Here is a 55,358-nt window from a genome sequence, read left to right as displayed (position 1 = left end):
ACATCGTGACAATGGGGCCTGTGGTGGCGGAGGGGAGAATCGGTGGTGCATCACGCTCAGTTTTGGGGTCAGTGCCCAGTCACAATCGAGTCTCCTTTTGACTCCCGTTCTCCACGGCCGGCAACAAAAGTCGTGAATCTTCACTGCGAATTCCAGATTAATCACGTCCTTTCCGAGGCGGCCGGCCAGAGTTGCACAGTTCTCCAGCCGTGGTCTCACCGACATAAAACAATGACAGCAGGGGAACAGGCGCTTCTGCTCACTGTGTTGTTCTGGACCAATTGAACCGGTCACTTTATGTCTCAGTAAACCAGTCCCCTCTGCCTACACAAGGTCCACATCCCTCCATTCTCCAACCATTCACGTGGTATCTAAAAGCCTTTATCACATCTGCCTCCACCACCACCCCCGGAATTCCTCCCAGACACCATCACTATGAGTCCAAAAAAAAACAAAAGTTGCAACACACATCTACTTTAAACATTCAGAGGCAAGTTTAACATTACAGTCTAATATAAGATGTTTGTGTTACAGCAGCAGTGTCATGAAAAGAGTGAAAAATGCACTAAATTACAAAATACACAAACATCGCAAAAAGGACCCGTGAAGTACTGTTCCCCGTTTCGTCTGCGAGTAGACATTTCCTACTTCGAAACACAATACCGGGCGGCCAGTGTGTCTGTGCTTCTCAGGTACCTATAAACTTCTGTAGGGCTTCCCACAGACTCTCCCGAACAGAGCAAATTCCCCTGGATTGTCCAGTCTTATTTTATCCAGGCAGCATCTTGTTATCGTGTTCTAATTACCATCCAAATCTTCTGCATTATTCCAGTATTAAAATGCAACATAACTGCCTGACACTGGAATCACTATCTGGGAGATATGTACTCGTATTCCCTCTGTAGATTAGCCCATGAATACAGAAGCAAAGGGAGAGCGTTGAGCCTTTATCAGTCTCTATTCATGCTGTACTTGGAGTATCGTCAACATTTTTGTACCCCGTATCTCAGAAAGGAAGTGTTGTCCTCGGAGAGAGTTCAGAGGAATTTCACCAGGATGATTCCGGGAATTAACGGGTTAACATACGAGAAGCATTTGGCAGCATTGCGCCTGTACTGAGTGGAATTCAGAAGAACGCGGGGCGATCTCATTGAAACCTACCGAGTGTTGAATGGACGAGATCGGGTTGATGTGGAGGGGATGTTTCCTCTGGTGAGCGTATCCAGCACTAGAGGGCGCAGTCTCAAAATTGAGGCGCAGCCTTTCAGTACTTTCCTTGTTTTTACTGACTGTGTCTCGGGAGACGGCTTATCCACTGATGTCTACTGCAAACCCACGGACTCTCAAAGCTGCCAGGGTTATAACTATTCCCATCCTGTTATCTGTAAAATCGCGATGCATTTCTCTCAGTTCCCCGTCTCCAACACATCTGATCTCAGGATGAGGCTTTCCATTCTGGAGCGAAGGAGATGTCCTCCTTTTTCAAGAAAGAGGCTTCCCTTCGTCCACCATCAACGCTGCCCTCAACCGCATCTCTTCCATATCGTGCACGTCTGCTCTGACCCCATCCTCCCGCCACCCTAACCGGGATAGGTTTCACCACCCCAACAGCCTTCTCCACCAGCACATACATTTTGGATTGGACAGTTTAATAATGTTTAAGGATGCTGTCATGTTTGAGAATCTGTTAGCTCATCAGTATACTAAGGAAAATTATGATGATATGTGAACCAGTCATCATTAACTAGGTTAATCATTTTATCCGTTTTTTGCAGACGGATCGAAAGATAATTTAACTGGGAATGTTGGTGGAGCACTTTTTTTTCTGACTGAATTGCAGAAAAGGATTAAGAAATGATTTACCTACCATTTATCAGTACATACGGCAAAATTGGTTGCCATCTGTTTTCGACTGAGAGTGGGTGAAAGAAATTTGCCCAGATAAATTTGTAATTTGTTCAGATTCCTTTTCGGTTTTGATGAATCTTAAAACAGGTGACTTCAGTAATAGATCAGATTTACTGTTGGAAATTCATCAAACATTATTTCCTATTCAAAGTCAAACACGAGGAAATCTGCAGATGCTGGAAATTCAAGCAACACAGACAAAATGCTGGTGGAACGCAGCAGGCAAGCCAGCATCTATAGGGAGAAGCACAGTCGACATTTCAGGCCGAGACCCTTCGTTAAGTCTAACTGAATGTGAAGTTAGCCTTTCAGTTTAGAGGGGTATTAGAGGGGTTTAGGGGAATGAGCGGGTTGATTGTATACTTACCAAAGCTGTTAAAAGTTTAACTGTCGGTAAAGAGCTTCCACCTAGGAAATCAGCAGGTAAGGGTTTTTTAGTGCTAATAATTGTGGCCTTATGGTAATACTGGTGGGATAATGGTCACAAGGGGTGAGACCATTACAGAATACATAGAAGTGTTGGATTTATGGGAAAAGGGCTTAAAACACGAATCGTCTTCCAATTGACAATACTATTCCTCATGTCGTGTTGGTAAACATCATTCTGGCTCGTGTACGTTTTGTCATTATGAAACAGTTGAACACATTTTAATTCAGTGCGAAGCGTATCAGAAAGAAAGAAATCAAATGGAGGCTTCATTACAATCTTCGGGGGTTGTTAGACTTTATTTAAAAGCTCTCTGACGTAATGGGAGTGACTTTAATTTAATTCATAATATTGTGTTTCAATGCATACGATATCTGGGACTTTGGGGTAATTTAACTTTCGAACGGAAAAACAATGGAATCGGCCAGGGTTGTATTTCCCAATTCTCCGCACCACACTCCAGTCCAGATGGTGGCGGGATCAACGCTTTGAAGTGGGAGTGTCGACCGTCGTTTATCCAAATCCCGCCATATTCCTTCACGTTAGCCAATCATTCAAGGGACAGCGTAGACTGCTGTGATAATATTGGAATAGTCAACTAGCATCGTATTATACGCCGCCGACATGGTGGAACGTCGGACAGTGAGGATGGTTGAAGGGAATGGAAATAGATCCAAATATCCGCTGACCAATGGGGTTGCGCCTTCCGGAGCAGTTCTCCGACTGATATCTTACCGGTCCAATGAGATACTGACCCTCCCGGACGGTGCTTTGCCCCACCCCACACACAAGCTATGCTGACGTCACATAGCTGCCGGACGATGGGTTAATCGGCCTGGGAATAACACCTGGGAAATCAGGTGGTGAACGTGAGGGGCTGGACACGGACTGGAAACACTGCGACCACTTCCGGCTTGTGCTCAGGTCGCGGCTTTATTAATGAACTGAAACACCGAGGTGACCGGATATTTCACCGCGCTGATCAGCTGCTCCCGGAATTTTGACTGAGTCACCGCGTAAATAAATGTGTTCGTGCAGCAGTTGAAATTCTTCAGCAAAACCCCGACGTAGATAAAGATCCATTCGGAAACATTGAAATCGAATCCTTTCCCTGAGACCTGATAATATATGAAATTTACAACCGCCGTCATCCACAGGAGGATGAAGCTGCCGGAGAGGGTGAAGAGTAAAATCACAGACCTCCTCCTGCTCTCCATCTCCGGGTCACTTCGGTTCTCCCCCTTGCTCTGACCCTTCAGCCCCTTACGGACCCGACTGGCCACTAAAATGTGTCTGACTGTCAGAGCGTTGAGCAGCAGTATCCCAGCGAAAGGGAGGAACGGAACAAAAACCGTATCGAGCCAGTCATATGCTACCCACCCGGGGTCAGTGAGATAATTGTCCTTGATATTGCAGAACCACGGTACATTGTCGATGATCACTGCGGGTTCCCGTGTGAAGTATCGGGGAACGTTTCTTAGACAGGTCAGTATGCCGGTTGTTGTTAGAACCACAGCCGCAGTTTTCCCGGTGCAATATTTTGTTTTCAGCTTCTGGCAGCAAATGGCGACAAACCGGTCAAAGGTGAAAGTGACGGTGAACCAGACAGAACATTGTATGGCTGTGAACTTCAATACAGTGATAACACTGCACACAGGGGTGATGTCCAGAAAACTCCACCGGAAGTAATACCAACTGATTTCAAATAAAATGATCTCGGTAACAACCGTCAGCAGAACCGCCGCTGCCATGGCCACCAGGTAGCGAGTGGTGCAGGTGGAGAGGCCGCACGATCGCCAATAAATTCACTTGAGAGAGAGAGAGAGAGAGAGAGAGAGAGAGAACTGACACTTTTTCTTCTCAAAAAGTTCCTCTTTATTGCCAGACGGGGCAGATGTTCCAGCTTTTTGCGAGAGTTCGCCAGGACTCCAGCCTTCGTTTTGTGGGAGAGTCTGTGACGGGGTGGGATGAGGGCGGGCGGGGAACAGGGGGGTTTTGTTTCCGGATTTTGGCCACTCCCCACTGTACATGATTGAACACATTCTGCGGAAATTTACAACGGATCGGTTTTCATCTGAAGATCAGGAGTGCGAGAGTCTGTGAACCGTTGCTAATCCAACATCAGACAGGGGTCACACTGTCTCTACCTTGCCCTCTGCAATGTGGAGTTAAAACGCTATATGGGCAAATGTTGGCGATAAAAACCAACTGCACGAACTACACAATCAGTGCTGATCCCGATTCCAGTCGCTGATGGAGCCGGTTTCACTGATTTAACCGGGACTGACCAGGTCTCTGGAAACTCAGCATCTGACGGGGCCGAGAAGCGACACAGATGGGAACAACGCACATAAAATACTGGAGGATCTCAGCAGGTCAGGCAGTTTCCATGGAATTGAACAAACTCTAGTTTCGGTCCGAGATTCTTCGTCTGGACGAAGCGGGGCCCCGATTCCCGACGGGTCTCAGAGGGAAAGCATAAACAAGCTAGTAACCTGAGGCTGAGTTACTGGATTAATTCTACAGCGCAGTTCAGTTCCATATCACACGTTAGCAGATCCGTGAACACTGGTTCAGCTGATCAGACCCAGTCATTGACCAATAGACAGTAGGATCGGACTGTGACAGACTTCGTAACGAAACGTAAAACACAGGACCAGGGGTTCTCTCTGAACAATAACTCAGGAACTGGGAACTTCACGATGTAAAACCCTCCAACTTCCCTGGAAGGTGCTGCCCCCAGCACTGGGAAAAATCCCATTTAAACCCACCCTGTCACACCTTTCTATGGAGCTGCCTGTGCCCAGCAACGGGACTGCTCTGGAAAAGGCTCCACGGAAATCCTCCCCGTCACACCCTCCCGGAGAGCTGCTTGTCCCCAGCGCTGGAGAAACTCTGTGCAACGTCCCGTTAAAGGCAAGAACAACGTTCGAGTCGGTCCCGTGAGTGAGAGGAGAGGCAGCGGTTTAGTTCCGCTTGTCGTTAAATATAAATATCAGAACATGGAACTGACAGGATCGATACCTCTGACGGAGATGTACTCAATGATCATCAAGTTAAAAGCTTGTTAAATGATCACAAACAACTTCACAGCAGTAAACACTCAGAAATACCGAACATGAATTGCTCTGCTCACTCACCAGGAACTCCAATGACGGCGATGAACACGAACAATATTTTCTGCACACTCAGGTACCTACGGGCAATTGAGGACATTTTATCTGTCCAGTGATCCGTCTGTGCCACAGGTGATCTCTCGGAATGACATGTCGAGGCAGCACTTGCCTGGGGTTTTTAAAATCATTTAGCGATTCCACAGGGAGAGGTTGCAACAGATTTAAAAATAAATATTTTTAAATTATTTACAAACCATTTACACCTGCCTCGTGAAATCCCCGCGGTGACAGAATGTGATTAAATTAAAGATTTAATATTTTGACCATTTGCAAGAGTTAGTTTGCGGACATGGCCAGAGTGCGCAGAGAGAGACACTGAAGCAGTTCGAAAGGACACAGACTTTAACGCCAACAATGTTAAAGGGAAAAGCAAACAAAGACGCTCGGCCAAACAAGCCGTGAATTAAAACTCTGAAATGGAAAACGAAGCCGACTCCGCGGCTGAAAAGTATAAGCGAGAATTAAACGAAGACCGCTAGTCTTCAGATTCAGGTGACTTAACAGTCCAATTTCACAGGCAAGGCGGAAAGGGAAGTGTTGCTGTGTCCGAGGTTCAAGTCCGGACAAAAACTACGATGGGACGAACGTGGTTAAATGCGATCACAATGAAATAATAATTGGCTGCCACGTGCATATTCGCGAGCGCAATTGCCGAATCTGCCGCGCTGCTGAATGCGTGGTTGTGACAGAAGCATTTGTCAGACACTGAATATTGAAGTCAATTATGTCATTGTAGCTTGTGAAATTGTATTGAATCACCTACTGTTGCCATTCTCCTCAAGAATATAAACACTCGATATAGTTTGTGCTTGGCGCACTGTAACGAGAGGGTCCCCAAGAAACTGTCTGTCGGTGGTGATGAATAAACACTTTCATATTGAAGAAACCCTCCAGTTTCCTCAGTGACAGTAACAGGCAGAACATCAGGGGGCTCGTCCGGGTCCAACCCTAACCCTAATGCATGGCCATCAAACTCAGCCGTGAGTGTGTTCTAATCATCTCATCCCGTATGTGTCAAAGAGCTGTGGATAGTGTGGAGGGCTGTCAGAGGCTACAGCGGGACATTGATAGGATGCAAAACTGGGCTGTGCAGTGGCAGATCGAGTTCAAAAAAGATAAGTGTGAGGTCGTTCATTTCATTATGTCAATTATGATGGCTGATTAATCGTAAGACTGCTGACAGTGTAGAGGTTCAGAGGGATCTTGGCGTCCGGGACCATAGGACACTCAAAGCTGCTCCGCAGTTTCACTCTGTGGTCAAGAAGGCAAGTGGGGCATTGACCTTAATCATCCGTGAGATTGAGTTTTGGAACCGTGAGGTAATGTTGCAGCTATATAGGACCCTGATCAGACCCCACTTGGAGTACTGTGCTCAGTTCGTGTCGCCTCACTACTGGAAGGATGTGAAAACCATAGAAATGTTGCAGAGGAGATTTATAAGGATGTTGCCTGGATTGGGTATCATTCCTTAAGAGCGTAGGTTGAGTGAACTTGGCCTTTACTCCTTGGAGCGACAGAGGATGAGAGGTGACCTGATAGAGGTGTCTAAGAGGAGAAGAGGCACTGATCATGTGGATAGTCAGAGTCTTTTTTCTGGGCTGAAATGTTTAGCACGAGAGGACACAGTGTTAAGGTGCTTGGAAGAAGGCATAGGTCAGAGATAGGTTGTTTTACGCAGAGAGTGGTGAGAGAGTGGAACAGGTTACCGGCGACGGTGGTGGAGGTGGAAACGATAGGGTCTCATAAAATTGTTCTGGTTTGGTCAGAGAGCTCAGAAGAATAGAGGACTATGTGTAACCCTAGGTAGTTTCTTTGATAAGGACATGTTCGGCACAGATTTTTGGGCCGAAGAGTCTGTTTTGTGCTGTAGGGTTTTCTATGTTTCTTTTCCATGTTCTCTAGACGGTGAAGACAGTGTAGTTGTGTGTGAGTGTGTGTGTGTGTGTGTGAGTGTGAGTGTGTGTGTGTGTGTGTGTGTGTGTGTGTGTGTGTGTGTGTGTGAGAGTGTGTGAGTGTGTGTGTGTGTGTGTGTGTGTGTGTGTGTGTGTGTGTGTGTGTGTGTGTGTGAGTGTGTGTGAGGCTATGTGTGGGTAACCCATGTCTCCGCCTGACCCTGCCTGAATGAACATTTGTCCGTAGACTTCGACATCACTTTATCCACTTGTTTCGGTCCCTTCCCATCTGTGTCCGCAAACTGCGCATGCTCTCGAACACTGATTTCAAACACTTCACAAAATGGCTGCCTGAACCATTAAAAAAAAGAACAGACGTGAAAATTCAAATTAACTTCATGATCAATGTATGAACAAATGAGACAATCTTGAGATTCGTTTCGGCTCCAACTCAGCAGACAACCCCACATGCACATTGGATTATCCCAGAGCACGTATCATTTCACATAGTTCACAGAACGGCTGCGTCCGCCTGAGTTAACAGCAAGAAGTAATTTCATTCCAAACTGCATTTATTATTGAAGTATCTATGACTAATACAACTAATACAACTGCGTAGGGAGCTCAGGGTGTTAGTTGCGAAGCTGAAGAGCAGGGCCTCCAGGGTAACAATCTCAGGATTTCTACCTGTGCCACGTGCGAGTGAGACAAGGAACAGAAGGATTATAAAGATTAATACGTGGCTGAGAGGATGGTGCAGGAGGGGGGGCTTCAGGTTTTTCAGATAATTGGGCTTTGTTCCAGGGAAGGTGGGATCTGTTCCGAGGGGACGGTTTACACCTGAACTGGAGCGGTACTAACATTCTTGCAGGGAAGTTTGCTAGAGCTTCTTGGGGGGGGAGGGGTTAAACTAAATTTGTAGGTGGTGGGGATCCAGAATGTGAGGGAGGATAGCGAGAGGAAGAATAAAGGACAGGTGGGGACTACACGGTTCCGGAATATTAAGTGTGTAGTAGAGAATGGTGAGGCGGAACAAGTGATAAGGAGGACACATGTACAGAGGGATGGTCTAACGGAACATGGAGTTAAATGTGTAGAAAGAATAAGTAAATTTAGGAAGGACAACAAAATTCTAGGGGCGCATAGCCCGATGGGAGTGCGGGGAGCTGGGTTAAGCACAATCGGCAGCGATTCAAACAGAAAGAGGAGAAATGGGCTAAAAATTCTATATCTGAATGCACGAAGTGTCAGAAATAAGGCAGATGAGCTTGAAGCACAGGTGCGAATGGGTAACTATGATGTTGTTGGGATAACGGAGTCATGGCTGAAAGGAGATCAGACCTGGGAAATGGATGTACAAGGGTATACGTGATATCGTAGGGACAGAAATGTGGGCAGAGGGGCTGGGGTGACTCTTTTGGTGAAGAATGAGATTCAGTCCTTTGCAAGGGGGACATAGGATCAGGAGAAGTGGAGTCTGTGTGGATAGAACTGAGGAACAGTAAGGGCAAAAGGACCCCAATGGGTGTTGCCTACAGGCCACCAAACAGTAGCATGGGTATTGGGTGCAAGTTGAATAGAGTTAACTTTGGCATGTGGCAAAGGTTATGTCGCAGTAGTTATGGGGGATTTCAAGATGCAGGTGAACTGGGAGAATCAGGTTGGTGCTGGACCACAGGATCGGGAGTTTGTAGAGTGCCTACAGAATGCATTCTTGGAACAGCTTGTACAAGAGCCGACCAGGGACAAGAATATTCTGGATTTAGTGTTATGTAATGAACTGGATTTGAGAAGCGATCTTGAAGTAAAGGAGCCATTAGGAGGTAGTGATCACAATATGATAAGTTTTTATCTGCAATTTGAGAAGGATAAGGGCAGCTCGCAAGTGTCAGTTTTGCAGTGGAACAAAGGAGACGATGGAGCCATGAGGGAGGAGCTGGCCAAAGTTAACGACAGATATCCTAGCAGAAAAGACAGTGGAACAGCAATGGCAGGTATTCTTGGGAATAATGCACAAGGTGCAAAATCAGTTCATCCCCCGGAGAAGGAAGGATTCAAAGGGGGGAAAGAGGCCACAGTGGTTGACAAAGGACGTCAGAGATTGCATAGCATTAAAAAAAGAAGTATGACAGAGCTAAGGTGAGTGGGAGGACAGATGATTGGGACATTTTTAAGCAACAACAGAAATTAACTAAAAAGGCAATACGGGGAGAAAAAATGAGGTAAGAACGCAGGTTAGCCAGGAATATAAAGGAGGATAGCAAAAGCGTTTTTAGGTATGTGAAGAGAAAGAATATAGTTAAGAACAATGTTGGGCCCTTGAAGAATGAATTGGGTGAAATTGTTATGGGAAACAGAGAAATGGCAGAAGAATTTAATAAGTACTTTAGATCTGTCTTCACTAAGGAAGACACAAGCAATCTCCCAGATGTATGGATGGGCCAAGGACATAGGGTAACAGAGGAAATGAAACAGATTGACATTAGGAAGGAAACGGTGATGAGTAGACTGATGGGACTGAAGGCTGACAAATCCCCAGGTCCAGATGGTCTGCATCCTAGGGTACTAAAGGAGGTGGCCCTGGAAATTGCGGATGCATTGGTAATCATTTTCCAATGTTCCTTAGATAGACAATAGACAATAGGTGCAGAAGTAGACTATTCGGCCCCTCGAGTCTGCACCGCCATTCTGAGATCATGGCTGATCATTCACTATCAATACCCAGTCCCTGCCTTGTCCCCATATCCCTTGATTCCCCTATCCATCAGATATCTATCTAGCTCCTTCTTGAAAGCATCCAGAGAATTGGCCTCCACCGTCTCCCGAGGCAGTGCATTCCACACCTCCACAACTCTCTGGGAGAAGAAGTTTTTCCTCAACTCTGTTTTAAATAACTGACCTCTTATTCTCAATCCATGCCCTCTGGTACTGGACTCTCCCAACTTCTGGAACATATTTCCTGTCTCAATCCTATCAAATCCTTTAATTATCTTAAACGTTTCAATCAGATCCCCTCTCAATCTCCTCAATTCCAGTGTGTACAAGCCCAATCTCTCCAATCTCTCTGCGTAAGACAGCCCTGCCATCCGAATCAACCTAGTGAATCTACGCTGCACTTCCTCAATTGCCAGAATGTCCTTCCTTAAACCTGGAGACCAAAACTGTACACAATATTCCAGGTGTGGTCTCACCAGGGCCCTGTACAAATGCAAAAGGACATCCTTGCTCTTGTACTCAATTCCCCTTGTAACAAGGGCCAACATTCCATTTGCCCTCTTCACTGCCTGTTGCACTTGCTCATTCACCTTCATTGACTGATGAACTAGGACTCCTATGTCTCTTTTCATTTCTCCCTTACCTAACTCTACACCGTTCAGACAATACTCTGCCCTCTTGTTCCTGCTTCCAAAGTGGATAACTTCACATTTATTCACATTGAATGACATCTGCCAAGTATCTGCCCACTCACCCAGCCTATCCAAGTCTCCCTGTATTCTTCTAACGTCCTCTTCGCATGTCACACTGCCACCCAGTTTAGTATCGTCAGCAATCTTGCTGATATAGTTTTTAATGCCCTCATCTAAGTCATTGACATAAATCGTAAAGAGCTGTGGTCCCAATACAGAGCCCTGTGGTACCCCACTAGTCACCTCCAGCCAGTCCGAGAAACACCCATTCACTGCTACCCTTTGCTTTCTATCTGCCAACCAGTTTTCTATCCATGTTGAAACCCTGCCCCCAATGCCATGAGCTCTGATTTTACTCACCAATCTCCTATTTGGCACCTTATCGAATGCCTTTTGAAAATCTAGGTACACTACATCCACTTGCTTACCCTCATCTAACATCCTTGTTACACCCTCAAAAAACTCCAACAGATTAGTCAAGCATGATTGGCCCTTGGTAAATCCATGCTGGCTCGGCCTAATCCTATTACTGCCATCAAGATATGCCACTATTTCGTCGTTAATAATGGACTCAAGCATCTTCCCCACGACTGACGTTAGGCTAACAGGGCGATAGTTCTCCATTTTCTCCTTCCCTCCCTTCTTGAAAAGTTGGATAACATTAGCCACTCTCCAATCTTCAGGAACTGATCCTGAATCTAAGGTACATTGGAAAATGATTACCAATGCATCCGCAATTTCCTGAGCCACCTCTTTTAGAACCCTCGGATGCAGACCATCTGGACCCGGGGATTCATTAGCCTTCAGTCCTATCAGTCTACTCATCAGAGTTTCTTTCCTAATGTCAATCTGTTTCAATTCATCTGATATCTTATGACCCTGGTCCATCCATACATCTGGGAGATTGCTTGTGTCCTCCCTGGTGAAGACAGATCTAAAGTACGCATTAAATTCTGTTGCCATTTCCCTGTTTCCCATAACAATTTCTCCCAATTCATTCTTCAAGGGGCCAACATTGTTCTTAACTATCTTCTTTCTCTTCACATAGCTAAAAAAGCTTTTGCTATCCCCTTTTATATTCCTGGCTAGACTGAGCTCATACCTGATTTTTTCTCTCCGTATTGCTTTTTTAGTTAAGATCTGCTGTTCCTTAAAACTTTCCCAATCATCTGTATTCCCACTCATCTTTGCCCTGTCATACTTCTTTTTCTTTAATGCTATACAATCTCTGACTTCCTTTGTCAACCACTGTGGCCCCTTCTCCCTCTTTGAATCCTTCCTTCTCATTGGAATGAACTGCGTTTGCATCTTTTGTATTATCCCCAAGAATATCTGCCACTGCTGATCCACTGTCTTTCCTGCCAGGGCATCCGCCCATTTAACTTTGGCCAGCTCTTCCCTCATGGCTCCGTAGTCTCCTTTATTTAATTGCAACACTGACACCTCTGATCTGCCCTTATCCCTCTCAAATTGTAGATAAAAACTTATCATGTTATGATCACTACTTCCTAATGGCTCCCTTACTTCAAGATCACTTATCAATTCCTGTTCATTACACATCACCAAGTCCAAAATAGCCTCGTTCCTGGTTGGCTCAAGAACAAGCTGTTCCAAAAATACATCCCTTCGACACTCCACAAACTCCCTATCCTGGGGTCCAGCACCTACCTGATTCTCCCAGTTCACCTGCATGTGATTCAGGATCAGTTCCTAAGGATTGGAGAATGGCTAATGTTATCCCACTTTTTAAGAAAGGAAGGAGGGAGAAATACTCACACGTTTCTACTGTCTGATATTCGGATGTTCATGTGTTCTGCTGCTGTCTTCCATGGTGAAGACTAATGCAAAATAACATTGACTTGATCTACTATTTTTTGTTCGGCTTTGCTCCCTCTCCAACATCATTTTACAGTTGTCTGGTATCCACTTTACCTCTCCTGTACGCTTTGTGAGGAATATCTGAAAAAAAAGGATTCTGGTTTCCTCTTTTATGTTACTGCCTAGATTACCCTGACATTCATCGTTTCTGTCCTCACTGCTCTGTTTTCTTTGCATTCCGCATTGATATGGCTGAGAGTGTTACGACGCGGCACGGCCCAGAACCAGAGGCATGGAATGACCTGAGATTCAGGAGGTTGAAGTACGAGGGCAGACTGAAAATGTCAGGGTGTGGGGTCTGGAGGACAGGACAGGAAAGTTCAGATCACAGCACTGCGGGGTTTATTTTTCTTTGTGCTGGTCTGCAATAAACGGGCTCCTGAATCGGCTACAGTGATGCCTGGTTCTGTGGCTTTAGACTCACTATCGAGCACTTCAGTTCAATATGTTATGTGCTGACTTTGTTATCTGCAAGATCTGTTTTTTACCCCTGCACATCGGGTGTTTGACGATCTTCTTTCTTTAATAAGTTCTAAGAGATGTCTTTGTTTTGTGGCTGCCGGTATGGAGACGAGTCTCAAGGTTGTATGCAGTATATATACATTGATAATAAATGTACTTTGAACTTCTGAACGTCGATGCTGTCAAGTTATAAAAGCTTTCCGTTCCTCTAGCTTTCTACAAATAGTTGCTATATTCTATGCCCCTTCTTTTGCTTAGCCTCATCCTCCCTTTAAAATACTTCTTCTTCGGGATATATCTCTCCTGCGTCTTCAGAATTTCTTATAGAAGGCGTAGCATTGACGCAGAGGTACAACGGTACCTAAAGGTGTCGAGACAGGTAAATAGAATGAAGGCGTCCACTGGGATACCTGTCGTTATATGGAAAGTACTGAACAGAACTCTTGGAAGGACTTTTTAAAACATGAATTGTATCAAAAGCTTGAGATGTGTCTGGTGCCACACGACAGAAAATGTTTAATTGCACTGGAGATTCATCAGAATGTATGGTATGGACTGAGGAGCAAGGAGAGACCGCATTGGTGGGAATAATGTTCTCCTGGAGCATCCAATGTTGAGAGGTGATCTTAAAGAAGACAATGAACATGAGGTGCATCGATAATATAAATGGAGACCGCCTTTTCAAGCACGAGGGGGTGGTTGTAAAACTCAAGGGCATAGATTTTACGTAAGAGAAGAAAGACTAAAAGGGGACATTTTATCCACAGACAATGATGGGGATGTGGAAGGAGCGACTATAGAAAGTGGTAGGGTGGAGTTCAGCTAGAGGGTTTAAAGGATATATTTACAGGCTAATGGATAGTACCTGATCACAGGGTTATGGGCTAGATGCAGGCAAATGGGCTGAATTCAAGTGGGCATGGACCATTTGGAAGGAAGCACACTTTCTCTTCATTGGGACTCTGTGATTCCAGACAGAGGTCTGAATAACAAGGAGTGTTTTAAGAAGAAGCGTGTGAAGTTTAGAGGTGATCTTAGGAATAATTGCTTCTGAAGGTCACCATCTGGAACATAATGACGGAGGACATGTTGCAAGCAAGCATTTAAAGACCATCTCTTTGAGCATTTGAATCAGCAAGGCAGAGAAGGCAATAGACCAAAGGATGAATTGGAGAAGGCAGATAACTGGGATATAATGATGAGCTGAAATCCCTGTTTCACTACTTACATGCCGGTTTCTTAGCCTTTACACAGGCCTTTTGATCATAGTTAAACACTGTAAAGTTTTATGAGATTTTTTTTTTTTATTTAGACGCCTTCTGCAGGAGCCGGTGGGCAAGTTATACACCGGTTTCTGAGATAGAGATTGGGATCCCACAAGGCAGTATTTTTTATTTCTTATTATAATTAATAACATTTTCTCTGAGATAGATACAGGGGTGGGTAAATCACTATTTGCAGATGATAGAGCTTTAAACATTAGAGGTAGAAATGTCAGTTTAACTGTATATAGGATGCCATTAGCAATTAATCAGCTGGTAAATAGATGGGACTTGAGCTTTCAGTGGAAAAACACAAGTCACTTGTTTTATAAACAGGATTAATAGACCTGCGCTTGATTTGAAATCATCTGATCAAACTCCTGAAGACGTGTCAGTGGTGAGATTTCCAGGCAGGTGGAAGCACAATGAGCTGACATGGAAGCACCGTATCAGTAAAATAATTGAGAAATATAAAGGAGCAGTAAATATTCTCGGTGTCTCTGTGGATATTCTTCGGGTGCGACATGAAAATCTCTGCTGACCATTTACATTTGTTTCATTAGATTTTGTCTTGATTCTGTGGCTCATGGATCAGCTTCATCTCCAACTTTCAAATGTTTGGCTGTGATACAAGCACAGGCTTTAAGATTCTGTTATGGTGCAGTAATGTCGTCTCCTGTTTCAGGTTTACTGATTGATTTTGCGGAGATTGAATTTAATGTTAACGTACTGGATTAATTTGAAGGAGCAAAGAAATGATCATCCTGTTGGAGGTGTGTCGGAGGACTGTTGGGAACATCACAAGAAGAGTGTTACAGTTTTGGGTGCTTGGGTTCTTATTACGCTGGGAATGTGGTTTCGTTGAATTATGCAATATGTCCCACTGTGGCATTCCCGGCAACCCCAACTTGTTTTTGTAAATGCCTTTATTGATTTTGGGATACACGGTTTAATAAAGTCTCGGGATTTTGTTACGCCTGGAAATCTGTTAGGTCTTAGGTATATTAAGGAAATTTATTGTGATATGTTAATACAGAAGGATCAAAATATTATTTAACTGGGATTGTTGGTGTGGCTGTTTTTGTGCCCACATTATAGGTAACGATAAAGAAACAACATTGACTGATTTCTGGAGAACAGCATTCTCGATGCACTTTCAGATGAAGCACGTGACCCCATCGTGAACTTGGTCGCATCCTCATCATGGAAGACAATCCAATTGATGTCATCCGAGCAGTCCTGCAGCATGAAGTCCGATTGGTCGGACCAACAGTGGACGGATCACCCATGGCCGTCTCTTGTTTCAGCTTTTGCCTGTACATCGGCAGAAGCCGGATCAGAGAGTGATCTGATTGTTGAAGTGTGGTCGGAGGAGCACTTTGTAAGCGTTATGGAAAGGTCGAGTGTGCCAGCTCCCCGAGCGCTCACCTGGATGTGCTGACAACACTTCGGTCAGCGATGCTGGATTAAAGTCAGGGCGACAATGAAGGCAGCCTCTGGCTGGGCAGTCTTCAGCGTGTTGAGGGTTTCGTACAGTTCCTTGAGAGCCAGGTCAGAATCAGCCTGGGGCGGAATGTACACTGCCGTGATGATAACACCGTGAACTCTCTGGGCAGCCAGTAGGGTCTAAACAGCGGCTCCACATCTGGGCAACAAAGGATTGGAGCACATGCATATTCTGGGGGTTGCACCAAGCATTGTTGACCATGAAGCATACCCCACCTCCTTTACTCTTCCCAGTGAGGGGTTTCCACCTGTCCACAGGGGACAGGGAGAACCCAGAGGGTTCGATGGCGTGGTCCGGTGTCTCCTCCGTTAACCAGGTCTCGGCAAAGCATAAAACGTTATATTATTTTGTTTTCCACTGGTGAGAGATTCTGGCTGTCATTTCACACAGCTTGTTGTCCAGGGGCTGGGTTCTATTCACGCTGGGAATATGGGTTTGTTGGATTATGCAATATGTCCCACTGTCGCGTTCTTGGTAACCCCACATTGTTTTTCTCAATGCCTTTAGTTGATTTTAGGATACATAATTTAATGAGGTCTCAGGATTCTGTTCTGCTTGACAATCTTGATTCGTCAGCATAATTTTGAAAATTATTATGATATGTTAAACATTGCTGCAGAAGAATCAAACGATAACGTAACCGGGATGATGGTGTGGCTGTTTTTTGTTCATGAATTACAAGTAACGATAAAGAAACAATTTACCAACCATTTATCAGTATATATAGTAGAATTTGTTTCCATCATTTTTGGCTTACAGTGGGTGGTGGAAATTTGTTCATGTAAATGTACAATGTCCTGTGTATGTGACTCAAAATGGCTTCTTTGGTTTGTTAAGAGTAGGAATGCTTCTTTGTCTGATAGGTGTTTCTCTCGCAGTTGTTTAGCTTTAGACTTGCTGATATGGGGATTGTATTCATTTGGTAACCAATGGGGATTGTTATTTTGTCTTGTGAGGCTGGGAACTTGGGGGCCGGGGTGTTTTCGCGGGTTTTCCAGAGAGTCGGGAGGAAGACGCCGAGGAAGGTTGACGTGCCCGGTCGAACACCGGGGTGGCCCCGGGTGCGAAGACGCGGAGGGCGGAGGCAAGCGACGAGGGGTCGAATGGTTCGATGGTTGAGCTCCAACGATGTGCACTAAACTGACTGAACTTTGATAAGTTGGCGCCTTTTGCTTCTTCTTTTCTTTCATATATGTTGTATTGCCTAGTACTCTTTTAGTTTTAGTAAACTCTTTAAGGTGTATTTCATAACGGTATCTGGTGTGAATTTGATACTGTGTGCGGGCGCGAGGCATAAACTTGATTCTCACAGCACCTGTGTGTACGGGAGGTGGGGTTGGTGAGTGGCTGGATCTCCTTTTCCCCGAGACATGTACCAGCCTGTTGGGTAAGTGTGACACAAAGCTGTAATTTGTTCAGATGCCTGTTCGGTTTTGATGAGTCTTCAAACCGGTATTCTTGCAGTAGGACAGATTTACTGTTGGAAATCAAACGCATCAGACGTTATTTCATACGCAGAGTATTGGTTTATATTTCCACTTCTTATGGGTCCCTGCACACAGCGGATCAGTTACAAAAGCTGTTAAAATTCTAACTAGCACATCAGAAGCTAAGGGGTTGTTGGATTAATAATTAAATCAAGATTGGTGGGATAAAGGGCATCAATGCAGACACCTTGACAGAATACATACTTGTTGTGTTTATGGAAGTTTGTGGATGAAACAAGAAGATAAGGAATTACATTGACACGACCTAGAATTTGACACACTATGCCTAATTACTGTATTCCTTTGTTCGTGTTGGGAAGCATCATTCTGGGTATGTAGTTTTCATTTAAAAATGGCAATAATTTTAATTTAACTCAAGCTATTGTGTATTGTTACGTACAAACTATAGGACTTTTGGGGGGTAATTTAGGTTTCATTTGAAAAAGGAAGCAGTGAGGGTTTTATGTCCCAATTCTCTACACCACACTATGTCCAGTTCGTGTCCGGAATGTGGCTTTAAATTGGAGTGTCCGCTGCCGTTTATACAAACCTCGTTCTCCATGTCAGCCAATTATTCAAGGAGAAGGCGGAGACTGAGGTGATTGACAATGGATTAGCCAACCAGCATCCGGCAAGACCGTCGCCATCAAAGTGGTCCTGACGAAGGGTCTCGGAACGAAATGTTGCTTCCCGACTTGCTGAGTTCCTCCAGCTTGTTTGTACGTGTCGACTAGATCTCCGCCACTTTCTGGCAACGTCGGGCTGCGAGTTCGGTGGGAGGGAATGGGAACTGATGGGAATATTTGCAGACCAATGGGCGAGCGGCATTCAGGAGTAATTCTGTGACTGCCATCTGACCGATCCAATGAGGTAACGAGTTTCCAGGCCGGTGCTTTGCCCCGTCCCCCACGCACACTCTGGTAACTGCCCGGAGCTGCCGATCGATGGGACAATCCGCCCGGGAATAAACATCGAAACCTCTGGCACAAAACAGGAGGTGCTGTGCCGAACATGGCCTCACCTTAGAAATACCTGGGAGATGAGGCGGTGAATGTGAGGATCTGGAGCCCTGACCGGAGACACTGCGGCCGCCTCTGCCGTGTGCTCAGGACGCGGCTTTATTAATGAACTGAAGCCCCAAGGTGACCGGATATTTCAACGGCTCATCACCTGATAACGTCTGACCGGCGCAATGCCCACGGTGAGAGATTGTGATTACATTATTGAATTCATATTTAGACCATATGTGGGAGTCAACTGTCTCAACAAAGGTTGGGATCAATTGAATATGCTGCCAGTGTAAATTTGCCTTGAGTCTCGTCACAGCCCCAAATCTACACACAGCCCCACATACACATTAAGTGCAAGAATCATTTCACGGAATGGCTGTCTCCATTAAAAAAAATCAAAAACAGAGGTCAAATTTCATATTGCATTTATTATTGAAGTCCGTATAAAGGGAAAAACCATGAGATTTGTAACACCTCGAAATCCACCGGTTCCCCCAAGTCAGTGTTCACCCCCGAATCCGCCAACACACCCACTCTTCACATATCTGCAAATCGGTGTGCACCCACAAATCTGTGCTCACCGAAAAAAACCACATTCAACCCTCCAGTCAGAGTGCACCCCCGAATCCGCAAACACACCCACTCTTCACATATCTGCAAATCGGTGTGCACCCACAAATCTGTGCTCACCGAAAAACCCACCTTCTACCCTCCAGTCAGTGTGCACCCCAAAGCAACCGACACACCTGTTACCAGCTCCTGTTTCCTTAACTCCGAGTGTCACTTTAAGAGGCTGGAGCTGGATTCTGAGTGACAGCCGAAGAGAGAGAGAATATTTAAGAACTGTGTTCACAAAAAAAGCTGCCTCCTCCTGAAAAGAAGCAAGAACAAAGTTTAAATTTCAAACACACGTCCACATGCATAGTCCCCATATTCTAGTTGACATCCCCTTAAATCTACGCTCCTCCCCAAACCCATCCTCACCCCGTAGTCAGTGGGTGCCCACAAATCCACCAACAACCCCATATTCACTGACAAACCCCTATGCCTGCGCAAATCCCTGTGCACCCAATATTCGCCAAAACTTTTCTAAGTCAGCACAATCCTCAAATCCGTGTGCAACCCCAAATCCGCTGAGACACTCAAATCTGTGCGCAGTCCTAAATACTCCCAAATCCCTGTGCACCCTGAAATGCCCAAAGCAGTGTGCACCCCCAAATTCACCGACACTCCAAAATCCATATTCACCAACATACCCTGAAACCTCCGCACATCCGCAAATCAATGTGCAGACCCATTTCCATGTGAACCCCCAACCTGCTGACATCCCCACAAGCACACTAGATTATCCCAGAGCAAGAATCATTTCAAACAGTTCACAAAATAGCTGCCTCCATCTTAAAACGACAAAAATGCAAACTGCATTCATTTTAAAGTATTTTTGTATGTCTGAATCTCTGTGTGTTTATATGCAAAATCGTATGTGTCTGTCCGTCTCTTTGTGTGTCTGTGTTGTTCTGTGTCAGAGACCAGCTCGCAGACGGCGATTGGTCTTTGTCGTGACCGTGCAGCTACTGAGAACACATGGCTCTCCCGTCCACTCCACATCCCCTCCACCGCCTATTCTGCAGCGCACGGAAAGGGAACAAACTGGCCTCTCCCGGAAACCACAAGCCTTTAGCTCTGAGAGAACATTGGTGCTTTCCAAACTATGAAGAATTGCAGAACATCTATAATTCACTGTGTGAGTCAACCGTTATCACAGTGCGGGGTGGGGGATGTGGGGACGGGAGGGTGGCCGGGAAACAAGCGACAGAAAAGGGGGAAGATTAGGGTGGAATGTGTGGAGGAAAGAGTGGGGTGGTGTGGCTGAGAACAGATGAAGGGAGGAGGACAGTGAGAAAGAGATTGAGGCTTATACATATTTAGTCTCTCCCTCTCTCTCTCTCTCTCTCTCTCTCTCCTCCACACTCCCTTCCCCCACCTATTCTGTAGCACATAAAAAGGGAACAAACTGGCCTCTCCCGGAAACCACAAGCCTTCATATTCCGAGAAAACATTGTCACTGTCCTTAAAACGAAGAATTGCGCAACATCAGACAATTCACTGTGCGAGTCAACCGTTATCACAGTGCGGGGTGGGGGATGTGGGGACGGGAGATGGCCCGGAAAACGAGCTGCAGTAAAGGAGGAATTGGGGTGAGGGTGAGAGGCAGGGGAAGCATTGTGTAGAAAGGGAGAAAGAGACAATAAGGGACAGAAGAAGGGGAGTGAGTGAGTGAGTGGGTAGGGTAGGGAGGACAAGAGTGTGTCAGTGGGAAGGTAACGGATGAAGAGAGGAGAGAGAGATAGTGTGTGGAAGAGAGGGAAATTGGTGAGGTGAGAGCAGGAAGGGAAAGTATGAGGGAGTGGGAGACAAGAGATGGAGAGAAAGATACAGTGAGAGAACGGGGAAGCAGAGGTGGCAAAAGTGGGAAGGGGTGAAGATGGGGGCAGGAGAGTGGGGAGAGTTTGAGCCAAAGAGGAGGAATGAGATATTTTTGGGAAGTGGTGTGAACGCCAATGTGAAGTTGAAGGGAGTGTGTGTGTGTGTGTGTGTGTGTGTGTGTGTGTGTGTGTGTGTGTGTGTGTGTGTGTGTGAGAGAGAGAGAGTGTGTGTGTGTGAGAGTTTGTGTGTGGGGGGTGTCTGTGTTTGTTTTCAACAACTTTACAATCCTTGGCTCTGATCGCCACACTTTGACCATGGATGTCCTGTATCAATTCACTTCTTTCCCCAGCAGGAAATCCTGAAAGCACATCGTTTGCTTCCCGACAACAGCCGCAACCAATTCCCCTTCAGCGACACTTTATTCGGAGTCAGAGAGCACTATGACAAACAAACTGTGGTGAACTACGTGTGCCTGTCTGGACACGCCCCCTGCTGACTGCTCCTGTGGCTCCTCCCACAGACCCCTGTATAAAGGCGATCAGAGCCTGGGCCCGGCCTCTCAGTCACCAGGATGTAGTATGGTGGTCACTCACTGCTTGTTCCTTCTTCCAGTCAATAAAAGCTGATATCGCGCCTTTACGTCTTAGAATGAGTTATTGATGGTGCATCACAAACAAACCCTTTTTCCCATTTAGTCCGTACCGAATTGTTATTCTGCCGAGTCCAATAACCGCAGCTGCACCATGGCCCTCAATACCCCTCCCGTCCATGTACTGATCCAAACTTTTCTGCAATGAAATCCATAACTTCCACTGACAGCTCTTCCCACACCCTCAACACCCTCAGAGTGAAGGAATTCCCACTCAGGTTCCTCATAAATATTTCACCTTTCACCCTTAAACTGCGATCTCCAGTTCCCATCTCACCCAAACTCAGAGGAAAAATCCTGTCTGCATTTACCCTGTCAACAACACTGAAAATTTTGTATAAATCTGCAAAATCCCCCTTCATTTTCCAACACTAAAGACAATAAAGTCCTCAACTTTTCCTAAAGCTCGAGTCCTCAAGTCCCAGCAAACGTACTGTAATTTTTCTCTGCACTCTTTCAATGTTGTTGATAACTTTCCTTCAGGCCAGTAACAAAAACTACACACAATACTCCAGATTAGGCCTGACCAATGCAGTAAAGCTAAAACAGGGGGTAAATTTACTGCACCACAACACAATCTCAAAGCCTGTGCTTGCATCACACCCAAACATAATAAAGTTGAAGATGAAGCTGATCTATAAACCACAACTATAATCAAGAACAGATCCAATTAAACAAACGAGATTGGTCAACAAATACTTTCATGTAACACCCTAGAATACACGCAGGGATAACTGAGAATATTTAATGTTTCTTTACATTTATCAATTATTTTCTGATCCGGTACTTCCATGTCAGCTTATTATCCGTCCACATGCCTGGAAATCTCACCACTGACACCTTTTAAGGAGTTTGACCATATCAGTTCCAATCATTTCCAATCAAGTGCAGGTTCATTAATCCTGTCTGTAAAACACATAACTTGTCCCATCTATTTGCCGACTGTTCGACCTTACTAATTGCTAAAGCATCCTATATACAGTAAAATTGAAATTTCTACCTCTAATCCATAAACCTCCATCATCTGCATATAGGGATTTACACAATGAAAAACCTATCTCAGAAAAAAAATATTAATTATCATATAAAATAATAAATACTGCCTGTGGGATCACAGTCTTTATCTCATAACAACCTGAATATAACTTTCCCACCCATACCTGACACAAAACATTCAATTAAAACAATTCAAAGTTAGATAATCGCCCCTCCATCCACATTTCCACAATTTCATAAAATTTCTTTCCTTCCATAAATACCATCTGCCTTTTGAATAGTAAAAATACTGCTGTTACAACATCTATATTTAACTGACTTTACTAATACCATCTTCCAAACATAAAAATGAATTCAATGTCATACTTGCCCACCCATACCTTTACAAGACGTACAAATAGAAACAATCAGAAAAAAATTTTACAATAGCCCTCTCAATTGCATTTCCAAAAATTAATCAAGTCCATCCTTCAATAAATATTATTTGCCTTTTCAATATCAAAAATATTGCTATTACAACATCTTTATTTAACTTTACTTTCCTAATATGATCTTCCAAACCCAAACTGATTCCAATGTTATTTAAGGCAGAGATTGCTAGGTTTCTGAGTAGCCAGGGTATCAACGGTTATGGTGAGAAGGTGGGGGAGTGGGACTAAATGGGAGAATGGATCAGCTCATGATAAAATGGCAGAGCTGACTCGATGGGCCGAATGACCGACTTCTGCTCCTTTATCTTATGGCCTTATTCTACCGTTCCAAATTGCCTCTGATAAAACGTGAAATTACCTCTTTTATCGAAAATATAATTCAAACACTCGATTACCATACATTCCACAAGTTTACATAAATGAGACTTTAATGATATTGGCCTACAAGGTGGATCAGACGGGGAGATCCAGGTTTTTGAATGGAAACTACTACAACCATTTTCCATGAGAAAAGTAGATGGCCAAACCTCCAAATACAATTTATAAAGTTAATATTTTCACAAAAGAAAATTACATATATCTGTTGAATCAAGATTTTCTACAAGTTCATGATACATTTGATTCCCATTCACAACTCTATACTCTGCCCCTTTCCTTATAAAACTGACAACATCACCCCTCTACCAACTAACCTGTCAAGCCAAATGACAATATAATCCTGCACAGGAATAAAAATTAAAATGTTTAGGTTTCCTGAACAGATATAACATCGGAAGAATCTGACCAATCAGAAATAAACTGCTGAAAGTGTTGGCCATGTAAAATCAGGCTTCTTGCATTTCGCTTCAATATTTCAATCCCATTACATATCTTCACAAGTAGACTGGGATGCAGAAACCCCCACAACTCAGAGCTTCATTTACAGCTTCCCACATAACACCAGTTACACCGAGATACCTTTCTGCAGCTTTCACAATAATCTTAATTTCTCCAGCAGGATGAGATGTCTGAGCAGGACAATTCATCTCATCGGTTATAAACATCACAAACTTCATTTTATCCAGCAGTGAAGTGCCTTTGTTGAGAGAACTGTGATGCTGGCATATATCCTTGACAGACAGACCTCAGTATGTGCGGTTGGGAGACTGTAGGTCTGACACGGTGGTCAGCAGCACAGGAACGCCGCAGGGGACCGTGCTCTCTCCGGTCCTGTTCACCCTGGACACATCAGACTTCCAATATAACTCGGAGTCCTGCCATGTGCAGATGTTCGCTGATGATACGGCCATAGTGGGGTGTGTCAGGAATGGTCAGGAGGAAGAGTATAGGAAACTGATACAGGACTTTGTGATATGGTGCAGCTCAAACTACCTGTGTCTCAATATCACCAAGACCAAGGAGATGGTGGTGGACTTTAGGAGACCTAGGCCTCATATGGAGCCAGTGATTATTAATGGAGAATGTGTGGAGCAGGTTAAGACCTACAAATATCTGGGAGTGCAGTTAAACGATAAGCTAGACTGGACTGCCAACACAGATGCCCTGTGCAGGAAAGCGCAGAGTCGACTGTACTTCCTCAGAAGGCTGGCGTCATTCAATGTTTGTAGTAAGATGCTGAAGATGTTCTATCGGTCAGTTGTGGAGAGCGTCCTCTTCTTTGTGGTGGCGTGCTGGGGAGGCAGCATTAAGAAGAGGGACGCCTCACGTCTTAATAAGCTGGTAAGGAAGGCGGGCTCTGTCATGGGCACAGAACTGGAGAGTATGACATCGGTGGCAGAGCGGAGGACGCTGAGTAGGCTACGGTCAATCATGGAAAACCTTGAACATCCTCTGCACAGCACCATCCAGAGATGGAGAAGCAGCTTCAGCGGCAGGTTGCTGTGAATGCAATGCTCCTCAGACAGGATGAAGGGATCATTACTCCCCAACGCCTTTCCGCTCTACAATTCAACTACCAGGGGCAAGACATGTTAAAGTGCCGCGGTTAGGACTGAGCTTAAGTTACCACTCAATGCACTTTAGTAAACTATCTAAGAACTTTTTAAAAGCTATTTATTAATGCTTTTTGGGAGGGTGATTTTAGATGCATATCATATTTGGACTGAGTTAAATACTGTATGTAATTAGTTTTGCTACAATAAGTGTATGGGACACTGGAAAAATGTTGAATTTCCCCTTGGGGATGAATAAAGTATCTATCTGTCTATCTATCTATCTATCTATCTATCTATCTATCTATCTATCTATCTATCTATCTATCTATCTATCTATCTATCTATCTATCTATCTATCTATCTATCCACTGACGTCACAGTCTGTTCTCTGAATGGGATCACTTTATCCAGTTTACCTGCTCTGCTTGCTGTACTTGTCCTTGAACAGGCCCTTCTGCTCACTGTGTTGTTCTGAACCAATTGTCACTTCATGCCTTACTAAACCAATCCCTTCTGACTACACAAGGAACACATCCCTCCATTCTCCTCACATCCAGGTGGTATCTAATAGCCTCTTTTGCACCTGCCTCCACCAGCACCCGATATTCACTCCAGACACCCACCACTAAAGGGAATGAAAAACCAAACTTGAAACGCAAATCTCCTTTAAACATTCTGAGTCAGGTTTCTAACATCATTGCCTTTTCAATTCTTTTTTTCAACAGCAGCTATGCATAGAAGAGATACAAAATGCACTAAATTACAAAATACTTCAATAGTGCAAAAAGCTCCAATGAGGATGTGTTCCCCCTTTCTCTTGAAGTGCATGCCCACTGGCATTGGACATTTGCTCCTTAGAGAAAAAATCCCGGCTCTCCACTCTGTCTGTGTCTCTCACATTCCTGTAAACGTCTGTCAGATCTCCCTCAGACTCTGCCACTCCGGAGAAAATTCCCCGAGATTATCCGGTCTCACTTTATCCAGGCAGCATCCTGTTAAGCTTGTTCCACTCTCCATCTAAAACCTCCTCATTATTCCTGTCTTCCAATGCAATTCTCCAGATGTGGTTAAACTAGAGATTTATACAACTGCAACATTACTGCCTGACAATGGAACCACTATCTGGGAGTTATGAACTCGGATTCCAAGATCCCCCTGCAGATCAACACAGTCCAATCTCACCCCATGAATATAACAGCAAAGAGATAATGCTGAGGCTTTAAAAGACACTAGTCAGGCCACACTTGGAGTATTGTTGACACTGTTGGGCCCCAAATCTCAGACAGGTTGTGTTGTCATTGGAAAGAGTCCAGAGGAGTTTCAGAAAGAAGATTTTGGGAATGAAGGGGTTAAAATATGAGGAGCACTTGGCAGCTTTGAAAAATGCGGGGGCATCTCATTGAAACCTACCGAATGTAGAAAGGCCTGGATAAGGTGGATGTGGAGAAGGTATTTCCTGTGGTGGGGCACAGCCACAAAGCAGAGGGGCCACCTTTTCAAACAGAGGTAGCAGGTTATTTTTTTATTAGCCAAGGTGTATTGGATCTGTGGAATGCTCTGCCACAGACTGCGGTGGAGGCCGAGTGTGTGGGTATATTCAAGGCGGAAGATGATCGTTTCCTGATCGGTCAGGGCATCAATGGATATGGGGGGAGGTCAGATATCTGGAATTGAGTGCGATCTGGGATCAGCCATGAAGGAAAGGTGGCTGACTCAATGGGCTGAATGGCCTAATTCTGTTCCTATGCCTTATGGCTTATGAACACAAGCCCCCTCAATCAGGATGAATCTCCTCTGCACTCTTCCAGCACTAAACATCCTCTGTACAGAATGCTAAGTGGAACTGAATGCAACTTTTCAAGAACGTTGTCAAGTCAGGCAGCATCTGTTGAGGGGAATAGCATCTGATGGTTGGGACAGAACCCGTCACTTACGGCACTAACACAGGCCTTTCGGCCCAACCTTTTCATGCTGTCCTCCTGTCCATTTAAACTAATCCCTCTGCCTGACTTTGACACAGAACACAGAAATCTACAGCACATTACAGGCTCTTCAGCCCACAATGTTGTACCGACCATGTAACCCACTCTACAGACAGCCTAGGATTTCCTGATCGTATAGCCCTCTGTGTTTCTAACCTCCATGACGCTATCTAACAGTCTATTAAAATATCCTGTTGTATCCACCTCCACCATCGCTGCCGGCAGTGCATTCCATGCCCCCACCACTCTGTGTGTGAGAAACCTACCCCTGACATTCCCTCAGTACCGACTTCTAAGCAGCTAAAACTACGTCCCCACGTGTTAGTCACTTCAAGCTTTGGAAAATGACTCTGGCTATCCACATGGTCAAAGCCTCTCACCATCTTATACACCTCTATCAGGTAAACTCTCATCCTCCGTCGCTCCAAGAAGGGAAGGCTAAGTTCACTCAATCTATTCTCATAACGCTGCTCTCCAATCCAAGAGCAACATCCTTGTAAATCTACTCTACACTCTCTATAGTATCCACATCCTTCCTTTAGTGAGGCCACCAGAACTGAACACAGGACTCCCAAGGTGGGGTCCAACTAAGCGCACAGCCCTGCTGTGTTGGGGTACAATTACTTATGTACAGGTTAGGAGAAATATAGCTTCAACATTACCTCACAGCTCTTGAACTCAATCCCACGGTTGATGAAGGCCATCACACCAGACGCCTTCCTAACAACACTGCCAACCTCCACAGCAGCTTTGAGTGTCATATGGACATGGACCCCAAGATCCCTCTGACCCTCCACACTGCCAAGAGACTTACCATTAATATTATATTCTGTGTTCAAATTTGACCTGCAGAAATGAACCTCTTCATCTGTGTTGAACTCCATCTGCGCTTCCCAGTTCTGCATCCGAGGCAAGGAAATAGATTGCTGAGCCTCTGGCGAAGATCATTATGTCCTCATTGTCCACGGGAATTGTACCGGAGTATTGGAGGGAGGCGAATGTTGTCCCCTTGTTCAAAAAGGGTAGTAGGGATAGTCCCGATAATTATAGACCATTGAGCCTTACATCTGTGGTGGGAAAGATGTTGGAAAAGATTCAGAAAGATAGGATTTATTGGCATTTAAAGAATCATGGTCTGATCAGTGACAGTCAGCATGGCTTTCTGAAGGACAGATCATGTCTAAAAAGCCTGATGGAGTTCTTTTAAGAGGTGACCAGGCATATAGATGAGGGTAGTGCAGTGGATGTAATCTACATGGATTTTAGTAATGCATTTGATAAAGTTCCACATGGCAGGCTTATTCATAAAGTCAGAAGGCATGGGAACCAGGGATGTTTGACCAGGTGGATTCAGAATTGGCTTGCCTGCAGAAAGCAGAGAGTTGTGGTGGAGGGAGTACATTTGGATTGGAGGGTTGTGACTAGTGGTATCCCACAAGGGTCAGTTCTGGGACCCCTACTTTTTGTGATTTTTATTAACGACCTGGATGTGGGGGTAGAAGAATGGATTGGCAAGTTTGCAGAAGACACAAAGATTGGTGGTGTTGTGGATAATGAAGAGGATTGTCAAAGATTGCAGAGAGACATTGATAGGATGCAGGAGTGGGCTGAGAATTGGCAGATGAAGTTCAACCCAGAGAAGTGTGAGGTGGTACACTTTGGAAGGACAAACTCCAAGGCAGAGTACAAAGTAAATGGCAGGATACTTCGTAGTGCAGCGGAGCAGAGGGATCTGGGGCTACATGTACGCAGATCCCTGAAAGTTGCCTCACAGGTAGACAAAGTAGTTATGAAAGCTTATGCGGTGTTAGCTTTCATAACTCGAGGGATAGAGTTTAAGAGTCGCGATGTAATGATGCAACTCTATAAAACTCTGGTTGGGCCACAGGGAGTACTCTGTCCAGTTCTGGTCATCTCACTATAAGAAGAATGTGGAAGCACTGGAAAGGGTACAGAGGAGACTTACCAGAATGCTGCTTGGTTTAGAGAGTGCGGATTATGATCAGAGATTAAGGGAGCTAGGGCTTTACTCTCTGTAGAGGAGGATGAGAGGAGAAATGATAGAGGTATAGTTGATATTAAGGGGAATAGATAGAGTGTATAGCCAGCGCCCCTTCCCCAGGGCACCACTGCTCAATACAAGAGGACATGGCTTTAAGGTAAGGGGAGGGAAGTTCAAGGGGGATATTAGAGGAAGGTTTTTCACTCAGAGAGTGGTTGGTGCGTGGAATGCACTGCCCGAGTCAGTGGTGGAGGCAGATACACCGGTGAAGTTTAAGAGACTACTAGACAGATATATGGAGGAATTTAAGCTTAGGGAGGCAGAGTTTAAGGGTCGGCACAACATTGTGGGCCGAAGGGCCTGTGCTGTGCTGTATTGTTCTGTTTTCTCTCTATTTCTCGCTGGAATCTCTCTTTTAGTTTAATTGTTTATAGAAGGCACGACACAGTACAGAAAACGTAATGCATTACATTTTCCTCCATTTTGCTTTGATACCTTACACCGAAACAACACCACAACGTCATCAGTGGGGCCTTCTGGGAGTTGTAGTCATTGTTCCTCGCTCGCTCCCTGTCAAAGCATGTTACGTCAGCCACCACCGACGGCACCAAAACAGACCCACCGAGGCGCGAAGGGGAATCACACCCATCCTTGTGGGCGCCGAGGCCGGCGACACTGACAGAAGCGGCTCGCTGATCTCCGCCATGGCGACGGAGCGGAAGAGGAGGGGCTGTCCATGGGCCGATTTCCTTCAGCCTATCGCAGCTCAAACTTAATACTAACCCCTGCTGTCATTGGCTATACTGCCCGTCGCTCAAGTGGGAACTCGGAGGGTGATTAGTTGATGTGAACGTCAGTCAGCCTTCCTGTCTATGAGTTTGGATTTGGATTTATAACGGGACAGGAAGCAAACTGGGAGAAATGTGAGTTTTTATGTGATGGTGCATCAGTATCCGAGCGACATTATCAACAATAAAAGGGCAAAGGCCGTGGTGAGGAAGTAGGTGATTTACTGGAGGTTATATGGAGATAATATTGGAAGGGATATCAAACTTGGAATTGTTTGGGATATGATTTAGAAAATGGGGGGATTTGTGGGGATCATAATATTCCAATGTTGATTATTGAGGGCAAAATGATTGTTACTGAAACAGGGAAGGTTGTGTTACTGGCTGGGTCATTTGCAGAGATTCATAATCAGGATAATTTAAGTGAAGAAATTAAACAATGTAGGGATCTGTTTTTCAGTGAATACTCTGATGTGCTGGAAGTCAGCTGCAGCAATGATAGTATCACGAATGGACAGATTTCTTTGTATGAATTTAAGAAGTCTAATAAAAATGCAGGTCAGCTGTCTCCAGGAAAGAGTGATATTTGAAATTGTAATTGTATATAATTCGCATTTGTAAAATATTAAATATTTGAATTGTGCATCTACTTTCCTCATGGAAAATGGAAATAGTAGTGCCTGAAAACCTGGCAGATCCCCATTTGATCCTTCTAGTTAAGGGCCTATATCGTGAAAGTCTCATTTATGTAAACTTATGGAATGTATAGTAATCAAGCGCTTGAGTTATAGTTTGGAAAGAGTGGTGATAAAGTGTTCTATTAGAGTGCATGTTGGAAGTGTGAAATGACATTAGATTCAGTTTTAGGTTTGGAAGATGATATTCGGAAAGCACAATTAAATAAAGATGTTGTAATAGCAGTATTTCTTGAGACTGAAAAGGGAAATGATATGGAAGAAAGGACTTTTGATTAAATTAGGAGTAAGGGGGACATTGTATAATTTTTCTGAGTTTTTTTTTGTATGGACTGTCCAAGTAACGGTCGGCATGTTTGTGTCTATGAGATAGAGAATGGAATCCCACAAGGCAGTATTTGTAGCCCTTCATTATTTAATATTATGATTAATGATATTTTCTCTATGCGAAAATGGGATTCCCTGGGTAAATCACAAGATACAGATGACTTAGCTTTATGGATTTGAGGTATTAACTGCAATTTACAATTAATGGATCAAACAGTGGGCAGATTGATGAGGATTGTAAGCTTTCAGTCGTTAAAACACATTACGTGGTTTACAAACAACATTAATAGACTTGCCCTTGATTTTAACTTACAGGATTAATGTCTCGAGGAAGTGTCAGTGGTAAGATTTCTCAGTATGTGAATGGATAATAGGCTGACGTGGAAGCACCCATCAGTAAAATAATTGATAAATGTAAAGGAGCTTTAAATCTCCTCAGACATCTATGTGGGTATTCTTGGGTGCAACATGAAAATCTTTGTTGACCAATTATATTTGTTTAATTTGATCTGTTCTTGATTATGTATGTGTGGCTTGTGGATCACCTTCATCTTCAAATTAAAAGTGTTTGTATGTGATACAATTACCGACTTTTAGTTTGTGTTCTGGTGCGGTAATGTTGTCTCCTGTTTTGGCTTTACTGATTGCAGTGGGACAATTGCCCTCAAAGTAACAGAGGTTCAAGTTGATGTCAACATACTGGATTAATTTGCAGGGGCAAGTAAATGATCATCCTGTTAAAGGTGCGCTAGAGGACAGTTAGGGACATCACAAGAAGAGTGTTTTTTTGCTTTGGGTGGCTGGGTTCTTACCACGCTGCGAATATGGGTGTATCTGATGATACAGTATGTCCCACTGTAGCTTTCTCTGTAACCCTACCTTGTTTTTTCCAATGACTTCAGTTGATTTTAGTTTACACGATCGGATTCGGTTCTGCCTGAGAGTCTGTTGGTCATCAGTATATTAATGAAAGTTATTATCATACAGTAACCATTTTTACAGATGAATCAAAAGATAATTTAACTGGCGATGTTGGTGTGGCTGTTTTTGTGTGCCTGAATTGAGATAATGATAAAGAAATGACTTTTAGTCATTTATCAGCATAGAAGGCAGAATTCTTTGCCAACAGTTTAGGCTTACAGTGGGTGGAAGAAATTGGTCCTTATAATTTGCTCAGAATACATTTCGGTTTTGATGAGTCTTAAACAGGTCATTTTGGCAGTAGGTCAGATTGACTGTTGGAAACTTGTCAAACGGTATTTCGTATATAAAGTTTGATTTATATGTCTGCACATTATGGGGCCTGCATATCACACTGTTGAGGGAAATGATGATGTTGACTGTTTAGCACCAAAAGCTGTTAAATGTTAAGCTGTGGATATAGACCTTCCACTTAGCAAATTAGAAGCTAAAAGGTTGGTAGTGTTAAGAATTAGGGGCTTATGGCAAGACGTAGTATAATGGACGTAAAGACAGACACCTTTCCAGAATACATAAACCTGTTGGGTTTATAGAAGAAGGGCTTAAAACAAGTGAAGGAATGATATTCACATGACAGAAATATCCACACTATGCTTAATTATGCCTTGTAACTAATTGGAAAACTTCATTCTGTGTCGTGTACATTTTGTCATTATGAAACCGTCGAAACACATACTACTTCAATGTGAAGCGTACAAGGCTGAAGAAAAATCAAATGCAGTCTTCAGTACAATCTTTGCGAGGGTAGATAGTTTTCAAATAAAAGCTATTAAATTATGGGACAGACTTTAAATCAATTCACAGTTTGAGCTGGAAAAGGCACGTAATAATTGTGTTAAACGTAAGGAAATGACATAAAGGGTAGCAAAGGTGAGTGGGCTGTTGGATTACTGAGATGCTCTTTTTATTTATTTATTATTTTTTTAGAAAATTACAAAGAATAAATGTAATGAAAAATTAGTAAGAAAACGAAAAATAATATTAATCCTCCCCCTCCCCACCTTAACCCTTATCTAAAGAAAGAAATAAAGAAGAAAAAGATTGCCTCGATATTGGAGGATACCCACATGCTCCATGGAGTTCAAAATAATTTTAATATTTATTCTTACTTTCCCCAATTACATTATAATTTTATCTTCAAAGGACCTATATATTTAATCTCTTTTGTAGGTATGGGAGCCAAATTTTGAAAAATATATCATATTCATTTCTTAGATTATATGTAATTTTTTCAAGTGGAATACAACTATATATTTCATTATTCCATTGATCCATAGTTAAATATAACTTAGAATTCCAAGTAATTGCGATAACTTTTTTAGCTACTGCCAATACAATACTTATAATTTTTTTCTGATACTTATTCAATTTAATTTTCGGTATTGTCCCTTCAATATCTCCTAATAAAAATAATATTGGACTATTTGGGAGTTGAGCTCCAGTACTTTGTTCCAATGAAAGTCAGATATATCGAAAATGGTTGAATTTTAAAACAAGACCAAGTAGAATGTAAAAAAAAGTACCAATTTCTTGATTACATCGAAAGCATTGGTCAGACATATTTGAATTTAATCTATTTATTTTCTGTGGTGTTATATATAATTGATGTGAAAATTATATTGTATTAATCTAATTTGAACATTTATTGTATTTAACATAATCTTGACCAACTTTTTCCAACAATTTTAACATTCAAATCAGTTTCCCATTTTTGTCTTGATTTATGAATTCCAGATTCAGTCTGGTTTTGAATCAAATTGTACATACAAGATGTAATTTTTTAAATTTTTCCTTTTTGAATTAATATTTCCATTTCACAAAGTTTTGGAATCAACATTGTTTGACCCAGCTTTTCTCGTAAATTGACCTTTAATTGAAAATAAGAGAAAAGAGTGTTTTTTGATATTTTATATTTATTTTTTCATTCATCAAACGACATCAAAATACCTCCTTCAAAACAATTACGTATATATTTAATCCCCTTTTGGAACAAATTATGTAAAAGTTTATTATCCATTGTAAAAAGAATAAGCCTATTTTGAATTAAAGTTTGTTTTTGCTAATAAAGATTTCTTTATCTTATCGTCCATATTTACCTTATTCCATAAATCAATCAAGTGTCTTAATATAGGAGATTCTTTTTTTTCCCCGTATCAATTTGGATTCCCATTTATATGTAAAATCTTCTGGTCTGTTTTTTCCTATCTTATCTAATTTTATTCTAATCCATGCCGGTTTTTTTTTCATCAAAAATGATGCAATAAATCTAAGTTGATTTCCTTTATCATAATTCTTAAAATTTGGAAGTTGTAACCCTCCTAAATCAAATTTACATCTCAATTTTCCTAATGATATTCTTGACATCTTTCCTTTCCAAAGAAATTTCCTTACACATTTATTTAGTTCTTGAAAAAACTTCTGCGGTAATTGTATTGGTATAGTTTGGAATAAATATTGCAATCTATGGAATATATTCATTTTTACAGCATTAACTCTACCTATTAATGTTATTGGTAACATCATCCATTTATCAAGATCCTCTTTTATTTTTTTTAATAATGGAAAATAATTTTGTTTATATAATTTTTTGACATCATTGTCAAATCTGATACCTAAATATTTTATCCCATTTATTGACCATCGAAATTGAGTTACTAATCGACATTGATTATAATTTCCTTTGGTAAGGGGTAAAATTTCACTTTTATCCCAATTTAATTTATACCCTGATACTTTCCCGTATTCTTCTAATTTAAAAGATAATCTTTGCAAAGATTGTAATGGGTTTGTGAAATAAATCAAAACATCATCAGCAAATAAATTAATCTTATATTCTTCTTGATTAAATCTAAAACCGCCAATATCTGCATCTGTTCTAATTAATTCAGCTAATGGTTCTTTTGCCAATACAAATAAAGCAGGTGATAACGGGCAGCCTTGTCCAGTTGACCTCGTTAAGCAAAATGGTGTTGAAATCTGGGCATTTGTAACTACTTTAGCTTGAGGATTAGTATTTAAGGTTTTAATCCATGTATAAAAGATTTTCCTACCTCATATTTTTCCAATACCTTAAACAAAAAATCCCATTCCAATCTATCAAATGCTTTTTCTGCATCCAAAGCAAATGCCACACTCATTTCCTCTCTTTTTTGTGCCAGCTGAATTATACTAAGTAACCAGGTTAGATTATCCATTGATTGTCTGTTTTCAATAAAATCTGTTTGATCCATATGTATTAATTTTGGTAAATATTTAGATATTCTATTGGATAAAATTTTTACTATTATCTTATAATCTGTATTCAACAAAGAAATAGGCCTATATGATGTTGGTTTTAGAGGATCTCTTTTTTTGGCAATACAGTTATGATCGCTGTTAAAAAAGATTGTGAAAGTTTATGCATTCTTTCCACTTGGTATATTAATTCCATAAAGGGAGGAATTAATATATCTTTAAATTTTTTTATAAAATTCAGGAGGAAAACCATCTTCTTCTGGGGATTTGTTACTCTGAAGTGATCCTAAAGCTTCTTCAACCTCTTTTAATGTAAAGGGCATATCTAATCCTTTCTGTTCTTCCAAATTAAATTTTGGAAGGGTTATTTGTGATAAAAATTTATCTATCTCAGTAATCTTATTTTGTGATTCTGATTGATATAGTTCAGTATATTAAAAGAAAATTAAAGTTTCATTAATTTCTAAAGGTTTATCAGCAACCTTATTTACACTTGTTCTAATTGCATTTATTATTTTAACAGCCTGTTCTGTTTTCAACTGCCAAGCAAGAATTTTATGTGATCTTTCACCTAATTCGTAATATGTCTGTTTAGTTCTCATAATTACTTTTTCTGTATGATATGTCTGGAGTGTATTATATTGTAGTTTTTTATTAACAAGTTGTCTTTGTTTTTCTTCTGTCATATATCTTTGAGATTCTTTTTCTAACTTTATGATATCTTTTCCCAATTTTCCTTCTTAATTTTAGATGTATAACTTATAATCTGACCCCTTAAATATGCTTTCATCGCTTCCTATAATACAATTTTATCCTCAACTGAATGTAAATTTGTATCAAAAAAAAATTGAATCTGTTTTTTCATAAAATCACAAAAATCTTGACGTTTTAATAAAATTGTATTAAATCTCCATCTAAGTTTATTGTCTATTTGAATAAAATGAATAATCTCTTTCTCTTGGATTAATTTTTCTCCATATATCAATCAGGTTTAAATCTTTCATTAATGATAAAGTTAGTTTTATTACTTTTAATTTTGTAACAACTTTAGTTGACCTAACCAAAACTGGATCTAAACAAAAATTAAAATCTCCGCCTATTAATATTTTATCATTTGCGTCAGCCAAGTTCAAAAAAATCTTGTATGAATTTTGCATCATTTTCATTTGGTGCATAAATGTTCATAAAATTCCATAATTCTGAAAAAAATTGACAATGTATAATCACATATCTCCCCACAGAATCAATTATTACATTTTGTATTTTAATTGGTAAAGATTTATTAACCGAAATTGCAACTCCTCTCGATTTTGAATTAAATGAAGTTGCTACAACATTTCCAACGCAATCTCTATTTAATTTCTTATGCCTGTGAACTTACTGAACACATCCTTGCCAGAAAAAAACAACTTATCCCAATCCACTCTTCCTAGATCCTTTTTCATTTCCACAAAATTGGCCGTTCTCCAATTTTACCAGAACATTAAGCTGCCAGTTCTGCCCCTCACTAATAGCAGTAATGACGTTATCCCACGTGTCAACCCAAGCCCAAAACTCATCTGTTTTACCGACAATACTCCGTGCATTGAAATAGATGTACCTGAGAATATGTATATCATCTGCTTTTTTTTTTTCATTTCCGTTTATACATGCAGTCCTCTCATGTTCCTTATCCTCCTGCACCTCACTATCTGCTCTAACACTCTGGTTCCCCTCCCTCTGCAAATCTAGATTAAATTCCCCGGAGCAGCACTGGCAAATCTACCCGCAATAATGTTCTTCCTCCCCCCCCGCCCAGTTTAGGGGCAAACCGTCCTGTCGGAACAGGCCCCACCTTCCCGGGAACAAAGCCCAAATGTCCAGAAGCATGAAGCCCTCCCTCCTGCACCATCCCCTGAGCCACGTATTTAGCTGCACTCTCCGCACATTTATATTTACAGGGACTTTACTCCTGACGCCGGTCCCGGGACCCGACCCGTTTACAGACCTGGAGCGGAACCGGAGCAGATTCTCAGCCACTGGTTTACACCCCAGGTGCGGAAGAAAGGATAAAGTTTCCCCGTGAATTTATTCCCAGTGAAGGTGTGGAGATGGGATTTGGTCTCCGCGTTGTAAAATGAAACTGTCCCGGACTCGTAACTGAGATAAACTCCCACCCTCCCGGGGATGGGACCGGCAGCGAGACGGGTCTCGGGGGAGATGAGACCGGACACGTCATAATCCCGATGTAACACGTCACGATCCCGCCTGATGATCCAGAATCCGGTCTCCGGACTCAGACTGACCGGTCTCTTCCTCTCCACAGACTCTGCGGCGACTCCCAGACCCCAGTCCCGAATCCCCGTCACCTCCACCTCCCAGTAATGTCTCCCCGATGTGAATCCCTCCGATCCCAGCACACATTCCCAGTCTATGAATCTCTTCCCGGTGTCAGGGAGATTCCTCCAGGTCCGGGTCCGTCTCACACTCTTCCGATCCTCAGACACCTCGAGACACGGATGCGCCGTGTCCACATCCAGGGTGACAGAGACTGGGGGGAGAAGCAGAGAATTAGAGAGTCCCCGGGGATCGGGGGGCAGACTCGGACAGCGGGGCCCCGGGGATCGGGGGGAGACTCGGACAGCGGGGCCCCGGGGATCGAGGGGGAGACTCGGACAGCGCGACCCCGGGGATCGAGGGGGAGACTCGGACAGCGGGACCCCGGGGATCGGGGGGAGACTCGGACAGCGGGACCCCGGGGATCGGGGGGAGACTCGGACAGCGCGGCCCCGGGGATCGGGGGGAGACTCGGACAGCGGGGCCCCGGGGATCGAGGGGGAGACTCGGACAGCGCGACCCCGGGGATCGAGGGGGAGACTCGGACAGCGGGACCCCGGGGATCGGGGGGAGACTCGGACAGCGGGACCCCGGGGATCGGGGGGAGACTCGGACAGCGCGGCCCCGGGGATCGGGGGGAGACTCGGACAGCGCGGCCCCGGGGATCGGGGGGGGGGACTCGGACAGCGCGGCCCCGGGGATCGGGGGGAGATTCGGGCAACGGGACCCCGGGGATCGGGGGAGACTCGGACAGCGCGGCCCCGGGGATCGGGGGGAGACTCGGACAGCGCGGCCCCGGGGATCGGGGGGAGACTCGGTCAGCGCGGACCCGGGGATCGGGGGGAGACTCGGTCAGCGCGGCCCCGGGGATCGGAGGGGAGACTCGGACAGCGCGGCCCCGAGGATCGGGGGGAGACTCGGACAGCGCGGCCCCGGGGATCGGGGGGAGAATCGGACAGCGCGGCCCCGGGAATCGGGGGAGACTCGGACAGCGCGGCCCCGGGGATCGGGGGGAGACTCGGACAGCGCGGCCCCGGGGATCGGGGGGAGACTCGGATAGCGCGGCCCCGGGGATCGGGGGGAGACTCGGACAGCGCGGCCCCGGGGATCGGGGGGAGACTCGGATAGCGCGGCCCCGGGGATCGGGGGGAGACTCGGACAGCGGGGTCCCGGGGATCGGGGGGAGACTCGGACAGCGCGGCCCCGGGGATCCGGGGAAACTCGGACGGAGAGGACCCAGGGATCGGGGGAGACTCGGACAGCGCGACCCCGGGGATCGGGGGGAGGCTCGGACAGCGCGGCCCCGGGGATCGGGGGGAGACTCGGGCATCGGGGCCCCGGGGATCGGGGGGAGACTCGGACAGCGCGGCCCCGAGGATCGGGGGGAGACTCGGACAGCGCGGCCCCGGTGATCGGGGGAGACTCGGACAGCGCGGCGCCGGGGATCGGGGGGAGACTCGGACAGCGTGACCCCAGGGATCGGGGGAGACTCGGACAGCGCGGCCCCGGGGATCGATGGGAGACTCGGACAGCGCGGCCCCGGGGATCGGGGGGAGACTCGGACAGCGCGGCCCCGGGGATCGGGGGGAGTCTCCGGCAGCGCGTCCCCGGGGATCGGGGGGAGACTCGGACAGCGCGACCCCGGATATCGGGGGGAGACTCGGACAGCGCGGCCCCGGGGATCAGGGGGAGACGGACAGCGCGACCCCGGGGATCGGGGGGATACTCGGACAGCGCGGCCCCGGGGATCGGGGGGAGACTCGGACAGCGCGGCCCCGGGGATCGTGGGGGGGAGACTCGGACAGCGGGGCCCCGGGGATCGGGGGAGACTCGGACAGCGCGACCCCGGGGATCGGGGGGAGGCTCGGACAGCGCGGCCCCGGGGATCGGGGGGAGACTCGGGCATCGGGGCCCCGGGGATCGGGGGGGAGACTCGGACAGCGCGGCCCCGGGTATCGGGGGGAGACTCGGGCAGCGCGGCCCCGGGGATCGGGGGGAGACTCGGACAGCGCGGCCCCGGGGATCGGGGGGAGACTCGGACAGCGCGGCCCCGAGGATCGGGGGGAGACTCGGACAGCGCGGCCCCGATGATCGGGGGAGACTCGGACAGCGCGGCGCCGGGGATCGGGGGGGAGACTCGGACAGCGTGACCCCAGGGCTCGGGGGAGACTCGGACAGCGCGGCCCCGGGGATCGGGGGGAGACTCGGACAGCTCGGCCCCGGGGATCGGGGCGAGACTCGGACAGCGCGGCCCCGGGGATCGGGGGGAGACTCGGACAGCGCGGCCCCGGGGATCGGGGGGAGACTCGGATAGCGCGGCCCCGGGTATCGGGGGGAGACTCGGGCAGCGCGGCCCCGGGGATCGGGGGGAGACTCGGATAGCGCGGCCCCGGGGATCGGGGGGAGACTCGGACAGCGCGGCCCCGAGGATCGGGGGGAGACTCGGACAGCGCGGCCCCGATGATCGGGGGAGACTCGGACAGCGCGGCGCCGGGGATCGGGGGGGAGACTCGGACAGCGTGACCCCAGGGCTCGGGGGAGACTCGGACAGCGCGGCCCCGGGGATCGGGGGGAGACTCGGACAGCTCGGCCCCGGGGATCGGGGGGAGACTCGGACAGCGCGGCCCCGGGGATCGGGGGGAGACTCGGACAGCGCGGCCCCGGGGATCGGGGGGAGTCTCGGACAGCGCGACCCCGGATATCGGGGGGAGACTCGGACAGCGCGGCCCCGGGGATCAGGGGGAGACGGACAGCGCGGCCCCGGGGATCGGGGGGAGACTCGGACAGCGCGACCCCGGGGATCGGGGGGAGACTCGGACAGCGCGGCCCCGGGGATCGGGGGGAGACTCGGACAGCGCGGCCCCGGGGATCAGGGGGAGACGGACAGCGCGACCCCGGGGATCGGGGGGATACTCGGACAGCGCGGCCCCGGGGATCGGGGGGAGACTCGGACAGCGCGGCCCCGGGGATCGTGGGGGGGAGACTCGGACAGCGGGGCCCCGGGGATCGGGGGAGACTCGGACAGCGCGACCCCGGGGATCGGGGGGAGGCTCGGACAGCGCGGCCCCGGGGATCGGGGGGAGACTCGGGCATCGGGGCCCCGGGGATCGGGGGGGAGACTCGGACAGCGCGGCCCCGGGTATCGGGGGGAGTCTCGGGCAGCGCGGCCCCGGGGATCGGGGGGAGACTCGGACAGCGCGGCCCCGGGGATCGGGGGGAGACTCGGACAGCGCGGCCCCGAGGATCGGGGGGAGACTCGGACAGCGCGGCCCCGATGATCGGGGGAGACTCGGACAGCGCGGCGCCGGGGATCGGGGGGGAGACTCGGACAGCGTGACCCCAGGGCTCGGGGGAGACTCGGACAGCGCGGCCCCGGGGATCGGGGGGAGACTCGGACAGCTCGGCCCCGGGGATCGGGGCGAGACTCGGACAGCGCGGCCCCGGGGATCGGGGGGAGACTCGGACAGCGCGGCCCCGGGGATCGGGGGGAGACTCGGATAGCGCGGCCCCGGGTATCGGGGGGAGACTCGGGCAGCGCGGCCCCGGGGATCGGGGGGAGACTCGGATAGCGCGGCCCCGGGGATCGGGGGGAGACTCGGACAGCGCGGCCCCGAGGATCGGGGGGAGACTCGGACAGCGCGGCCCCGATGATCGGGGGAGACTCGGACAGCGCGGCGCCGGGGATCGGGGGGGAGACTCGGACAGCGTGACCCCAGGGCTCGGGGGAGACTCGGACAGCGCGGCCCCGGGGATCGGGGGGAGACTCGGACAGCTCGGCCCCGGGGATCGGGGGGAGACTCGGACAGCGCGGCCCCGGGGATCGGGGGGAGACTCGGACAGCGCGGCCCCGGGGATCGGGGGGAGTCTCGGACAGCGCGACCCCGGATATCGGGGGGAGACTCGGACAGCGCGGCCCCGGGGATCAGGGGGAGACGGACAGCGCGACCCCGGGGATCGGGGGGAGACTCGGACAGCGTGACCCCAGGGCTCGGGGGAGACTCGGACAGCGCGGCCCCGGGGATCGGGGGGAGACTCGGACAGCGCGGCCCCGGGGATCGGGGGGAGACTCGGACAGCGCGGCCCCGGGGATCGGGGGGAGACTCGGACAGCGCGGCCCCGGGGATCGGGGGGGGGGAGACTCGGACAGCGGGGCCCCGGGGATCGGGGGGAGTCTCGGACAGCGCGGCCCCGGGGATCGGGGGGAGACTCGGACAGCGCGGCCCCGGGGATCGGGGGGAGTCTCCGGCAGCGCGTCCCCGGGGATCGGGGGGAGACTCGGACAGCGCGACCCCGGATATCGGGGGGAGACTCGGACAGCGCGGCCCAGGGGATCAGGGGGAGACGGACAGCGCGACCCCGGGGATCGGGGGGATACTCGGACAGCGCGGCCCCGGGGATCGGGGGGAGACTCGGACAGCGCGGCCCCGGGGATCGGGGGGAGACTCGGACAGCGCGGCCCCGGGAATCGGGGGAGACTCGGACAGCGCGGCCCCGGGGATCGGGGGGGGGGGAGACTCGGACAGCGGGGCCCCGGGGATCGGGGGGAGACTCGGACAGCGCGGCCCCGGGGATCCGGGGACACTCGGACGGAGAGGACCCAGGGATCGGGGGAGACTCGGACAGCGCGACCCCGGGGATCGGGGAGAGGCTCGGACAGCGCGGCCCCGGGGATCGGGGGGAGACTCGGGCATCGGGGCCCCGGGGAACGGGGGGGGGAGACTCGGACAGCGGGGCCCCGGGTATCGGGGGAGACTCGGACAGCGCGGCCCCGGGGATCGGGGGGAGTCTCCGGCAGCGCGTCCCCGTGGATCGGGGGGAGACTCGGACAGCGCGGCCCCGGGGATCGGGGGTTGACTCGGACAGCGCGGCCTCGGGGATCGGGGGAGACTCGGACAGCGCGGCCCCGGGGATCGGGGGGAGACTCGGACAGCGGGACCCCGGGAATCGGGGGAGACTCGGATAGCGGGGCCCCGGGGATCGGGGGGAGACTCGGACAGCGGGGCCCCGGGTATCGGGGGGAGACTCGGGCAGCGCGGCCCCGGGGATCGGGGGGAGACTCGGGCAGCGCGGCCCCGGGGATCGGGGGAAGACTCGGACAGCGCGGCCCCGGGGATCGGGGGGAGACTCGGACAGCGCGGCCCCGGGGATCGGGGGGAGTCTCCGGCAGCGCGTCCCCGTGGATCGGGGGAGACTCGGACAGCGCGGCCCCGGGGATCGGGGGTTGACTCGGACAGCGCGGCCTCGGGGATCGGGGGAGACTCGGACAGCGCGGCCCCGGGGATCGGGGGGAGACTCGGACAGCGGGACCCCGGGAATCGGGGGAGACTCGGACAGCGGGGCCCCGGGGATCGGGGGGAGACTCGGACAGCGGGGCCCCGGGGATCGCGGGGAGACTCGGACAGCGCGGCCCCGGGGATCGGGGGGAGACTCGGACAGCGGGGCCCCGGGGATCGGGGGGAGACTCGGTCAGCGCGGCCCCGGGGATCGGGGGGAGACTCGGACAGCGGGGCCCCAGGGATCGGGGGGAGACTCGGACAGCGGGGCCCCGGGGATCGGGGGGAGACTCGGACAGCGCGGCCCCGGGGATCGGGGGGAGACTCGGACAGCGCGGCCCCTGGGATCGGGGGGAGACTCGGACAGCGCGGCCCCGGGGATCGGGGGGGGGAGACTCGGACAGCGCGGCCCCGGGGATCGGGGGGAGACTCGGACAGCGCGGCCCCGGGGATCGGGGGGGGGGGGGAGACTCGGACAGCGGGGCCCCGGGGATCGGGGGGAGACTCGGACAGCGCGGCCCCGGGGATCCGGGGACACTCGGACGGAGAGGACCCAGGGATCGGGGGAGACTCGGACAGCGCGACCCCGGGAATCGGGGGAGACTCGGACAGCGGGGCCCCGGGGATCGGGGGGAGACTCGGACAGCGCGGCCCCGGGGATCCGGGGACACTCGGACGGAGAGGACCCAGGGATCGGGGGAGACTCGGACAGCGCGACCCCGGGGATCGGGGGGAGACTCGGACAGCGCGGCCCCGGGGATCGGGGGGAGACTCGGATAGCGCGGCCCCGGGGATCGGGGGCAGACTCGGACAGCGGGGTCCCGGGGATCGGGGGGAGACTCGGACAGCGCGGCCCCGGGGATCCGGGGACACTCGGACGGAGAGGACCCAGGGATCGGGGGAGACTCGGACAGCGCGACCCCGGGGATCGGGGGGAGGCTCGGACAGCGCGGCCCCGGGGATCGGGGGGAGACTCGGGCATCGGGGCCCCGGGTATCGGGGGGAGACTCGGACAGCGCGGCCCCGAGGATCGGGGGGAGACTCGGACAGCGCGGCCCCGGTGATCGGGGGAGACTCGGACAGCGCGGCGCCGGGGATCGGGGGGAGACTCGGACAGCGTGACCCCAGGGATCGGGGGAGACTCGGACAGCGCGGCCCCGGGGATCGATGGGAGACTCGGACAGCGCGGCCCCGGGGATCGGGGGGAGACTCGGACAGCGCGGCCCCGGGGATCGGGGGGAGTCTCCGGCAGCGCGTCCCCGGGGATCGGGGGGAGACTCGGACAGCGCGACCCCGGATATCGGGGGGAGACTCGGACAGCGCGGCCCCGGAGATCAGGGGGAGACGGACAGCGCGACCCCGGGGATCGGGGGGATACTCGGACAGCGCGGCCCCGGGGATCGGGGGGAGACTCGGACAGCGCGGCCCCGGGGATCGTGGGGGGGAGACTCGGACAGCGGGGCCCCGGGGATCGGGGGAGACTCGGACAGCGCGACCCCGGGGACCGGGGGGAGGCTCGGACAGCGCGGCCCCGGGGATCGGGGGGAGACTCGGGCATCGGGGCCCCGGGGATGGGGGGGGAGACTCGGACAGCGCGGTCCCGGGTATCGGGGGGAGACTTGGGCAGCGCGGCCCCGGGGATCGGGGGGAGACTCGGACAGCGCGGCCCCGGGGATCGGGGGGAGACTCGGACAGCGCGGCCCCGAGGATCGGGGGGAGACTCGGACAGCGCGGCCCCGGTGATCGGGGGAGACTCGGACAGCGCGGCGCCGGGGATCGGGGGGGAGACTAGGACAGCGTGACCCCAGGGCTCGGGGGAGACTCGGACAGCGCGGCCCCGGGGATCGGGGGGAGACTCGGACAGCGCGGCCCCGGGGATCGGGGGGAGACTCGGACAGCGCGGCCCCGGGGATCGGGGGGAGACTCGGACAGCGCGACCCCGGGGATCGGGGGGAGTCTCCGGCAGCGCGTCCCCGGGGATCGGGGGGAGACTCGGACAGCGCGACCCCGGATATCGGGGGGAGACTCGGACAGCGCGGCCCCGGGGATCAGGGGGAGACGGACAGCGCGACCCCGGGGATCGGGGGGAGACTCGGACAGCGCGGCCCCGGTGATCGGGGGAGACTCGGACAGCGCGGCGCCGGGGATCGGGGGGGAGACTCGGACAGCGTGACCCCAGGGCTCGGGGGAGACTCGGACAGCGCTGCCCCGGGGATCGGGGGGAGACTCGGACAGCGCGGCCCCGGGGATCGGGGGGAGACTCGGACAGCGCGGCCCCGGGGATCGGGGGGAGACTCGGACAGCGCGGCCCCGGGGATCGGGGGGGGGGAGACTCGGACAGCGGGGCCCCGGGGATCGGGGGGAGTCTCGGACAGCGCGGCCCCGGGGATCGGGGGGAGACTCGGGCAACGGGACCCCGGGGATCGGGGGAGACTCGGACAGCGCGGCCCCGGGGATCGGGGGGAGTCTCCGGCAGCGCGTCCCCGGGGATCGGGGGGAGACTCGGACAGCGCGACCCCGGATATCGGGGGGAGACTCGGACAGCGCGGCCCCGGGGATCAGGGGGAGACGGACAGCGCGACCCCGGGGATCGGGGGGATACTCGGACAGCGCGGCCCCGGGGATCGGGGGGAGACTCGGACAGCGCGGCCCCGGGGATCGGGGAGAGGCTCGGACAGCGCGGCCCCGGGGATCGGGGGGAGACGGACAGCGCGACCCCGGGGATCGGGGGGATACTCGGACAGCGCGGCCCCGGGGATCGGGGGGAGACTCGGACAGCGCGGCCCCGGGGATCGGGGGGGGGGGAGACTCGGACAGCGCGGCCCCGGGGATCGGGGGGAGACTCTGATAGCGCGGCCCCGGGGATCGGGGGGAGACTCGGACAGCGCGGCCCCGGGGATCGGGGGGAGACTCGGATAGCGCGGCCCCGGGGATCGGGGGGAGACTCGGACAGCGGGGTCCCGGGGATCGGGGGGAGACTCGGACAGCGCGGACCCGGGGATCCGGGGACACTCGGACGGAGAGGACCCAGGGATCGGGGGAGACTCGGACAGCGCGACCCCGGGGATCGGGGGGAGGCTCGGACAGCGCGGCCCCGGGGATCGGGGGGAGACTCGGGCATCGGGGCCCCGGGGATCGGGGGGAGACTCGGACAGCGCGGCCCCGAGGATCGGGGGGAGACTCGGACAGCGCGGCCCCGGTGATCGGGGGAGACTCGGACAGCGCGGCGCCGGGGATCGGGGGGAGACTCGGACAGCGTGACCCCAGGGATCGGGGGAGACTCGGACAGCGCGGCCCCGGGGATCGATGGGAGACTCGGACAGCGCGGCCCCGGGGATCGGGGGGAGACTCGGACAGCGCGGCCCCGGGGATCGGGGGGAGTCTCCGGCAGCGCGTCCCCGGGGATCGGGGGGAGACTCGGACAGCGCGACCCCGGATATCGGGGGGAGACTCGGACAGCGCGGCCCCGGGGATCAGGGGGAGACGGACAGCGCGACCCCGGGGATCGGGGGGATACTCGGACAGCGCGGCCCCGGGGATCGGGGGGAGACTCGGACAGCGCGGCCCCGGGGATCGTGGGGGGGAGACTCGGACAGCGGGGCCCCGGGGATCGGGGGAGACTCGGACAGCGCGACCCCGGGGACCGGGGGGAGGCTCGGACAGCGCGGCCCCGGGGATCGGGGGGAGACTCGGGCATCGGGGCCCCGGGGATGGGGGGGGAGACTCGGACAGCGCGGTCCCGGGTATCGGGGGGAGACTTGGGCAGCGCGGCCCCGGGGATCGGGGGGAGACTCGGACAGCGCGGCCCCGGGGATCGGGGGGAGACTCGGACAGCGCGGCCCCGAGGATCGGGGGGAGACTCGGACAGCGCGGCCCCGGTGATCGGGGGAGACTCGGACAGCGCGGCGCCGGGGATCGGGGGGGAGACTAGGACAGCGTGACCCCAGGGCTCGGGGGAGACTCGGACAGCGCGGCCCCGGGGATCGGGGGGAGACTCGGACAGCGCGGCCCCGGGGATCGGGGGGAGACTCGGACAGCGCGGCCCCGGGGATCGGGGGGAGACTCGGACAGCGCGACCCCGGGGATCGGGGGGAGTCTCCGGCAGCGCGTCCCCGGGGATCGGGGGGAGACTCGGACAGCGCGACCCCGGATATCGGGGGGAGACTCGGACAGCGCGGCCCCGGGGATCAGGGGGAGACGGACAGCGCGACCCCGGGGATCGGGGGGAGACTCGGACAGCGCGGCCCCGGTGATCGGGGGAGACTCGGACAGCGCGGCGCCGGGGATCGGGGGGGAGACTCGGACAGCGTGACCCCAGGGCTCGGGGGAGACTCGGACAGCGCGGCCCCGGGGATCGGGGGGAGACTCGGACAGCGTGACCCCAGGGCTCGGGGGAGACTCGGACAGCGCGGCCCCGGGGATCGGGGGGAGACTCGGACAGCTCGGCCCCGAGGATCGGGGCGAGACTCGGACAGCGCGGCCCCGGGGATCGGGGGGAGACTCGGACAGCGCGGCCCCGGGGATCGGGGGGAGACTCGGATAGCGCGGCCCCGGGTATCGGGGGGAGACTCGGGCAGCGCGGCCCCGGGGATCGGGGGGAGACTCGGATAGCGCGGCCCCGGGGATCGGGGGGAGACTCGGACAGCGCGGCCCCGAGGATCGGGGGGAGACTCGGACAGCGCGGCCCCGATGATCGGGGGAGACTCGGACAGCGCGGCGCCGGGGATCGGGGGGGAGACTCGGACAGCGTGACCCCAGGGCTCGGGGGAGACTCGGACAGCGCGGCCCCGGGGATCGGGGGGAGACTCGGACAGCTCGGCCCCGGGGATCGGGGGGAGACTCGGACAGCGCGGCCCCGGGGATCGGGGGGAGACTCGGACAGCGCGGCCCCGGGGATCGGGGGGAGTCTCCGGCAGCGCGTCCCCGGGGATCGGGGGGAGACTCGGACAGCGCGACCCCGGATATCGGGGGGAGACTCGGACAGCGCGGCCCCGGGGATCAGGGGGAGACGGACAGCGCGACCCCGGGGATCGGGGGGAGACTCGGACAGCGCGGCCCCGGTGATCGGGGGAGACTCGGACAGCGCGGCGCCGGGGATCGGGGGGGAGACTCGGACAGCGTGACCCCAGGGCTCGGGGGAGACTCGGACAGCGCGGCCCCGGGGATCGGGGGGAGACTCGGACAGCGCGGCCCCGGGGATCGGGGGGAGACTCGGACAGCGCGGCCCCGGGGATCGGGGGGAGACTCGGACAGCGCGGCCCCGGGGATCGGGGGGGGGGGAGGCTCGGACAGCGGGGCCCCGGGGATCGGGGGGAGTCTCGGACAGCGCGGCCCCGGGGATCGGGGGGAGACTCGGACAGCGCGGCCCCGGGGATCGGGGGGAGTCTCCGGCAGCGCGTCCCCGGGGATCGGGGGGAGACTCGGACAGCGCGACCCCGGATATCGGGGGGAGACTCGGACAGCGCGGCCCCGGGGATCAGGGGGAGACGGACAGCGCGACCCCGGGGATCGGGGGGATACTCGGACAGCGCGGCCCCGGGGATCGGGGGGAGACTCGGACAGCGCGGCCCCGGGGATCGGGGGGGGGGGAGACTCGGACAGCGCGGCCCCGGGGATCGGGGGGAGACTCGGACAGCGCGGCCCCGGGAATCGGGGGAGACTCGGACAGCGCGGCCCCGGGGATCGGGGGGGGGGGAGACTCGGACAGCGGGGGCCCCGGGGATCGGGGGGAGACTCGGACAGCGCGGCCCCGGGGATCCGGGGACACTCGGACGGAGAGGACCCAGGGATCGGGGGAGACTCGGACAGCGCGACCCCGGGGATCGGGGAGAGGCTCGGACAGCGCGGCCCCGGGGATCGGGGGGAGACTCGGGCATCGGGGCCCCGGGGAACGGGGGGGGGAGACTCGGACAGCGGGGCCCCGGGTATCGGGGGGAGACTCGGACAGCGCGGCCCCGGGGATCGGGGGGAGTCTCCGGCAGCGCGTCCCCGTGGATCGGGGGGAGACTCGGACAGCGCGGCCCCGGGGATCGGGGGTTGACTCGGACAGCGCGGCCTCGGGGATCGGGGGAGACTCGGACAGCGCGGCCCCGGGGATCGGGGGGAGACTCGGACAGCGGGACCCCGGGAATCGGGGGAGACTCGGACAGCGGGGCCCCGGGGATCGGGGGGAGACTCGGACAGCGGGGCCCCGGGTATCGGGGGAGACTCGGGCAGCGCGGCCCCGGGGATCGGGGGGAGACTCGGGCAGCGCGGCCCCGGGGATCGGGGGAAGACTCGGACAGCGCGGCCCCGGGGATCGGGGGGAGACTCGGACAGCGCGGCCCCGGGGATCGGGGGAGTCTCCGGCAGCGCGTCCCCGTGGATCGGGGGGAGACTCGGACAGCGCGGCCCCGGGGATCGGGGGGTTGACTCGGACAGCGCGGCCTCGGGGATCGGGGGAGACTCGGACAGCGCGGCCCCGGGGATCGGGGGGGGAGACTCGGACAGCGCGGCCCCGGGATCGGGGGGAGACTCGGACAGCGCGGCCCCCGGGGATCGGGGGGGGGGAGGACTCGGACAGCGGGGCCCCGGGGATCGGGGGGAGACTCGGACAGCGCGGCCCCGGGGATCCGGGGACACTCGGACGGAGAGGACCCAGGGATCGGGGGAGACTCGGACAGCGCGACCCCGGGAATCGGGGGAGACTCGGACAGCGCGGCCCCGGGGATCGGGGGGGGGAGACTCGGACAGCGGGGCCCCGGGGATCGGGGGGAGACTCGGACAGCGCGGCCCCGGGGATCCGGGGACACTCGGACGGAGAGGACCCAGGGATCGGGGGAGACTCGGACAGCGCGACCCCGGGGATCGGGAGGAGACTCGGACAGCGCGGCCCCGGGGATCGGGGGGAGACTCGGATAGCGCGGCCCCGGGGATCGGGGGGAGACTCGGACAGCGGGGTCCCGGGGATCGGGGGAGACTCGGACAGCGCGCCCCGGGGATCCGGGGACACTCGGACGGAGAGACCCAGGGATCGGGGGAGACTCGGACAGCGCGACCCCGGGGATCGGGGGGATGCTCGGACAGCGCGGCCCCGGGGATCGGGGGGAGACTCGGGCATCGGGCCCCGGGTATCGGGGGGAAGACTCGGACAGCGCGGCCCCCGAGGATCGGGGGGAGACTCGGACAGCGCGGCCCCGGTGATCGGGGGAGACTCGGACAGCGCGGCGCCCGGGGATCGGGGGGAGACTCGGACAGCGCGGCCCCGGGGATCGATGGGAGACTCGGACAGCGCGGCCCCGGGGATCGGGGGGAGACTCGGACAGCGCGGCCCCGGGGATCGGGGGGAGTCTCCGGCAGCGCGTCCCCGGGGATCGGGGGGAGACTCGGACAGCGCGACCCCGGATATCGGGGGGAGACTCGGACAGCGCGGCCCCGGAGATCAGGGGAGACGGACAGCGCGACCCCGGGGATCGGGGGGATACTCGGACAGCGCGGCCCCGGGGATCGGGGGGAGACTCGGACAGCGCGGCCCCGGGGATCGTGGGGGGGAGACTCGGACAGCGGGGGCCCCGGGGATCGGGGGAGACTCGGACAGCGCGACCCCGGGGATCGGGGGGAGGCTCGGACAGCGCGGCCCCGGGGATCGGGGGGAGACTCGGGCATCGGGGCCCGGGGATCGGGGGGGAGACTCGGACAGCGCGGCCCCGGGTATCGGGGGGAGACTCGGGCAGCGCGGCCCCGGGGATCGGGGGGATACTCGGACAGCGCGGCCCCGGGGATCGGGGGGAAGACTCGGACAGCGCGGCCCCGAGGATCGGGTGGAGACTCGGACAGCGCGGCCCCGGTGATCGGGGGAGACTCGGACAGCGCGGCGCCGGGGATCGGGGGGGAGACTCGGACAGCGTGACCCCAGGGCTCGGGGGAGACTCGGACAGCGCGGCCCCGGGGATCGGGGGGAGACTCGGACAGCGCGGCCCCGGGGATCGGGGGGAGACTCGGACAGCGCGGCCCCGGGGATCGGGGGGAGACTCGGACAGCGCGACCCCGGGATCGGGGGGAGTCTCCGGCAGCGCGTCCCCGGGGATCGGGGGGAGACTCGGACAGCGCGACCCCGGATATCGGGGGGAGACTCGGACAGCGCGGCCCCGGGGATCAGGGGGAGACGGACAGCGCGACCCCGGGGATCGGGGGGAGACTCGGACAGCGCGGCCCCGGTGGATCGGGGGAGACTCGGACAGCGCGGCGCCGGGGATCGGGGGGGAGACTCGGACAGCGTGACCCCAGGGCTCGGGGGAGACTCGGACAGCGCTGCCCCGGGGATCGGGGGGAGACTCGGACAGCGCGGCCCCGGGGATCGGGGGAGACTCGGACAGCGCGGCCCCGGGGATCGGGGGAGACTCGGACAGCGCGGCCCCCGGGGATCGGGGGGGGGGAGACTCGGAACAGCGGGGCCCCGGGGATCGGGGGGAGTCTCGGACAGCGCGGCCCCGGGGATCGGGGGGAGACTCGGGCAACGGGACCCCGGGATCGGGGAGACTCGGACAGCGCGGCCCCGGGGATCGGGGGGAGTCTCCGGCAGCGCGTCCCCGGGGATCGGGGGGGAGACTCGGACAGCGCGACCCCGGATATCGGGGGGAGACTCGGACAGCGCGGCCCCGGGGATCAGGGGGAGACGGACAGCGCGACCCCGGGGATCGGGGGGATACTCGGACAGCGCGGCCCCGGGGGATCGGGGGAGACTCGGACAGCGCGGCCCCGGGGATCGGGGAGAGGCTCGGACAGCGCGGCCCCGGGATCGGGGGGAGACTCGGCATCGGGGCCCCGGGGAACGGGGGGGGGAGACTCGGACAGCGGGGCCCCGGGTATCGGGGGGAGACTCTGGCAGCGCGGCCCCGGGGATCGGGGGGAGACTCGGGCAGCGCGGCCCCGGGGATCGGGGGAAGACTCGGACAGCGCGGCCCGGGGATCGGGGGGAGACTCGGACAGCGCGGCCCCGGGGATCGGGGGGAGTCTCCGGCAGCGCGTCCCCGTGGATCGGGGGGAGACTCGGACAGCGCGGCCCCGGGGATCGGGGGTTGACTCGGACAGCGCGGCCTCGGGGATCGGGGGAGACTCGGACAGCGCGGCCCCGGGGATCGGGGGGAGACTCGGACAGCGGGACCCCGGGAATCGGGGGAGACTCGGACAGCGGGGTCCCGGGGATCGGGGGGAGACTCGGACAGCGGGGCCCCGGGGATCGCGGGGAGACTCGGACAAGCGCGGCCCCGGGGATCGGGGGGAGACTCGGAAAGCGGGGACCCGGGGATCGGGGGGAGACTCGGTCAGCGCGGCCCCGGGGATCGGGGGAGACTCGGACAGCGGGGCCCCAGGGATCGGGGGGAGACTCGGACAGCTGGGCCCCGGGGATCGGGGGGAGACTCGGACAGCGCGGCTCCGGGGATCGGGGGGAGACTCGGACAGCGCGGCCCCGGGGATCGGGGGAGACTCGGACAGCGCGGCCCCGGGGATCGCGGGGGGGGAGACTCGGACAGCGCGGCCCCGGGGATCGGGGGGAGACTCGGACAGCGCGGCCCCGGGGATCGGGGGGGGGGGAGAGACTCGGACAGCGGGGCCCCGGGGATCGGGGGAGACTCGGACAGCGCGGCCCCGGGGATCCGGGGACACTCGGACGGAGAGGACCCAGGGATCGGGGGAGACTCGGACAGCGCGACCCCGGGAATCGGGGGAGACTCGGACAGCGCGGCCCCGGGATCGGGGGGGGGGGGAGACTCGGACAGCGGGCCCCGGGGATCGGGGGGAGACTCGGACAGCGCGGCCCCGGGATCCGGGGACACTCGGACGGAGAGGACCCAGGGATCGGGGGAGACTCGGACAGCGCGACCCCGGGGATCGGGGGGAGACTCGGACAGCGCGGCCCCGGGGATCGGGGGGAGACTCGGATAGCGCGGCCCCGGGGATCGGGGGGAGACTCGGACAGCGGGGTCCCGGGGATCGGGGGGAGACTCGGAAAACGGGGACCCGGGGATCGGGGGGAGACTCGGTCAGCGCGGCCCCGGGGATCGGGGGGAGACTCGGACAGCGCGGCCCCGGGGATCGGGGGGAGTCTCCGGCAGCGCGTCCCCGGGGATCGGGGGGAGACTCGGACAGCGCGACCCCGGATATCGGGGGGAGACTCGGACAGCGCGGCCCCGGGGATCAGGGGGAGACGGACAGCGCGACCCCGGGGATCGGGGGGATACTCGGACAGCGGGGCCCCGGGGATCGGGGGGAGACTCGGACAGCGCGGCCCCGGGGATCGTGGGGGGGAGACTCGGACAGCGGGGCCCCGGGGATCGGGGGAGACTCGGACAGCGCGACACCGGGGATCGGGGGGAGGCTCGGACAGCGCGGCCCCGGGGATCGGGGGGAGAATCGGACAGCGCGGCCCCGGGGATCGGGGGGAGACTCGGATAGCGCGGCCCCGGGTATCGGGGGGAGACTCGGGCAGCGCGGCCCCGGGGATCGGGGGGAGACTCGGATAGCGCGGCCCCGGGGATCGGGGGGAGACTCGGACAGCGCGGCCCCGAGGATCGGGGGGAGACTCGGACAGCGCGGCCCCGATGATCGGGGGAGACTCGGACAGCGCGGCGCCGGGGATCGGGGGGGGAGACTCGGACAGCGTGACCCCAGGGCTCGGGGGAGACTCGGACAGCGCGGCCCCGGGGATCGGGGGGAGACTCGGACAGCTCGGCCCCGGGGATCGGGGGGAGACTCGGACAGCGCGGCCCCGGGGATCGGGGGGAGACTCGGACAGCGCGGCCCCGGGGATCGGGGGGAGTCTCCGGCAGCGCGTCCCCGGTGATCGGGGGGAGACTCGGACAGCGCGACCCCGGATATCGGGGGGAGACTCGGACAGCGCGGCCCCGGGGATCAGGGGGAGACGGACAGCGCGACCCCGGGGATCGGGGGGAGACTCGGACAGCGCGGCCCCGGTGATCGGGGGAGACTCGGACAGCGCGGCGCCGGGGATCGGGGGGGGAGACTCGGACAGCGTGACCCCAGGGCTCGGGGGAGACTCGGACAGCGCGGCCCCGGGGATCGGGGGGAGACTCGGACAGCGCGGCCCCGGGGATCGGGGGGAGACTCGGACAGCGCGGCCCCGGGGATCGGGGGGAGACTCGGACAGCGCGGCCCCGGGGATCGGGGGGGGGGGAGACTCGGACAGCGGGGCCCCGGGGATCGGGGGGAGTCTCGGACAGCGCGGCCCCGGGGATCGGGGGGAGACTCGGACAGCGCGGCCCCGGGGATCGGGGGGAGTCTCCGGCAGCGCGTCCCCGGGGATCGGGGGGAGACTCGGACAGCGCGACCCCGGATATCGGGGGGAGACTCGGACAGCGCGGCCCCGGGGATCAGGGGGAGACGGACAGCGCGACCCCGGGGATCGGGGGGATACTCGGACAGCGCGGCCCCGGGGATCGGGGGGAGACTCGGACAGCGCGGCCCCGGGATCGAGGGGGGGGGAGACTCGGACAGCGCGGCCCCGGGGATCGGGGGGAGACTCGGACAGCGCGGCCCGGGAATCGGGGGAGACTCGGACAGCGCGGCCCCGGGGATCGGGGGGGGGGAGACTCGGGACAGCGGGGCCCCGGGGATCGGGGGGAGACTCGGACAGCGCGGCCCCGGGGATCCGGGGACACTCGGACGGAGAGGACCCAGGGATCGGGGGAGACTCGGACAGCGCGACCCCGGGGATCGGGGAGAGGCTCGGACAGCGCGGCCCCGGGGATCGGGGGGAGACTCGGGCATCGGGGCCCCGGGGAACGGGGGGGGGAGACTCGGACAGCGGGGCCCCGGGTATCGGGGGGAGACTCGGACAGCGCGGCCCCGGGGATCGGGGGGAGTCTCCGGCAGCGCGTCCCCGTGGATCGGGGGGAGACTCGGACAGCGCGGCCCCGGGGATCGGGGGTTGACTCGGACAGCGCGGCCTCGGGGATCGGGGGAGACTCGGACAGCGCGGCCCCCGGGGATCGGGGGGAGACTCGGACAGCGGGACCCCGGGAATCGGGGGAGACTCGGACAGCGGGGCCCCGGGGATCGGGGGGGAGACTCGGACAGCGGGGCCCCGGGTATCGGGGGGAGACTCGGGCAGCGCGGCCCCGGGGATCGGGGGAGACTCGGGCAGCGCGGCCCCGGGGATCGGGGGAAGACTCGGACAGCGCGGCCCCGGGGATCGGGGGAGACTCGGACAGCGCGGCCCCGGGGATCGGGGGAGTCTCCGGCAGCGCGTCCCCGTGGATCGGGGGGAGACTCGGACAGCGCGGCCCCGGGGATCGGGGGTTGACTCGGACAGCGCGGCCTCGGGGATCGGGGGAGACTCGGACAGCGCGGCCCCGGGGATCGGGGGGAGACTCGGACAGCGGGACCCCGGGAATCGGGGAGACTCGGACAGCGGGGCCCCGGGATCGGGGGGAGACTCGGACAGCGGGGCCCCGGGGATCGCGGGGAGACTCGGACAGCGCGGCCCCGGGGATCGGGGGGAGACTCGGACAGCGGGGCCCCGGGGATCGGGGGGAGACTCGGACAGCGGGGCCCCGGGGATCGGGGGGAGACTCGGTCAGCGCGGCCCCGGGGATCGGGGGGAGACTCGGACAGCGCGGCCCCGGGGATCGGGGGGGAGACTCGGACAGCGCGGCCCCGGGGATCGGGGGGAGACTCGGACAGCGCGGCCCCGGGGATCGGGGGGGGGAGACTCGGACAGCGCGGCCCCGGGGATCGGGGGGAGACTCGGACAGCGCGGCCCCGGGGATCGGGGGGGGGGGAGACTCGGACAGCGGGGCCCCGGAATCGGGGGAGACTCGGACAGCGCGGCCCCGGGGATCGGGGGGGGGGGGAGACTCGGACAGCGGGGCCCCGGGGATCGGGGGGAGACTCGGACAGCGCGGCCCCG

At 54.0% G+C, this 55,358-nt stretch overlaps 1 long non-coding RNA gene across 1 annotated transcript; it reads right to left on the bottom strand.

Annotated features, from left to right (window-relative positions):
- Positions 1-18,824: 18,824 nt before the first annotated feature.
- On the bottom strand, positions 18,825-27,945 carry LOC132385982 (uncharacterized). Its single transcript, XR_009509372.1, has 2 exons — positions 27,650-27,945; positions 18,825-19,287 (listed from the first exon to the last, which is right to left on the bottom strand). It is a non-coding gene; the product is annotated as an uncharacterized LOC132385982 (long non-coding RNA).
- Between the last annotated feature and the right edge of the window lie 27,413 nt (positions 27,946-55,358).

Source organism: Hypanus sabinus, assembly GCF_030144855.1.
Source record: "Hypanus sabinus isolate sHypSab1 chromosome X2 unlocalized genomic scaffold, sHypSab1.hap1 SUPER_X2_unloc_8, whole genome shotgun sequence".
NCBI lineage: Eukaryota > Metazoa > Chordata > Chondrichthyes > Myliobatiformes > Dasyatidae > Hypanus > Hypanus sabinus.
The sequence above is the reverse complement of the archived record's forward strand: the minus strand, read 5'-3'. Positions and strand labels throughout refer to the sequence as shown.